Source organism: Mercenaria mercenaria, unplaced genomic scaffold (genome assembly GCF_021730395.1).
Source record: "Mercenaria mercenaria strain notata unplaced genomic scaffold, MADL_Memer_1 contig_5088, whole genome shotgun sequence".
Lineage (NCBI taxonomy): Eukaryota > Metazoa > Mollusca > Bivalvia > Venerida > Veneridae > Mercenaria > Mercenaria mercenaria.
Genome location: NW_026463372.1, coordinates 25,691 through 86,638, shown reverse-complemented (window position 1 = coordinate 86,638; position 60,948 = coordinate 25,691). Strand labels below are relative to the sequence as shown.

Sequence of the window (60,948 nt, the reverse complement as noted above, 5' to 3'; positions counted from 1 at the left end):
AACTAATGATATAGGTGGAACAAAAAGTCCGAACTTTTCGGACCAATCTTCTGTGAATGCGTCTATACCGCTTGAATTAATATTCCAAAATCTAGAATAAAAAAACTGGCAATTTAGCATTGTGATCGGAAGCGAACCAGTCAACTTCTAGCGGGCCCCATTTACTCTGTACTAAATCCAAAATGGTATAAGAAATACCCCAGTCATCAAAGTCGCAAATATTAGAAAGAAAATCTGCTTTTTCGTTCTCTGACCTAGGTATCCATTCAATATCAATGATAGTAGAATTATTTACGCAAAATTTGTATATGTCTAAAGCTATAGTCTGCAAATCGTAAACCATCGAACCTTTGCCTACGATTTTGCTCACTGACTGGTTGTCTGTAAACCATTTAACTCTTTGATACCGTAGCAAATGATCTAAAGATTTCAAAACTCTGTAAACTGCCATGAGTTCTCTCCATGTGGAGGACCGTAAAGACTCCACCGGTGACCACACACCGTGTGCTACATTATTATATGCACTTACTTCGTAACCACCGTAAGCTAGAGAGCTTGCATCTGAATAAACAATTTTTGTAGAAGAAAAACAATCAAAAAGCTTTCTAGAATTCAAATGAAGTAACTCTCTTTTCCAGAATTCTAACTGGTCTTTACTCTCTGGAGACAATTTTACATAATAATCCCAGTGAGGGACTATAGCTATGTCCATACTAACAAATCTGGTCATAATTTGAGAAATTTTACCTATGACGATAGACATTGAAATCACTTGGCCAACAAAACTAGCCAGCGATCGAACATGGACTCTGCTATGTTTCACAATGCTATGTGACAAATTATCCAATGTCTTTAGACATTTGTCAATTCTAGTTTGAGGTACGGATATCATTCCATATACCGAATCAATATCATTTCCTAGGAATTGTAAATGCTGTACTGGTACCCAAATACATTTTTCTGACTTGGGAACAAACCCTGAAAGAATGAGGTCCTGTTTGACTGAAACCCCAAGAGATAAAGTACGTTCGTAACTAGAATCGCACCCAAAACCATCGTCTAGAAACATAAGTACTTTTTTACCTTCTGCTCTCCACTTTGAAATTAATGGTCTTGTAACCTTGCTGAATATATAAGGACTTGTTGATAATCCGAATGGTAATACTAAAAATTTATAATACTTGGTAATTCCGTTTTCGTCTTTCCATGAAAAACCCAAAAATTTTGTATGTGATGGAAAAATTTCAATGAAATGATAAGCTGAATGTATATCAAATTTAATCATCCAAAAGTTTTTATCCAAAAAAGATAACGCTACTTTGATATCTTCGTATCTGAAATACTGTTTCCATAAATGTTTATTTACTACTCTAAGGTCAAGGATCAGACGTTTCTTACCGTTATCTCGGACTGAAACCGTGAGCGGATTAACTATGTAAGGAATGCAGTCACATTGCTCGACTAAATTTCTATCCAATAATTCTGATATAGCTTCACTTACAAAATCGCTGTTGTTTAAAGCAGATTTGTTGTTACATAAAAATGAAGACGCGGGTTCTGAATAGAAAGGTATTTTATAGCCTTGAAAAATAGTATCAAGTATAAAATTACTTGCACCTATAGATTGCCAAAAAGATAAATTATCTCTCAAACGACCTCTGACCAAAATGTCTTTTTGTCCAGATTCATATTCAAAATAGTCTTTTGTCAATTTTGAATCTGCATTTTTACGGAAACTAACGGAATGTGAAAAATACTCATCTTCCGTAGTGTAATCTTGAGAATCTCTACTTTTTGGCGGGAACCTGACCGGATCTGTCGCTGTCGAACCCTGTAGCGGCATAGGGACATGATCGTCGGAAGTGTTCGAAGGAGCCACTTGAAAAGCATGAGCCGTAGGCGACTGGTCTAGCTGAGAAGTTGCCGGAGCCTCGAAAAAACCTTCCTCCCCTTGTTGGAAATGTTGAAATATTCCCTTCTGGTGTGTAGTTACGAAAAGCAGAAGGATAGTTGAACAAAGCACCAGAAGTAACAGTAGCTGGAGGTGCTTTACGTGCTGACTGCAAACGTTTGACCGACTTTGATTTCCGTTTCTTGAGAGCCTGATTTTCGGCCTTGCGTAGTTTAGATTCGTCTTCGGAATCGCTAGCCAGTGGGTTAGAAGTGTAGCAATTGACGGTGTCCCAGCCTCCCTCAGAGCTGTCGGCGATACGAATAAGTTTCTGGCGTTTGGCGACATTTTCCAATGCCTCATTTAGAACTTCTCGGCAATATTGTGGTTTGCTATTGTCAATAGCCCAAACAGCTTGTTTCAAAAAGTCAATAATTTCAGAGTTAAATACGTACTGTATTCTATTTCCCTGGCGTTTCCACTGAATATCAATGTCCGACTTCAACTTTTTGACTTCTTTTCCAACTGTAGCGTTAGTACCACGTACTTCTTCTCTCAAGGCTGTAACTTCTTCCCTATGCTGTGAAAGTTGTCGGGAAATCTCAGCCAAATGTTCCGTTATCAAAGTATTATTATCTGTTGCCGGATTTGACGAAGAAGAATTTTCTACGGACATGTTGACAGTCGAGTGACCAAGCGCTGAAGTGAACTAACCACTCCGCAGTGTGAGAAAATCGTGCTCAACAGAGCGCGAAATAGCGCCCCGCAGTGGTCCGTCAGGAACAATACGAGGGGAAACAATTCTTTTCTAATTCACTACGTTTAAGCGAAAAGAATTATATATCGCTTAAAAACCTTCAGGAGGTGCTTTTGATAGCGTTGTTTATTTCCGGGCCCTGGATACGGATATTTAAAACATGTTTACCGTTTCCAAGAACAACTGGAATGGTAAATAAAAAATGTACCGAAATCGTCAAGTCATCACGTATGAAAACAATGCATAAATCGTCGTGAAATATATTTTTATGCAAGAATAGCGACAATACACGTTTGTTTTGTGTATTAACATCTGCAGAAGCCCTTGGGATATGTTTGTGACCTCGACCTTCGGTCTCGGTCACAAACAATCCCACGGGCTTCTGCAGACGTTAATACACAAAAAAACGTGTATTATCCCTACAGTAATACGAAGTGTATGTATAACTGACGCGGTTCCAGATATATTTCACTGGGGTGCGGGGAGCGGCAACAGTTAAAGAATGAAGGCGGCATCGGCGAGCCGAGTGGGGTTAGGTGCGGAAAGGGGTAACCCCTCATGTTAGGTGGGTCAATGCGTTTCTGCCTTTAAATGTTTGAAATATATGTATAAAATGGTGGCAACAGTTAAAGAATGAAGGCGGCATCGGCGAGCCGAGTGGGGTTAGGTGCGGAAAGGGGTAACCCCTCATGTTAGGTGGGTCAAGGCGTTTCTGCCTTCAAATGATTGAAATATATGTATAAAATGGTGGCCTCTGCTGTATTTTTTAGCCTTAATTTTGAGGTACGGGGGTTGGGTATTTCGTGTGGATAAGTTAATTTTAATTGAGGTCCACGCATATACGTAATTATTTTTCTGTTTGTACAGGCTCGGTTCCCGGGCCCGGGCCAATGGCCGTGTCATCCCCGCCCTCTCCCAACCCCAACCCTCAAGGTGACCTGTACTCGTCATTACTGCACCCAAATCAATTATTTTGGCAAAGAAATAATATTTTTTCACAATTTAGACCCAAAAATTCAACAGAGGCCATCATTTCATTCCTATATTTCAAAAATGTCCGTGAGAATACCCTCTGACCCTCTGAATAGGAGGACATGACCCTCTAACGTATCTCAAATTTTGGGAAACAAATGCAGCAGGGACTACCATTTCATACCTATATTTCAAAAATTATAAGGGAAAGACCCTTTGATTCCAATGTCAGGAGGGGGTTAACCCTCGCACCTCAAAATTTGCAGCAGAGGCCACCATTATATATATATATATATATATATATATATATATATATATATATATATATATATATATATATATATATTTCAAACATCTAAATCCTGACCCACCTAACATGAGGGGTTACCCCCTTCCGTACCTAAGCCCACTCGGCTCGCCGATGCCGCCTTCAGTCTTTAACTGTTGCCGCTCCCCGCACCCCAATCATTCGGAAATATTTCTAGAAACGGGTCAGTAATACATACACTTCGTATTCTTAAAACGATAACGGACATCTGACATATCATTGTACTGTTTTATAATCTCAAATCTCCTAATGCAACTTTAGTGAATATATATAAATTTTAAATTGGCGGTTCGTTCGAATAGAAAGAAAAATCTTCTAAAACCCTTTGCCATTGGTTCAGAATAACGCTACATTTTATATGAGAAACAAGAAAACTCGACAAATTAGGTCTTTGTCGAGTTTTCGTGTTGTCGTGTTTTCGCCCCGCCAACCTATTAATTCTAAAATTAATTTTAAAACGAACAAACGCTTTCTTCATGCTTCATTCCTTCTAATTGATGAAAGGGAAATATTTTTTTGATATAAGATATTTTTTGCTAAGAAAAGGAATAACGTCCGTCTAAAAGTTCACAATTACAGTAGATATATAGTCAGAGAACAGGAGAATTACAAGGCTAACTCCATTTTCATTCAACGTTTCGACTATTTATTATGTCTTCATCAGGAAGTCAACAAATATGATATGAAATAAACAACGTCATGAATATATGACGTCATAAAAGATGACGTTACATTACAAACATTTTTGCGTAAAAATTATAATGTACAATAGGCTACAAACGTATACACAAATGTATATCTAAAGTACTGTTTAAAGTATATTGTGACAAAAATTAAAATTAAAAGTGGTTAAACTTAATACATAGTAAGATTATAAACATTATTTAAAATAATAATGTTAATAATCATAAACTAGTTTATGAATCCAGTAAGTTTCTTTAAGAAGCCTCCTCATATCATCATGGATAACATCAACAGGCATAAAGCTAAAGTCATTTAAGCTATGACCATCTTGATTGAAATGAGTTGCTACATGACTAGAAAATGCAGGATCGATAATACTTGTAATATCAAAGGAGCCTCCTTATATCATCATGGATAACATCAATAGGCATAAAGCTAAAGTCATTTAAGCTATGACTATCTTGATTGAAATGAGTTGCTATATGACTAGAAAATGCAGGATCGATAAAACTTGTAATATCAAAGAAGCCTCCTCATATCATCATGGATAACATCAACAGGCATAAAGCTAAAGTCATTTAAGCTATGACCATCTTGTTGGCCGCGATCATATGGAATAGGTGAAGTATATGCGCGCTGGGGGAAATATTTCATGATGGACCTATGGATTCTTTACTTATGGGTGAAACAGGTCTCATAAGCGTAAATACGACTAGCTTCTACTGATTATAAAACATACCGTACGATTTGTTGTGAATTAACTGTTGTTGTACTTTTTGTAGTTCAACCGCCACCCTTGTTTAAGAGTAACATTTAAAAAACACGTTTTTTTCATCCTCAAGTAATAAGTAAGTAGACTCGCCCAGTGTCAACTGACCAACCCCTCTGGTACAGTATCAAGACGCATAATCTAACTCTATACATAGAGCGCCTACTTCACCCGATTTACATTCGGAACATTTTCACGCGTTTCGGGCTTTATCGTATGTTTAACATGGGATTTTTGAACCGTCCAAAGATGTTGGAAATGTTTGTCTCATTGTTTATTTTTTTTTTTTAATAAAATGTTACTGCTTTCATTGTCTACCACTTTTTTTCCACCCTTGCCTGAAAAAAACAGTAATGAGTTTGTACACTGTTCAGACAATTGTGCTCTGTTGAAATTTAACCAAACACAAGTTTACCTGCATAGACAGAAAGCATGATATGAGCCGTGCCATGGGAAAACCAACATAGTGGCTTTGCGACCAGCATGGATCCAGACCAGACTGCACGGATGCGACTATGTTGGTTTTCTCATGACACGGCTCATATCTTAAACGCATGACACTATACCTGTCCAGTACTGGACATTATGGTAAACGCTTCTTTCCTGCACAAATGACAATTTCGCAACTTCTGTCCGGTTTGTACAAATTTCTGGCCGCGATAAACCATTTGACTTGTTCATACGTCTTGAAACTTGCTGGCTAGTTTGGTCTACATATTGCATTTTACGCTTCTTACATGTTATTAGATACATTACATCTGAACTTTTACAAGTTGCTATTAAAACTATCACTTTCAGTAATGTAAGAACAATGCGAACATCTTGAACGATTACATTTAGACGAAGTAAAATTAACATCAGACAACATATGAAAGTCAGTTTTAATAACTAGATTGTCCTTCAAATTCTTAGGACGTTTAAAAGCCATGGTAGGTTTACACGAATGTAACATTTTAACAGCAGGATTATCTGACAACTGAAGTAAATCCCAGTATTTGTTAATAATGTTGCCAATATTAGGATACTATAGTAAACTTTTATTATCATAAGTTTGGTATAAGGAAGTTTTGTATCATATTTTAAAAATATACAGTAGCCTTTACTTTTGAACTGACCGTCAACAAGGTGAACCCCTTATGACACATGACCGCTGAAAATGCTTGATAGAAATATATCATAAAGTCAACAACAAATGAATAGTTTGCTCCTGTCCATTTTATGTTGATGATATATAACAAGTTCCATTTGATCTCGACGGAATTGTAGGATGATCGTGTACACAAAAAAGTGTGATTAACAAACAGGTGAACAGTTCAATATGTTTTTGTATAATGCAGCCAATCAAGGTTTACAAAATTTCGAAAACTTTGGACTCATTTTGTTGGAATCTGTAAAAAGAATATTCAGATCATCTAAACTTAGCATAAAGCACTTTAAAAGTCCATAGGCAAAAACTTAATGTAGGGATCTATATTATCTGATGAGAACAATACCTTTGATAGCGCGTTAAATTTCAAACAGCTTTGTTTACATTGTCAATTCGATTTGTAAAATCTACGTAATGTTTGACATTTCCCAATATTTGTTCAAATTTCAAAATGGAAAACCGCTCAATACTTTTCTGACGTTACAAAAATATTGTATATTTTGAATTATCATATGCTCGATAAACGTAATAGATATTGTGGGCGCAATTGTCTTTTTTATTGCTTCAGTCATTCATATTTAATTATTAGTAATGGGGTATTATGCCATTTAACTGTTTTAAACATGACTTAACAATTGGAATTCATTTGAGGTATTTAAATAGGACATGTAGATCTAACCGATGATATTACGAACAAAGTAGGATTTTGCCAAAATGACAGTCGCAAAATGTTACGCAGATACCAGATTTCATTCTGCGCGAAAATACATGTACGTCCGTGGCGATTCAAAAATATAAAATCATGTCTTATCAGCACGTGAGGCCAGCATTTTTTAATTTTCTGGTTTACGGGAGCGCCGACCATATTTTTTGACAAAACAAAATAAAAATAAAAGTCATTTTCAGTACTTTTATTTTCATTTTACCCGCCGACCGTCCATAATTGCTGCTGCCAAAAATAAAAGTTTAACTGTAAGGTAGAGGTTTTTGATCAAGATCAGTAGACGCATGGAAAATGACGGCCTCCATGTATGTAAATTGTGTGAAATTAAATAGGAAAAATATACAAGTTAACAGACAATAATCTTTGGAATAAGTTGGCAGAGATACCAAGTATTGTAAACAAACTGGATATTAGTAGAAATTACAGCACCTAAAGCTCAACATTAGGAATAATCACGTATGGAAAATGACCTTCCCTTCACTATCAACGCTGTCCAGATCATAGATGTTGAAAAATCTGGCGTATCACATGTACGAGATTTGTTGTCTGTATATTATGATTGGACAACGATCAAATTCATATGGGACTGTCAGAAAAATACCACAATTGATAAAAAGGAAAGAAACCAAAGAAATGGCAAAATGGAAGAGCAAAAGTGAGTATCAACTTGCTAAACATGTATTTTTTTACTTTGAAGTCTTGAGGGTTAGAAAAGAAAAAATAACAAATACCACAATTTTCTGTAGTTCTGTTCAAAAACAAAGTACAATTTCAATGGAAAATGACACATGTCTCACATATGATATGCTTGACAATGATACATGTGATAAAAAACTGAAACTAGTCAAAATAATTGGACAGTACTGCTCAGATTAATGGTTGTTTAATATTTGTGATGGGCAATCTAATCCGAGTGGAGATAAAGGTAAAGGTAAGTTTTATTTACTGTCGCTTGGTGAAACAATTAACATAAGTCTGCGACCATATATTAAGAACAGTTAAAACCAATTAAACCTCGCCCCCAGCAATTTGCTGGTACCCATTTACAGCTGGGTCAACTGAGGCAATCGTGATAAAGTGCCTTGCCCAAGGACACACCCTAATGGGAGTAGCCAGGATTCGAACCAGGGGCCTTCACCTCCGTAGGAAAGCGTCTTAGCCCTCTCGACCAATGCGTCCACAGTTAATAGGGAGATATTGCCCATACGAAAAGATTAGCTCAATATTTCCTAAGATCGCGTCAAATTAGTTTGACTAAAGTTCTAGCCAGGTACTATAACTCTAAAGATAATTATCAAACATGAAACTCCCAGCAATATTCTCATGTTCATTTGAAGTATACCAATAAAATCTGTAAGAAGACCCTTTGAAAGTATGTTTGGGACAAACATTTAGACACTATATGCTACATGTGCCTTTGACACTGAGGAACACATAATGACATATCCAGCATGTCCAGTAATAAATGTTTTTTCGGACTCATACTAACTTACTAAGTGAGTAAGTCCAAGTCCCATCTCGGTGAAGAGTCTTATAAATCTCCAATACTGTTGTTTGAACATCAGCCGATAAGGCTGTTATTTTGTATACATTTTAGCTGAACCAAAATTCAGATTGTTTTGGCTTGTCATACAATACAGGTGGCACCGACAGTCGGCAAAATATAAAACAATATATAAGCTACTGAAACTTAACCGAATCCATTTAATTTTAAAGCCAGTGGGTATAATATTTATCAATTCGTAATTTTTGCTTTCTGTCAATGCCTGTCTTTTAACACTTTGCATCTCCGGCCAATTAATATGCATGTATGCAGGATGCAGACCTAAAGTAGTCATTGCATATCCCCACTTTATTAGCAGTTTTTATTCATGTTTATATAATAAACCTTATGCAATGTTCCTATGATCTGTATATTTTATTATGAAAAATGTTTCCACAGGTCTATTTTTACTACAAAATAGACACATACAAAAACACAAGTAATACATATCCTTTGTGACTTTGAATGTCATTATTTATACAAGCTACACATAACGAAAACAACAGTATACTGAGATGATGAGATATAAACTAGTTCAGAATAGTTCATTTAAGAGTGTGTATGCAATTTAAGCTTGCAAGCTTTTGTTTTCTGTGGTGTACAAAAAATAAAAAAATTGTATCCTTTTGGACGTTTTATTTTTATTTATTTGGTCGACTGCTTAAAATTGGGATTTTTATTTTTATTTTTATTTGTCCCCCCCCCCCCCCCCCCCCCCCGACCCAAATTTTTTGAAAAATCTCCCGTAAACCAGAAAATAAAAAAATGCTGGCCTGAATTGCCTTGTTTTCACGTTAATACAATGGCGGTTCCAGTGAAAGAAGTAGTTTTCATGTAAGAATGTAAATATAAAGCCAGATACCTTAATGACTCGTTATTATTGTATCTTATTTAGAAGCCGAATGAGGTTTTTGAGAACATTCCAAAAATATTTTTCAAACAAAAGATTATGTATATTTATCTGTTAGGGTTGGTACGAACATATAAAAACAATTATATTTTGTAACAAGAGCACCGCCTTGCGGGTGCTGACGCTCATCTGATTTTTTTTTGTATAATAGAAATATTGCCCTACCCATGATTTTCTAAGTCTAAAAAGGGCCATCATTTTTGCAAAAAGCAGGATAGAGTTATGTTTCTTGATGTACAGTGTCCACTTATGATGGTGAAAAACTGTTGCAAGTTTTAAAGCAATAGCTTTGATAGTTTATGAGAAAAGTTGACTTAAACATAATACTCAACCAAGAAAATGATTTTCTAAGTCCAAAAGGGGCAATAATTATTGCAAAAAGCAGGATGGAGTTATGTTGCTTGCTGTACAGGGTCAGCTTATGATGGTGAACAAGTGTTACAAGTTTCAAAGCAATAGCTTTGATAGTTTAAGAGAAAAAGTTGACCTAAACATAAAACTTAACCAATAAATCTGATATTTTCTAAGTCCAAAAGGGGCCATAAATCTTGCAAAAAGGAGGATGGAGTTATGTTTCTTGCTGTACAGGGTCAACTTATGATGGTGAACAAGTGTTGCAAGTTTAAAAGCAATAGCTTTGATAGTTTAGGATAAAAGCTGACCTAAACATAAAACTTAACCAAGAAAACTGATTTTCTAAGTCCAAAAGGGGCAATTATTCTTGCAAAAAGCAAGATGGAGTTATGTTTCTTGATGTACAGGGTCTGCTTATGATGGTGAACAAGTATTCCAAGTTTTAAAGCAATAGCTTTGATAGTTTAGGAGAAAAGTTGACCTAAACATGAAACTTAACCAAGAAATCTGATATTTTCTAAGTCCAAAAGGGGCAATAATTCTTGCAAAACGCAAGATGGAGTTATGTTTCTTGCTATACAGGGTCAGCTTATGATGGTGAACAAGTATTCCAAGTTTCAAAGCAATAGCTTTGATAGTTTAGGATAAAAGCTGACCTAAACATAAAACTTAACCAGGCAACGCCGACGCAGACCCCGACGCCGACGCCGACAACCGCTCAAGTGATGACAATAACTCATCATTTTTTTTTCTCAAAAAATCAGATGAGCTAAAAATGAAATTGAAATTCCATGAAAGACGTGATATAGTCAATAAGAAAATCCATATTTAATTCTTCCTAATAGATATTTTACTTGACAATCAAGGGCAAATGTACATAAACATTTGTAAATGTTATGTATGATTGGCATGTGTTCTTGTTTATAACTAATTTTATAATAGTTTAATAATGAAACCTTATATACATGTCATCAGCCTTAATCGTAAGGTTATATCCATTTTTAGCTCGACTATTTGATTGTTTTTTTTTTTCAAATAGGAAAGCTATTGTAGTCACCCATTCGTCGGCGTCAGCGCTGATGTCTGCGTCAGTGTCTGCATCACAAAAAAGTTGTGCATGTATGCAGGTTTCTCAGAAACTAATAGGCCAAATGCTTTTAAACTTCACGCATGTCTTTGACAGCGTGAGATGACCCCCCAGGACAAGTTTCATAACTCTAGCTTATATTTTGTCAAAATTATGCCCATTCTTAACTATGAATTTCAGGTTAAAGTTTTGCATGTAAGCAGGTTTCTCAGAAGCTACTGGGTTAAATGCTTTCAAACCATTTTGAGACGGTTTTGCATGTAAGCATGTTTCTCAGGAATTACATTACCAAATGTTTTCAGATTCTCCATGCGTCTTTAGTACCTCACATGAAATGTTTCATAACTCTGGCTTACATTTTAGCAAAATCATGTCCCTTTTTCTACATAGAAAATTTTGCTAAAGCTTTTGTATGTAAGCTGGTATTAGGTGGAAAGGCGTTGTCATCAAACAGCTCTTGTCTTTTCTTTGGCCTACTGATTCGTTTTTTTTTTTTTTTTTTTTTTTTTTTTTTCAATATCTATAATTGTTAAACCAATAATAGACTGTAGGAGTGTAGGTAAAATATATTGATTGCAAGTATGTCATTGATATGGAACATGTTTTAAATGGGGAATTAAATTCTTCAAAATTAAACCTTCAAATTAAATGGCTCCAACTTGTTGCGGTTCTGTAGTGATCACTATTAAGGTAATATCAAGTTTTGAATTTTCGGTGAATGACAAAATACAAAGAATATTCAGTTCTTTCAAAAAATCGTTATGTTATGATTAAACCAAATTGCTTCCTTTTCCCACCAGAAAGGAACAATTCTCATGTCTTAATATCGAGGTTTGGTACCCTTATTACAGACAATAAACTAAAACAATAGAAATTCTTACGTGACTTCAGTGAGCTCAACAAAGCAATTTCAAGCACAAATGTTGATGTGGAATGTAAAATAAGTTACACTCTACAATGATTCACAGTAACAATGTCCTATTAATGGATCGCAATAGTCCTTGGTAAAATCCAAAAGCAGGGAAAGTAGTTGTAGTATTCTTAACTCTAAATACGATGCGTTATTCCATAGCAGATTTGTAGTCTAGTGGATAGTGTGTGGGACCGCTATTCTTTTTATGTTTGTATGGTGTAGGCCCTACATTTTGATTAACCTTTCTAATGTTTTTAACGATCGCAACTTTGATTTCATTTTCCTTGCAAGAGTTTTCTTTATTCATTTTGCAATGTTAATAGATTGTAATGAAACTGTTTAAAGTGCGACATTCCATCAACTACTCCGCCTTGTGTTTAATCTTGATCTGTTATATAATTCAGCAAGTGTACATTTACTTTGAGAAAATCCCTTATAACTATATTACTCTCGACAAGTTAGACAAAACAATTTTTGCGTTCTCTTAGAGGTATCTATGCTGTGTGCGCGACAATTGAACAAAAAAAATCATTGCTCTTTAATTTCTATCGGTGATTTCAGGATATTTAGATAAACACAGAAGGTCAGTATTAACGAACTGTTAGTATTAGAATCTCGTAGAACTATTATAGAAAAAAATATACTGAAGTTTTTTTAAATAACAATAAATTTTGCCTTACTGAAGAACATGGTATTAAAACATTTAAACAATTCTGAATCTTTGAATTTCTACCGATAAAAAAGTAAGTAATTAATGATACACCGGTAGGTCATGGAAAATTGAAGTTTGGTTTTGAGTAGTTTAGATTTTTTCTATGGAAGGATTTTTTTGTTTTAAGATTACAAATGTTTACTTCAATATTTACTCTTTCAATTTCAGCGTCATTAAGGTATGTCCCAGCGGGCATGCGACGTCGAAACGACATCGGTTCTAAGTTGTTATTAGGTCGCGACGTCGACAACCAAAATACAACGTCTTCCCGACGTCGAAAGTGCGACATCGGTACGACGTCAGGTTTCGACGTTGTATCGACGTTGAATTTTGGTCGAAATTGTAATTGTTGCAAGTGGACCTGGTTAACGTTTTACAATAAAATTTAGTAATTTTCTTTATTAATAAATTAATCGGAAATGGATAAAAGATGCATCGCAATTTCTCCAGGAACTGCATTCACTAGTTTACTAGTACCTCCCTTGATAAAGCATGAGTCACCGCTAGGAGACGATTTTTCTGAAGTAAATATTGTACTTTTTTCATCTTTTTTAAATTAAATATTTTTTAAACTCATTTTTATCATGAATTAAACTTAAATGAATCACAGAAACTTTAAAAATATGAAAAAAAACTTTTTTTTCTTAACGCCCCAAAAACCCACGTGCTATATTCATTTCCGGTTGTAAACAACGAGAAACGAGTCAACAATTATACTTTCTAAATCCAACAAAGTTATCACTAGAGAAATTGGAATCAAAGGAAGTTTCACATAAAAGTCCTGATTTAGAAAACTTCGATATCGACGCTTAATTATAGCTTCTAGAAGAAAACCATTATAAAAATTGCTAGTTGTTTACACGTTGGAAACCCGACGTTGAATCGACGTCGGGTGTCGACGTTGTTTCGACGTTGGGTGTCGACGTTGTTTCGACGTCGGGGTTTCGACGTCTAAAAAACTTACATTTTCAACCAAAACACAACGTCGAATCGACGTCCGTATCCGACGTCGTATCAACGTCGTTACGACGTCGAATGCCCACTGGGGTCATTATACTCGTTTTAAAGTACACACAGCATTAATTAACTACCAATTTGAAATTGGTATTCAAAACTCATAAAAAATAAAATTTATTGACAAATTTTCTTAGTTTTACTTGTGTATATATAGAGGATATCTGTTTGTTTTGAGTGAATATAGAATATATCTCACTGAGAAGTGAGAAAATTTCAAATATTTTCACGAGCGCGGTAGCGCGAGTGAAAATGTGAAAATTTTCTCACTTCGAGGTGAGATATATTCAATATTCACGAAAAACAAACAAATTTTCTTTTTATTTTATGCTCAATTACGTTGAGATATGCATTTTGCAACTGTTTTAATCTCAGCGCGGGAAACAGACGCGCGTAAACAGACATGACGTCAGACGTGCTGTGACGTTATAAAGACGCATGCAACATAAAGTTCCATTTTGTTTTATTTTTTGCTGCATAATGGCATGAAATTCTCTTTAAGTAAAATAATTTGAGTCGAGAAATATACTATAAAAAAAAAGTGCGACTACAATTTTCATCCTGTTTTAAGCAAATAATTTAAAATTCATACACAATGTAATGAGGGGGCGGAGCTATATTTCTCACAGTGTGAAAATATAGATTTCATATTTTCACAGTGTGAGTAATGAGATATGAAAATATTTAACTGATAGAATACAGTATTTCATTAGTTAGCATAAAATAAATACTTTGTATTTTTCATTTTTGCTTTATTTTACATAAAGACGTTTTTCCCGTGCGCTCGCCAAATTCAAACCTCGTATAAAATAGTTTTTCGTGAAAGTATTTTATTTTCCTTTTGTAAACTTATTATTTATATTATACACAAATGATTTCTGCAATAAACCCTACAGAAATACCATTTATTAATAAAATACGGGTGTATTTCGGTTATGGGAATTTCTCGCGCGGTCGCCGAACTTCAATCTCGTATAAAATCATTTTGCATGAACGTATTTTATTTTTTTTCCGTATGTTAATTATTTATGATATATATGATTGAATTATATCAAAAAACCTTCAAAAATACCTTTTAACTTAAAAAATACAGGTGTATTCCGGTTATGGAAAGTGTATTCCGGTGTATTCCGGTTTTAAGGTGGATTCCGGTTTAATGTGTGACCGCGTTTTTATGTCTTTCCTTCCTGAATTTGATGACTTTATGGAAGCTGTTTAGGGTCATAATGAAAAACTCTATCTCCTCTCATATGTATGCCCATGAAGATGTCCTGTATGAATCGCCGCCATACCAGGCTGTAGGCAAACAAAGAACAAACTCCTGGAGACTATGTATGGGAAAAATGTTACTTCTCAAACGGCTATGCTCTACTTAGGCGAAACAGAATAGACGGATGTGCTATATCAGAGAAGATGATAATTATCGTGAGAAACGAGAAAAACGTGAGAAAAGTCATTAAGCTTGATTCTGTTGCTGCAAGAGTTATCGACGTTATGGCTGGAGTACATTTTCAAGGCAATACTGAGCCTTAAACTGGTATATGTATACAGCTCAACAATCTCTTAATGATATACATAAAGGTTGTAATAGAATTTTAGCTTTTTTTTTTACAACTTGTGGACAAATTCGTTTAAGATGTGATATTCCATCAATAACTAGCATCTGTTCATACAAACAGACATTTGACTATTGTAAAACTACAAAATCAAATTTAATCCTTGAAGATACAATTCAGTGATGAGAAGAAAGTATATGAACTAAACAAATGGAATCATATGCTATATTTTCCAACAAATCGCATGAAATGAAAATTCACACTATTTCTCAAGTATATTATTAAAATGTAAATTAAATGAATTATTTCCTTTCACCAAATCAGACTGCCGATTGGATTACAGTACCATATACATGCCTGTAGATAAAAAGCTTTCTTATTAATTCATTCGACATTACATATTTAGGACAAGTGAGAAACATGTGTTATAACGTGTTTGCTAACATAAAAAACCGTTCACACTGGAGCGGGCAAAATGGTAGATTTTAATTGAAAACAAAAAAAATGTTTGGCCGCATCACAACCGCCGTTTCACAACAGTTTTGTTTCCAGCACCGTATGTGCCATATTTATTGTTCACTTGTAAAGTTAGTACTTTTTGTCCAGATTTCAGAGAATTTCTCTAGTACCCACTAATCCATGCATGTGATTTTATGTCCTTTTAATGGACATTAGTTAATCAAAAGCTGTTTATTCAGACAAGGTGCAAATTGATATGATCAGTGACAATGCCTCACCTAACTATGGTTTAAGAAATCACTGCATGGCTATCCTATCTGCAGAAATAAGACTGAACAGATACATGATTTTATAATTCATTTATTCACTTGTTGAAGGATTCCAACAATGATACATATTTGTTTTCCAGTCTGTTTGAGTACTATTGCATGAAAATATATGAATTTAAATAGTTCTTGATTTTTCTATTCTTTAATGAGCACATCCCACTTTTTAAAAGTAATCTTAGCGTCAAAATTATCTTGAGGCAACACAAAGTTACTGGGACTATAGCAGTAAAAATATAAAAAGAGAAGAGGTGTAATGGATAAAAATCTTTTAGACCTTGAGCTGACAATTGTCCCTGCCCCCCCCCCCCCGCCCCGACCTTGAGCTGACAATTGTCCCTGCCCCGCCCCCCCCACGCCCCCGGGGGAATTTTCAACACTATGATTTTCTTAAACCTTATGGTAGTTGGCATTCACAGACAAAAGTTTGCAAGTTTCCGTTGGGATTTTAACGAGTTACAGAGATTTAAACTACGTTACCATGCAAATTTTTATTTAATTCACCATTTATGCTAATTTAATATTAAAAACATGCCAATTGTTCAATTAATCATAATAAACAAGACATTTACATATGTTTATGTATTTAAAATTGAAATTATCATATCGTCACCTTAGCGCAGTCAGTGAATAAGTCCTTCTTTAAGTCAATGGAGTTATCCACTTTTTGCACTGAGGTGACGATATGTACATATCATTTTAGGTGAACAAATGTTATGTATTAACACTTAACCAAATCCACACGTCCACTTATGAGTAAGAGTTAGCAAGTCACAACCAGACCCACAAGTGAGACTCTAGCACAACGTATCTCTACTGGACTATCCATCAGAGCAGGAGACTGAACACATCCCAAAGACCCTGCACAAAACCCCTCCAAGTCGATTTTCCATAATTGTGTAAAGCCATAGTGTCAGGAGCAAGGCCCTTACTGTAATTGTTGTCATAACCCGACCCTTTTCCCCCGGATTGTGCACAGAAAGGGTAGTGTAAACTACCAATCTCTGAATGAAGTGATTAGTAAAACTGAGATGAAGGACATAGATCCCCAAACAAGGACACTACAGTTTGCGACGCAGGACAAGAATCGCTCAACATATATTTGTTCCATAGTTGTTGCCATGGAGAAGGACTTGACGTACATGCACTTAGGTTTAATGCGGGAAGATGGAAGCCTGGTAGAGAAGGTGGTATCGAATACAATGACACTGTTTCTAGTGGCTGCAACCTTCAGGCCTGTATGCCCTCATGACCTAGACAAATCAAGGATAAATTAACTGTTGGTTCCCAACATGATTAAAAGGCAACTCCCCAGTGTGATTGAAGTGCAATACTCTAGCGAGCTCTTGATGTTGAATGGCGTTGCTAGTATGAGGTCCATAAACCTTTGGAAGGAAGTGGCCTCCGAAATTCACACAAGTGGCTTGACTTTTAGTAACAATATTCCCCAATATTTTTAGTTTGTCTCCGACCTTAGGTTCCCTAGAAACCAGATGAAGTTCAAATGACTGGATATCAAATTGGGCCTCGGTCTGGCATTAACTTGTCAAGGAGTTATGACCTTCACACAAAGTTTGAAGTCCCATATTTGCCATCAAAAGAGTTACTTTTGTAAGAACTAGCCTTCAGACTGGGCAAATCTAATGTACCATTTTGCATTTTATTTTTACCTACTTGAGTTACACCAATTTCACTTACAGGGTATCTTATTTTGAGGCAGTTTCTATAATTGTCTTCTTGAACTACGTACCATCAATATATACAGACAGTATTAAAGAAAGTTACAGTATTCCAGTCATGACCATTATTGGATACCGGCTCCATAGAAGCTATATCGGAGACTATTGTATCTTGTTCTAAATCTTTATACAATTACAATAGTTTCGCGTTCAGCCCACGATATGTACATGGTACATCTACTTAAGGATACAGTCGAGATTGACAACATGTTGGATGAAGTCCATGTTGATGAATGAATCTACTGCACATTCAAAGCAATCACAGTTACAACTTACAGCAGTTAACAAAATGTACATGTGCATAAACATGAACTAGATTTCTAACTATAGTGATATGTCTGTTTCAAATTTAATATCATTATAGCGCACTGTTTCGGGCAATGTCTGTATATATTGTAAGTATGTCACTACAATGTGCTAAAATAGCTGACATATATATATTAAGTGTTTAAAAAAAAGTTTGTGTGCGTAGTGTTCTCATGAAGATGTAATCATGGGTCATGCAAATTAAATTATAGTTTCATAGTTTGATTGTTAAATGTATGTGTTTAAAATTGAATGCAAAATATTTCAAACAAAAAAATAATTGTAAATTTGCTATTTTTCAAAGATAAAGTATGTGTTCACATTACAGAATACATGAAAATGTATAGTTTATATGTTAGGTAACGTAAATTGTAACGTAGATTGTTTTTTAAATACATGTGTTTAAAGTTAAAATGCAAAGCTCTGTTAAAACATATTTTGATTGAATTGTAAATATGCTATTTCTAAATGCTAAAGTAGATTTAAGGTAACAGAACACAAGAGATACAGTTTGTGTGTTTTGTAACGCAAATTGTAACTTAGTTTGATATATAAATACATGTGTTTTAAGTTACACCTACAGTTTGAAATGCAAAACTATACTGTTAAGAACAGAATTGTATTGTAATTTTTTTTCAAATGATAAAGTATGTCTTGTATATCTTACAAGTTAGAGGCTTGTTGATAAATAAAAAAGTAGTATTACAGTAACTTAAGAATGTTAATATAAAATTGATATGAACATTTCTAAGAAAAACATGTTTGAATTATGTATGATTGAAAAATAGCACATTTTGGAAGAATGATGTTACATTTTAAGAATCGCTAAAAATCAGCTTTCTCCTAACTTATACTGGCAATCTATACATCAATTTTTTTGTTAAACTTTGAACTTTTTAATGGTAACTTCAATTTTTGATTACCTGGTCATCTCAATTTGCAGTAAAAACTTTATGCCAAAAATGTTTGGATTTTTAAGGTAAAAACGTATCTTTTTCCGGTATTTTTCTTCTTTAACATTACATTATAGACACTAAAAATTAATCAGATTGCAGCATCTAGTATACAACTTGAAATAACATATGCAAAGTTGAAATGATTTACTAACATAATAGTACCATTTGTCTTTAAAAATTGATGAAAAATTATAGGTTTTGAGGGTAACGTATTTTAAAGCGTGGTTACGGGGAAAAGCCCCGCTCGCCATTTGCAAACTTTATGCCAAAATGTTCACCATACATTGAGGTTTCAAAAAAATATGGTCCACAAAATTCCCCCTGAGGGGGAAGCAAAACCCCCTCTGGCTCATGGTCTATTTGTTCTTGTAAGCATGAGCTCCTAAATCATCGATAACTCTCCAAAACCTTCTTTAAAATCATAATTTATATTGCATATAAATTTGTTTATGTTTGACTGTGTGGCGAGCTTATAGACAGTGTACATGTATACAAGTGGTCTGTGTATGTACTGCCTGCCTGGTCCGTTAATTAGGTCCAGATGTAGATAACAATTCCTTTATCCCTGTGTACAGTTCGCTAGTTGCACGCACTTTTCACAGCCAATAAAATAGCTCGATTAAGTTCTAATTAAGTGGAACCATACTGGTCGCATAGGCCTGAGTTCAATTCAGGAAGCGCTGTCGGAAATAAAGAATTGGAATATTTTGTTTATTTGCATTTGTATCGATTTAATTGTTTAATATTTTCTTTCTCCCTTACCGCCCCACCACCCACCAGACTACTGACATTAACTTTGTAACTTTAATATTATGCTTTCCTTTATAATGACAAAACTTTTCCCTATTGTTTGACCTAAGATAGAAATATGTTTGTTAATAGTGTTGCCTGGATTATATAAAATTGTTTTGCTTTCTAATATAAGAGGTGTAAGCTTTAGACTGTGCAACATTTCACTGATATAATACAGTATTTTAACATTAATACATATCAATTTAAAAATGTGATCAGAGTAATTTTAGTGCATTGTAAATCAAGAAAGTTAAGGGGTGGGGACACCCTTCCGTTTGCAGCATTGTGAATCCACTACCTCCCCCCTTTGCTCTCCTAATAATACAAAAAAATGAAAAGGTGAGGGTAAAGTTAGGGTTGGGGCAGCCGGCTCGCATTTTTTTTTAGCTTTCTTGAATATCTTAAATCATAAAATGAAGGTATATTCAGGAATGTTAGTTTTTTGGTTCAAGGTGCTTTTTACATTTTTGTCAGCATTATGATATTGTCATCTGCTGTTCCAACTTTTTGTCAGTTCCCTATCTCATGTCATTTTATACAACTGGTGGTTTTTGTTGTCCAACTTTGTGTCATTTGTCTGATAACATGTATTTTACTAAATAGTAATTTGATCTTTCTGATTTATTATTTGATCACATGTTTATACTCAAAATACATGTTATGAAAATAAACATGTCTGGCATCCCAAGACATTGTCAATCAACTGCGTTTTGTGTTGAGTTCAGTATTAGATCAACCAACTGACATTTCGTATGACACAAATTAACAAAGAAGGAACTTGATACGGACCATAGACAAATGTAAATACTTTTCTGAGTCAGAAGATGTATTCAGAGAGTTCCGGTCGGATGGAAGGACGGACGAACGGAAAATGACAATCTAAGTGCCCCCTTCCCCCCTCCAATTCCCCCACAAAAAAGAAATGGGGGATACAAAATGGATGGACAAGATTTTCATGGTATCGGTGCAGTTGATAGGAATGTTAATGGCATAGACCATTATGATGAAGAAAGAAATGACGAAAAGAGGGATGCATGTTTTATTTGTTTATTAAAAAACTGTATAACTGTAGTAAAATGGATAGACTCGTCGGAAAAGCACTATAAACTAAATGACTACTAAGCATATAAACATAAAATATTATTCCTGAACTATACCTAATGAATATAATTATAATATACGTTTGTTTATGTCGTGGGTTTCAGAAAATCACTGTTCTATATGTATAGATGTTAAAATGGCAGAGAAACCGAGAACCGATGGTGTAGAATGTATATGCGGAGTACTTTAATATTTTCAATATTTTTGGTCATCCTTTTGCAATTTAATAAACACTGTTATGACATTTTTAATTTCCAGGGTAATATATTCACCTGAGAAAATGGACGAATTTACCAAGGATTCCGGTTATCAAAACTTCATATGTGTCTATTTAGCATTTGCATATGTTGGATATCAACTTAAAGGGTACACAGCAACCGGTTTGAAGAAAGTACACGCAAATATATGCAGCAGCTTGGGTAATGAGCCTAAATGTACGTCTCGCTGTAGTGAACAGTATGGACGGGATGTAAAGAAGTAAGATATTATCTATTCATCTATTCATATGCACAAAATGTATTTTATCTATGAAAAAAATACTGACTATCTCAAATATTCTCATATTTTATTTCAAACTAGCATGATTATTTTTTTAAAAATGCAGAAACAGCAACTGTCTTGATTTGTCATATTATGAGTTATTTAACACTGAGTATAATGACGATTTCCAAATACTTTACAACAAACATTTGAAAATCAGATTCTTCTCTCAAGACATAAATGTTAATGTTAGAAGTGTGCGTTATCGTGTTTTTATTGATCCATCGCCAAAAATGAAAATAACTTTTCATCAAATTTTGAACGGAACCTATAATAATAGGATAGCAAATGTTTTCGCTAAGAAATTGAGTGTTCACATTACATGTTTTGTTCAGAAATATGAAAGTTGTCACAGCTGTTGTTTTAGATAATAGTCTACCGGTGTCTGCATACGAAAGCTGTATACAAGGAAAATAATCCAGACTGTCTCTTTGGAATGGGAAGAGTTGTCCCGTCTAATACAATGATGGACTTGGACTCTAGTCCAATATAAAAAATAGAGCGTTTATGGACTATAGTTTTCGGATATTCTCTATATTCTTGAAAAGACTGTTAAAACATTTCAAAATCACACAGTGCAATACTGGTTTCTAATGTATTTTCACGTAATAGAAAGAAAAGCAATCATATGGTTAAATTTGTATACTATTTAGGTATGAAATAAATTCATTTATTTTATAGGTGGTGCAAATCGTGCGGAAGCTGGCAAAGTTATTTGCAGAAATATATGCGTGTCAAAACAGTTGCATGGGAGCGAATGGAGTCGTGGAAATGGCCGACATCATACATAGATATAGCAGAAGTCTTTGTTCCAACTATTTGCTCAATGCACACTATCAACTTACAAGACCTGTATATTGAAAGTTATATCTGGGCTAATTGCAACGTTTTCAAGATTCAACAAAGTACGCTTAAGAACCTTAGGGAGGCAAGAAATGCAGTTGTTCATAATTCAACAACTTGTGTGACAGACACACAGACGGACAACTGTTTTAATACCCTGCAAACTTTGTTGAGTGATCCTGACGTGAATACTTACGTTAATGATGTCGAATGCAAAGAATTTTTGTTTAGTTTGCTGGATAGAGATGAAACCCATGTATCACAGCAACAAAACCGTATATTGTCAAAGTTTGGAGGAATTTGGGTGAGACCGAATAGGCAAGATGAAACAAAGATAAACGATGAAGTATCACGGAATGTTTCATACTATTTTAGAGCTCAAAATATTCACAAAGAGTTTCATATTCATCAGAATATCTTAAAAAGTCTTACTACTGTTATGATTCGTCCTTACTGGAAAAGCTTACGTTTCGCTGTAGTCCAGTTAGTATTCTTCTTATTGCTTATATTGATATCGCTCCTATATGTATTGTTCGCAAGAAGTGAAGGAACCTGGAGATTGGCATTGCTTGGTAAGATACTGTTCTTTTGTATTTAATGTCTCTTTTCAACCTTACTGAATATATGTCGATTCGTACGCGTTGCAGCTACAAAAGTGGAACTTATTGCTTGATATTATATTCTGTATATTGTGTTACTTAAAATTTCCCAGATGTAAACGAATCAAAAAGGCAGATTCAACATACTTGATTAGTTTGGCCCAAACAATTTACAATTAACCTAGCATAGTCTATAAATGAAAAAAAAAAATATCACTACAGGTAGGTCAATGTGACTTCCATGAATACATGTGACTTTCGCTCAGTCAAACCGAGCCAACATTTTTTTTTCTATTTTATCGTGTTGAAAATCTGTGGAGTTTCCACTTTTTCTGTTTTTGCTTAAAAGAGTAGCAAAGATCGATTTTTTTCTCATGTAATTTGGTGCCTCAGATAGTGCCGATAATAATCCAATAATCGTACTTCTAACGTTAAGTGGAAACATCTCAGTTATTAGTTCCTTACTGGCTGAAAAACAGTTTCGGGGACTATAGGAATTCCGTCATTCCGTCTGTCCGTCCGTCCGCTATTACGTGTCCTGTCCATAACTCTGTCATTCATTTAGGAATTTAACATGTTTCCCATGCCAACAGGGCTTTTTTCCTGCCCGGTCCAAAACTCTGCCATCCATAAAGGGATTTTAATATTTCTTGACAGAAATGTACCTCATGATAAGACAATGTGTCAAGCATAACTTTCAGACCCCTAGCTCAAAGGTCAATGTCACTATTGGCAAACAAATGTTAACGTGACATAAACAGGGTCTGTTTCGTGTCCGGTCCATAACTCCATAACTCTGACATCCATCAAGAAATTACAATACTACTTGGCACAAATGTTCCCCATGACGTGTCAGGCGCAACACCCAAACACTAGCTTAAAGGTCAAGATCACACTTGGAGATCAAATGTCAATAGGATTTTTTGCTGTCCGGTCTATAAGTGGTCATGCAAAATAGAATTTAAATATCAGTTGGCAAAAATATTCCCCTGGATGAGACAATGTGTCGTGCTTAAACTTCGGGCCTTAGCTGAAAGGTCACTAATGTTCACCACCATGAGGTATCCTTGTTTTTAGAATTACTTTCCTTTGTTGTTACTATAAACAGCTTAAATATTGTAACTTTTTATTATTAGCCGTAGGGAAAAATTGAGACTACTTTTCGGAGGTGCAACATTTTTATGTGTATTTCGGGTAAAGAGTTTTGTTTGGACTTGTATTATAAAGATTTGTAGGATTAACTTCCCTTTGTTGTTACTATAAATACCTTATACTTTATTTTTTTTTTATAATTTGCCCAAATAAATCCATATGAAGATACAGGTGCTAGTGTAAAGAAATTTGCTGTGACGGGCGTATATTGTGATATTCTGGCACTCTTGTTTATATTTATCGATGTTATGAAACAATCAAGAACTGTAGGTTTTTGTATATGCAAATTTTAATTCAATTGGATTGTATTTATAGTACAATATTGTTAATACATCATAAACAGATATTAGTTCATTATGTTATACTGCATTAGAGAAAATTAGGTGCCTTCCAGTAGGGGTCTTTGTATTGCATGGCAATATTTCATTCACTTGTTCTAGTAGTAACCCGCAGCAAAACTTTGTTTAAATGCATCTCTTGTCTCTGACTACTACATCCTTTAATGATATATTTAAATTTATTTAAACGGTAATTAATAAATATAATGTTTTTTTTTCTGGCGTTTAAGTAGTAGTAGATAAGACTGTAATTTTTTCGATTTCAGACAATGTGATATTCTTCCTTCCTATTCCGTTAGTACTTGTAGTGCCATACTTACAGAATGTGATGCAACATCATATAATTAGGTATGTGATGAGTTTCATTTTTCTTTCTGTTTTTTTTTTCGTTCATCAGAAAAAAAAAAAGATTTCTTTGAAGAAACAAAACCAGTTTGTAAACGGTAATACTTCTAAATGATTTAACCTGAATATTATTTTTGAATGTTTTTGGTGTTCGGCATAACTGACATGAACTGAACTGAATTATTTCTTGTGTTCTAGATACAGCCAACAATTGATACTTCGGCAACTTCAACGCACAGACGCTCAATCTCCGCTATTCAAGAAGCCGACAGGAAACCTCAAAAACAGTGTTACCGGCAAAGGTTGATAGTTCTTTTTTTTTCTTTTTTTTTGTAATATTTTCTATCGAGAAATTTTTACTTTTTTTACTTTGGAGTCATCCTTATGCAAGAAGTGTTTTCAGTTTAAAATCAATTTATTTGGAATTTATTCTAAATCTTGAAGGATAATATTTAAATGAAAATAACTCAAAGCGTGGTACATTTCTATATTTTACGTAGGTATTTTGTACTAAGTTTGAGGGTGAGGGGGGGGGGGGGGGGAGAGGGCGTCGGACGGCAACCGAATTTTTTATTTACGGGTGGTGGGCTCCATCGGAAAATCATAATTTGGGTGGTGGGGTCCATTAGAAAATCATGATTATGGGTGGTGGTCCTCGCAAAAATCATCTTTATGGGTGATGGGTTGATTGTAAAAATATTAAAAAAATTATATGGGGGTGTTTGATCTCATCTCTTAATTAATTACACGGACATATTGTTTTCTTTTTAACTCACAAGTCGTTACTTTATTGACCGCGATACACGGAACGCAATTTTGACATCACCTTAATGTTACAAATGCATTTAAAGGCGTATGCTAGAATTCCTGGAAATGACGTTTTCAAGGGCAGATAACTCTTTTTCAATACCGGTGACCTATGATTTTTATTGCATATTTTTGTTTCTTACATGATTGTCCTTCAATATCCAAATTCTAGCATACGTCCTTAATTCGTATATTGACTGCTGTACAGGTGTCACATTATCATTTTTTACATATCTTGATACTTGCAAAAACATTCAAATTGATGAAATTTTCGATTTAACCCATGCATCTTACAAGTATACTTTTAATGCATGTATAACAAGAGTACCGTCTGCGGGTGCCAACAACCGTCTGTAAGTCTTTGGCATAATTATGTAATGCTACCTGGCGTCCTTACTCACGGATAACTTTTGATGATGAAAAAATATATCAGTTTGTTTTTGACGACACAGAAAATGACGTCATCTGACCTTCAGATTTTCCCAGAAGTGAAGAAAATGATAACACACAGGCTAAACTTGAAAATGAAAGTCGCATTTGCACTGGTCTATAATAGGCGGGGTTCACGCGCAGGGGTCACCCCGTCTAAATGTATGCGCGTTTTGCTTTTTTTGTTGTTGTTGTTTTCTTTCTCTTTTTTCTTTCTTTTTTTTCTTTTGCTAATGGGGAGTCAATTTTCAACATTTTCTTACGATTTGAAAATACCTGGTCTTTAGCACGACATGCTAGATCTAGCAAAGAATATTTGCACTCGGAAAAAACACAAATCCCAAAGGGGTCCGTAACGGAGAAAGTGTATGGAGACTTTTGGAACTTCGTCAAATCGTTCCTTTTTATGTTGTCTAAAAATGTCAGTTTATGCCTCGGATGTCAGATATTTCCGTATAAATTTGAGAGCTGCAGACCTAGGCATTTCAGAAATATTTTCAAAATGTATTTCAAGTTATAAATGCAGATTTTACAGAAGCGTGAAAGGGCCATTAGACGCTAATACGTTTTAGAACGTTACGGCTGCGGAAAGGATTCAAACGTAGACGTTTTTGTACAAATGTGTTAAAAAATCTTGAAAAAAAAAAACACTCATTTTTAGAAGGAAAAAAAATTCCTAATATTCACTATATTTTGCGACAACGGACTACCATTTTATTATGGTAGTTTACAAAATATTACATAATACTTGTTCTCCATGTATTAGAACGGTACCTGCAGCTTAATTACTTAATAAATAACAATATAATAGGGTTAAATAGTAGTAGCTCAATCTGGCATGCTGTTTTCGGCTCAATTTCTTGACGAAACCTTGAACTTTAAAGATCATGTAAATCGCAAATGTCGTACAGCCATGTTGAATTACCTACGAATTAAGAACATCCGAAAATATTTAACAAAAGCAGCCACTGAAATTTTAGTTTTGTCTCTAGTTATTTCACATCTTGATTATTGCAATGTCATACTGTATGGTGAGCTAACTGTGAGGTGCGTAAGATGCAACGTATTCAAAACATGTGCGCAAAACGTCCTTAACAGGAATTTGACAGTTCTAAACAAGCATTGTATCACTTACATTGGTTGCCGGTGAAAGCAAGAATTGAGTTCAAGATACTTTCTTTCATGTATAACTGTCACAATGGCAGAGCACTTATGTATTTAACAGAATTGCTTACAGAGTATATTCCTAGTAGACAAGGTTTGAGATCGTCAGAAAATTCTGAATGTCGTTATGTTGTTCCATACAAAAAGTGCAAAACATTCAATGATAGAAGTTTCTGTACTATTGCTCCAAAACTTTGGAATGAACTGCCGTTAGAACTACGCAAAAGTAAATCACTTGACACATTCAAAAAATCTTAAGACCCTGTATTTCAGAGATTTCGTGGCATTGTTTAAATTTTTTGATAACTGTTTATTATGCGATAACAGCAGGTGATAGTTTTTTTAAATTTTTGTAAAAGGTTTTACATTTCAACATTTATATTTCCAAGGTTTGTTTAATTTAAACGCACTTGTTGGTACAGACTCTATGGTTAGGGTAGTGTGTAGTATTTCTATTTTAAATTGTATATGATGGCACCATTTACCGGGGGGTTTGAACACCTATATGCAGCCCGTCTGGGCGTACCATGTAATGCTTTAAGCACTGGTATTCGCAATAGGGGTAAAATGACCTCAAGGGGAGGGGTGCGGTCATGACTGTTTGTTAAAATAAGGCTGTTATTATTGTTATTATTATTATTGTCGTTATTAATATTGTTATTATTATTATTATTATTATGTACAATGCCATTGAATATGTCATTGTATAAAAATAGGCGTTTAATCAAATTATTCAGTTTCAGTTTCAAGTAGAATTTAGCAGATCGGATCTCACGAGGCGCGCAAGCGCTAAATGTGAATCGTCCTTGCAAAAGCCACGGGAGCCGAATACAAAATCCTAGATCTAGCTACTTTTGTATTGACGCTTTTTTATTGTTATTGATTGAAATTTTAAATATCTGCTGAAATAGAAATGAGTGCGCAATTTATAGAACAGTGTCAGGTGAAAGTACCCTGGCAACAATACAAAAGGTACAATACGGATTTTTTACCTGTTCATATTTCTTTTGAAATACAAGCTGTATTTTGACAGAACTTATTATACTAACGAGATAAAGAAACGCCTTACCGAAAGTTGGCGTTATTTTCGTTTGTTGGGCAATGTCAGAAATGTACATGTAGGCCTACTCTGACCGACAAATACAGCCAACCGAAACTCGTACGATTTTATTCAGCCCATTGATAAATTTACGAACTTGTTCATGATTTCCTCGTGCAGCCCGTGTGTGTCAACCATGTGGTTTTATTGAGCGAATTTTACATAGGTACAGGTGTAAGTCGACATACGACTATATTTTCAGAAATTTTCTGAAAAATAATCTGATTTTGATAATGCCGAAGCTAAATTTCGAAGAGAGGGTCCAAGTTTTGGCCATGCTCGAATGTGAGAGAACGCAAGAACAAGTCGCTAGACGTTTTAACGTCTCTCGTTCGACAATACTGCGGCTCGTGTAACGTCAATACGGCAGGACAATTACGTGCGTCAAACGCCATAATATTATGGTACGTATTAGGGTCCGAAATTGGCAAAAATACCCTGTCACAACTCTGGGTAGCTTACTTTGGAGTACAAACTCTGCCAGAAAGGTGCTTTTTGTATGCAGTTTTTGCATGTCATTGTATAGGTGACATGTACAAAGACAACATAGCAAAATTATTTGAGCAGTTTAAGAACATAAAAAAACATTTTAGCAATATTGTCTTGTCACAGAAATCCCTGTGAACTACGTTACCATTTTGAGCTGAACATTTAAAATTTATGCTTGTATACTAGTAGATATGTACTATGATCAGTCTCGAAGACAGTGAAAACATAGAAAAGGTACAGTATGAAGTTATCTCGTTCATGTGGTTGATAAAATTTGTCGATATCCCATTATTTTTACATTATTGTGTGAACTACGTCACTATACATTACTGCTATATGCAATAAAACAGAGGTATGCCTATTTCTCACTACATACATATTAAGTGAACAGTATCATATTAAAGCAAAAAAGTTTTACTGTGCACCATGTTTCTTAAGTCAGACAGACTTAACCTATTTTTGTGAACTACGTTACTATCAAAACAGCAAAATGTCTAACATTTAATCCTATGACTACTTTCTTGGAGAGTAATACACATAGGCACTGATTTCACGGCGTTCTGTGTAAACAAAGATGGTGCGTCCCATGTGTGATTTCATCAAATAAAAGTAACACAAACAATCAGAGTCATCGTTTAGTAACAGATCAAGTAAGTTAACCAACTGATATATATTAATTTTCTACATTTTCTGGTGGTAATATGATGACTCTGTGGTGTGTTACTGCTACATTATATGCAAACATAGGTATAATACATGGAAAGCAAGCTGGAGATGGTAACGTAGTTCACAAAATGGTAACGTAGTTCACATAAATTTATTTGTGATCAGAACTGTTTTTATCATTTCAGAAAATGGCGTTGCATTGTTGTTTCAAAGTTTTGTGAACTACGTTACCAAATACATGTACTAGTCGGCATTAGCTATATGTTCTTTTAATTAAGTTACATCTAGTCACATTTCTTTACGTTAACTGTGACTACTTTTATTTGTAATATTAGGCGTAAAGTAACACTTAGCGTATAATTGATCAAAACACTCTCAACTGAATTCCTTATACATAAATGTTGGTTACACTTCTTACTAGTTATATGATTTACCACTAGTCAGCATTAGCTATGCCCCCTTACAATCCTACTGCTTTTATTGAGATCCCTAGTCAATATTCGTGAACTGTGGTGACTATATGTCTATTTTGGATTCTTTACATCACAGCTAGTCCAATTAAGTGAATTCACAAATTTCATAATCCATTTTCTTAAAATACTGTAAAATAGGAATTTTGTGAAAATATAAGATGTATAAAATTACTGTTGCAGTACTGCAATATAAAATTGTCAAGGAAGTATTTGGCTTTAGTTATGAAAAACTATGTAACATTAATGGCAACGAAACATAATAGAAGTCACACATTTATAGTCTGCAAACTATAGAATGGTGAACTACGTTACCAAACACCAATAGTTTTTGTCCCAGCGTGTATTGCAGATTTTGCTTCTTCTAAATTCCTATCTTGGATTATTTATAAAGTGAAGTCAAAATACCTGTAATTAAATGTATTGTTCTGTATTGAAACATTATTTTGCCGTCCACAGTTAAACTTCAAAATAAGATATTCAGAAAATGGTGTAAAACAGAGATTTTTTTAAACACTCATTTTAAAATGCAAAAATCTGACAAAAATGTATGTCCATGGTAAATATGTTCTGTTAAACAGTTTTTTTATTGTTTCAGTAAAATGTTTGAAAAAAGAATTGTATATTTAATGTTATTCTAGTTGTCATACAGGTATAATGAATGTATCCACTAACTATATAACGTAGTTCACATCACGAAGTTGGTATGTATAATATTGTTTCCAGTATTTGCAATTTTTTTAATGTTGAAATGGGTAGCAACAAGGATTAATCTGATGAAATTAAATGAAAAAATAACTGATTTAAGCAAAAAGAAAACTTCAACAGATTTTTTCAAAAATTGTCCACATTTCTGTTTTTTGATGATAATTGACTGTCTACAAGTCGAGATACAGTGAGAAATCGGCTAAAAGAATGGAAAATTATCTGCCGCAGGCCCTACCGCGGTCTAGTTATAATGCTACGTCACCGTCACCAACGTCTAAATTGGGCCTGCAACCATGGCAGAATGATGAGTCATGTTTTAACTTTAGGAACGCCGACGGACCTTTTCTACAAACAGCGTAGTGAACGCTACGCTAACAATTGCGTTCTGCAGTACAATCCTTACGGTCGGTGGGTGGGGGGGGGGGGGGGGGGGGGGGGGGGGGGGGGGGGGGAGAATTATGGTCTGGGCAGCCATCAGCCATAGGTTTAAATCCCAACTCATTGTGTGCCAAGGTAATCTCACAGCCAGGCGTTACATCGGCCAGATATTATGTCCTGTGGTTGTTCCTATATTCCGTCAACGTCAAGGGTTGGTCTTTCAGCATGACAACGCATGACCTCACATTGCACGTGTCACCAGGTACGTTTTACAGACGAGTGACATTGACGTTTTGCCTTGACCGGGATGCTCTCTGGACTGCAATCCGATTGAACAGTCGCCTGGGATTACTTTGGGCGGCGGTTGTCAACGTCAACCGCAGCTTGCCAACGTCCAGGAACTGATAGCATCGCTCCACCAGGAGTGGACCAGAATCCCACGATATCTGCTACGTAACTGGTGCTTCTTGTTGCTGTGGTTGCCAGTAGAGGTGGCCGCATGCGCTACTGACTGTATCAAAGAAATTCTTTTGACCAGTCTATTGAAATGAAAGTTTTGATGCATTAATGCGACCATGAAATGCTGTCCGTAATAAACCATCAAACATTTTAAATAATCAGATTTGCAAATGGAATTGCTATTTTCTAATTTTGAATCAGGGTTAACAATATATTGTACAACTAGAATTGTGTCCATAGGACACAGATGCTCCCACGAGCTGTGCCATCCTCTACATAGCAAAAACTATCAAAGGGCCTTAACTGCAGTAAAAATATTCACAGAAAAAAATCCTTCCTTTATGGTCATCTGCACATCAAGCTTATTCATCAGTGAAAGTTTGAAGCAAATCAGGCAAACTGTGGGAGGAGTTGGACATACAAGATTTTTCTCTATTTTCTTTATAACAAAACTATCAAAGGGCCATAACTGCAGTAAAATGGTCACAGAAAAACATCCTTCCTTTGAGATCATCTGCTCATCAAACTTGTTCATCTGTGGAAGTTTGAAGCAAATCGGGTTAATAGTGTGGGAGAAGTTGGACACACAAGGTTTCGGGATGTACAGATGTAGGTACAGACGGACGCACAGACAGATGTACGGACAGCAGCAGCGCTTTACGCCCCCACAAAAATGTGTGGGGACATAATGAGTTTGAATGAGGCGTTTCTTTTTCTTGTCAGTGTAGGTATAAATAAAAATAACAAATCTGTTTGAAGGGATAAAAATGAGGTGTCAAAAATGGCGCTTTTCACTGTTACGCTGTTGCACAAAAATTCATTTAGTTGACTTGAAAGTACTTTTTATTTCAACAAGTCTGATCGAAACAAGACCGAATGCCATTAAGAGCAAAGCAATTGCCTTGTTATTAACTTTTATTGTTTGGTCTATTGTAACTTTGCACATAAGCACTATCTGTTGACAGATGTTTCCTGCCAATGTGCCTCCTAGTTATAAGTTAGCGATTGTTCACCAGTAATAAGTAGATGTTATACACTTTTCAGATTTTTCAACTATATATTTATAAATGCCAGTGTAATTTATATGATATAATGAATCATATATTAATTTCTAAATTCAAACTAGAAAATGCTTTTGTAAAAAAGCACATGTCTCCCCCAATGCAAAGTCCTATAGGCAAGAAGTCAATAGGGGTCAGGAGCGAAAGTCAAAGAGACACTGATGGTTGGCTGCAATAGGGATCATCTACTTGGCATGTCCAGTCATCCCGCTAAATTTCAACACTCTTGGCCTAGTGGTTCTCAAGTCACTGTTCAGGCTCCTGTGACCTTGACCTTTGATCAAGTGACCTCAAAATAAATAGGGGTCATCTACTCTGCATGTCCAATCATCCTATTAAGTTTCAACATTGTAGGTCAAGTGGTTCTCAAGTTATTTCCAAAAAATGATTTTACATGAACAGGCCACTGTGACCTTGACTTTTAATAGACTGACCCCAAAATCAATAGGGGTCATCTACTCTGCATGTTCAATCATCCTATGAAGTTTCAACATTCTGGGTCAAGTGGTTCTCAAGTTACTGATCGGAACTGGTTATCAATGTTCAGGCCCCTGTGACCTTGACCTTTAACGGAGTGACCCGAAAAACGATAGGGGTCATTTACTCTGCATGAACAATCATCCTATGAAGTTTCAACATTCTGGGTCGAGAGGTTCTCAAGATACTGATTGGAAATGGTTTTCCATGTTCAGGCTCCTGTGGCCTTGACCTTTAACAGAGTGACCCTAAAATCGTTAGGGGTCATCTACTCTGCATGACCAATCATCCTATGAAGTTTCATCACTCTGGGTCAAGTGGTTCTCAAGTTACTGACCGGAAATGGTTTTCAATGTTCAGGCCCCTGTGACCTTGAACTTTCACGGAGTGACCCCAGAATCGTTAGGGGTCATCTACTCTGCATGATCAATCATCCTATTAAGTTTCAACATTCTTGGTCAAGTGGTTCTCAAGTTACTGACCGGAAATGGTTTTCAATGTTCAGGCCCCTGTGACCTTGACCTTTGACGGAGTGACCCCAAAATCAATAGGGGTCATCTACTCTTCATGTACAATCATCCTATGAAGTTTCAACATTCTGGGTCAAGTGGTTCTCTAGTTAATGATCGGAAATGGTTTTCAATGTTCAGGCCCCTGTGACCTTGACCTTTGATGGAGTGACCCCAAAATCAATAGGGGTCTTCTACTCTTCATGGCCAGTCATCCTATGAAGTTTCAACATTCTGGGTCAAGTGGTTCTCTAGTTATTGATCGGAAATGGTTTTCAATGTTCAGGCCCCTGTGACCTTGACCTTTGACGGAGTGACCCCAAAAACAATAGGGGTCGTCTACTCCAGCAGCCCTACAAACCTATGAAGTTTGAAGGTTCTAGGTCAAATGGTTCTCCAGTTATTGCTCGGAAATGAAGTGTGACGGACGGACGGACAGGGCAAAAACAATATGTCTCCTAGGGGAGACATAATTAAATTTCAAATTGTGTTTCATTAGGAAAAGTAATGATTCAATGCAAGAACGTTTATCAATGAAACTTCTCATGTCTTTTTTGGTCACAGAGAGGGTCCAAGATATGTAGTGTCTGCAACAATGAGTGCTTGAACTACAAGACATAAGCTTAAGAAACAGAAGTCATTGCTTTTCTGCAATGGGATATCAACATAATTTCCAACAACAAAATTATTTTTATACAGTTCTAAAAAAATGAATAATTATTTAATTGAGAAAGCCTGCAACGCTGTAGTGTCCACAACATTGTAGAGTCTGCAATGCAAATTGTACTAGCTATTTTGTTGTGTATTAACGTATCTAAACAGTATAAACTTGTATCAATAGTTCAACAGGGATACCTAGCATGGAATTTATACTTGTTCCTAATCGAAACTTACATGATCATGTTATGTAGTTAAAAGGTAGTTTGTGTACATATAACATATTAGATAATTATTAAAGAAGAGCCAATTTAGTAAATTCATCTAAAACAAGAGCTGTCGGAGGACAGCAACGCTCGACTATTCAACAGCCTTGTCAATTGAATGAATACAAAAGTTGAAAAAGGGGCATAACTTTGTAAAATGCAAAGTAGGATATTGAACCTCTGTACTGCATGTCATATCATGACAGTGAACAAGTGTGTGAAGTTTCAATCCTTTCCAATTTGTGGATACTGAGATACCAGCTTACATACAAAAACTTAACAAAAAACTGCTAAGTCAAAGGGGCATAATTTTGTAAAAATGCCAAGTAGAGTTATGGGACCTTCACAGTGCATGTTAGATCATGACAGTGAACAAGTGTGTGAAGTTTCAATCCATTCCAATTAGTGGATACTGAGATATCAGATTACATACAAAAATTTAACCAAAAACTGCTAAGTCGAAAAAGGGGCATAATTTTGAAAAAAAAGAGAGTAGAGTTATGGGACTTGCTTAGTGCATGTCAGATCATGATAGTGAACAAGTATGTGAAGTTTCAATCCATTCCCATCAGTAAGTACTGAGATACCAGCTTACATACAAAACCTTAACCAAAAATTTCTAAGTCGAAAAAGGGGCATAATTTTGTATAAAAGCAAAATAGAGTTATGGAACCTGTGCAATGTAGATCAGTTCATCACAGTGAATAAGTGTGTGAAGTTTCAATCCATTCCCACAAGTGGTTACTGAGTTACCAGCTTACATACAAAACCTTAACCAAAAATTTCTAAGTCGAAAAAGGGGCATAATTTTGTAAAAAAGCAAAATAGAGTTATGGAACCTGTGCAATGTAAGTCAGTTTGTCACAGTGAATAAGTGTGTGAAGTTTCAATCCATTCCCACAAGTGGTTACTGAGATACCAGCTTACATACAAAACCTTAACCAAAATCGGGACGCGGACGCGGACGCAGACGCCGACGCCGACGCCGACGCATGGGCGAGTGCAATAGCTCACTATTCTATGAATACCAATCATCCTATGAAGTTTCATCACTCTGGGTCAAGTGGTTCTCAAGTTACTGACCGGAAATGGTTTTCAATGTTCAGGCCCCTGTGACCTTGAACTTTCACGGAGTGACCCCAGAATCGTTAGGGGTCATCTACTCTGCATGATCAATCATCCTATTAAGTTTCAACATTCTTGGTCAAGTGGTTCTCAAGTTACTGACCGGAAATGGTTTTCAATGTTCAGGCCCCTGTGACCTTGACCTTTGACGGAGTGACCCCAAAATCAATAGGGGTCATCTACTCTTCATGTACAATCATCCTATGAAGTTTCAACATTCTGGGTCAAGTGGTTCTCTAGTTAATGATCGGAAATGGTTTTCAATGTTCAGGCCCCTGTGACCTTGACCTTTGATGGAGTGACCCCAAAATCAATAGGGGTCTTCTACTCTTCATGGCCAGTCATCCTATGAAGTTTCAACATTCTGGGTCAAGTGGTTCTCTAGTTATTGATCGGAAATGGTTTTCAATGTTCAGGCCCCTGTGACCTTGACCTTTGACGGAGTGACCCCAAAAACAATAGGGGTCGTCTACTCCAGCAGCCCTACAAACCTATGAAGTTTGAAGGTTCTAGGTCAAATGGTTCTCCAGTTATTGCTCGGAAATGAAGTGTGACGGACGGACGGACAGGGCAAAAACAATATGTCTCCTAGGGGAGACATAATTAAATTTCAAATTGTGTTTCATTAGGAAAAGTAATGATTCAATGCAAGAACGTTTATCAATGAAACTTCTCATGTCTTTTTTGGTCACAGAGAGGGTCCAAGATATGTAGTGTCTGCAACAATGAGTGCTTGAACTACAAGACATAAGCTTAAGAAACAGAAGTCATTGCTTTTCTGCAATGGGATATCAACATAATTTCCAACAACAAAATTATTTTTATACAGTTCTAAAAAATGAATAATTATTTAATTGAGAAAGCCTGCAACGCTGTAGTGTCCACAACATTGTAGAGTCTGCAATGCAAATTGTACTAGCTATTTTGTTGTGTATTAACGTATCTAAACAGTATAAACTTGTATCAATAGTTCAACAGGGATACCTAGCATGGAATTTATACTTGTTCCTAATCGAAACTTACATGATCATGTTATGTAGTTAAAAGGTAGTTTGTGTACATATAACATATTAGATAATTATTAAAGAAGAGCCAATTTAGTAAATTCATCTAAAACAAGAGCTGTCGGAGGACAGCAACGCTCGACTATTCAACAGCCTTGTCAATTGAATGAATACAAAAGTTGAAAAAGGGGCATAACTTTGTAAAATGCAAAGTAGGATATTGAACCTCTGTACTGCATGTCATATCATGACAGTGAACAAGTGTGTGAAGTTTCAATCCTTTCCAATTTGTGGATACTGAGATACCAGCTTACATACAAAAACTTAACAAAAAACTGCTAAGTCAAAGGGGCATAATTTTGTAAAAATGCCAAGTAGAGTTATGGGACCTTCACAGTGCATGTTAGATCATGACAGTGAACAAGTGTGTGAAGTTTCAATCCATTCCAATTAGTGGATACTGAGATATCAGATTACATACAAAAATTTAACCAAAAACTGCTAAGTCGAAAAAGGGGCATAATTTTGAAAAAAAAGAGAGTAGAGTTATGGGACTTGCTTAGTGCATGTCAGATCATGATAGTGAACAAGTATGTGAAGTTTCAATCCATTCCCATTAGTAAGTACTGAGATACCAGCTTACATACAAAACCTTAACCAAAAATTTCTAAGTCGAAAAAGGGGCATAATTTTGTATAAAAGCAAAATAGAGTTATGGAACCTGTGCAATGTAGATCAGTTCATCACAGTGAATAAGTGTGTGAAGTTTCAATCCATTCCCACAAGTGGTTACTGAGTTACCAGCTTACATACAAAACCTTAACCAAAAATTTCTAAGTCGAAAAAGGGGCATAATTTTGTAAAAAAGCAAAATAGAGTTATGGAACCTGTGCAATGTAAGTCAGTTTGTCACAGTGAATAAGTGTGTGAAGTTTCAATCCATTCCCACAAGTGGTTACTGAGATACCAGCTTACATACAAAACCTTAACCAAAATCGGGACGCGGACGCGGACGCAGACGCCGACGCCGACGCCGACGCCGACGCCGACGCATGGGCGAGTGCAATAGCTCACTATTCTATGAATAGTCGAGCTAAAAATACACTTTATTTTATGCACTTGTTGCGGACATTTGACAACTTTCACTATAGACCTGCAACTTGCGATACCTGTAGACAAAGCAAGCGGCTGTCAGACGTAACCTATGTCAAGAGAAGTCAGATCAGTTTTATATCTCAAATGATTATCTTCTTTAAAAGTTACACGATTGTTTATGATTGACATTGTGTGATTGTTGTAGCGTTTGCAAACAAAGGAGTGATCAATATTTAGTTTGAGCATATAGCTAGATTTGATACATATAAAAGAAGTTTACAATAAGATGTTCTCCAAGACCTACAAATGTATTAATACGTAGCCTATTGTTTACAACATGTCTTTTCCGTTTTATTTGTTATCTCTTGTTATAATGTTATGAAACATGCCATAAAAGTTATTACCAACTCTATTACAGAATCTGATATTTGAGATACCTGGCCCTAAACCAAAAGATGACCACCCCTTACTAAGATTAATCCATATGCGATGTTTTGATGATTGTAGAGGCAGTAGTTTAGATGATATAGTGAAATTGATAAGATTGCTATAAAATTTAAACTAGCACTATTACAATATTTGACCCCGGTGACCTGAACCTTTAGAATACCTGAACCTTAACTATCAGATGTCTGCCTATTACCACGACTAACCATCATGTGAAGTTTTATATCAACAGAGGCAGTTACTAACTTAAGACGATATAGTGAAACTACGAAGCTTGTCATGAAAACTTTAACCTATAAGCAACGGAGACAGCAATGCCTGGGTTAGCAGTCAGCAGCTTTCCTTATTTTTCAATCAAGTTAAAAAGGGAGATAATTTGAAAATTATTCAATAAAGTGCTGTTTGTTTTGCTCTGCAATACCTCTCATTGTCATCTATCGTTATGTAAAATTTCAATAAAAAATACCATCTGCAATTTTAAAGTTATCGTTTTGACAAAAAGGGCGTGACGGACTGTGGGACAGACTGCACTGCTAAACCCAAATCCCGCTTTTGGGAAGGGGGAAAAAACAATATGGCAGAAAACTACTTGAATCAACGAAAAGGTTTTTCATGTTTATTTAGTCATGGAAATTCATTAGCATTATATACATTATATATAAGGTTCGTCATTTTTGGTAAGTCATACTTTAATAACCATTACATGTATCAGTGAATGCAGCAATAGTATTGACAAAGTCAATGATTATTTAAACAAAAATTACTGTATCTAAGATTTCAGTTGTCATAATTTCAGCTTCAGATACACGAGTATACGGAAATGATTTTTCATATATTCAACATCCAGTTTTACTTCATAATGCTCATTCAGCAAAAACACAACCAAAAGTGAAAATGTTACTGTCTTTCACAGGCATTCAATATATTATATCATAAATATAATTATAACAAAATAGCACTTTTATCCAATAACAGCCATTCATTTAAAATACATACTTATTAAATATGCTTAGAACATTCCAGTATTAGATAATTCACAAAATTCAAATCAACCTTTCTCAAACATTTTTGCAAGTAAAATATGAAACTTTTTTACACACTTAATAGCATATAAAATATGCAGATATTTTTTTTTTACTTAAGGTAGCATATAGCTGGTAGGCAAAAGTAAGGCTAAAAATTACATGTAAAATGGAAAGTTACTGTAGAAAAAGACAATTACTGGTAGTGTTTATCCTAGTTCTTAGAGACAGAAAATCAAATTTTAAAAGGTAGGAAACACATTAAATAAAGTCTAGAAATTGATTTTCAAGTCCTTCAAATAACAAAAATTAATTTACAAATGTGACTTTTATCAAATATTTTTTTTTATTAACAAGCAAAATTTGAGATTTTTATTGTACCTGTGTTTGCAAAGAATGACAACCCTTGTCTTTGGTGTAAATCTCTAGCATCAGTTTACTTCTTTCGACAACCACAGTTGAAGGGTTTGGACACATATTCTTTCTTTCAAAACAAAGACGACTAGAAGATGCTTTTGTAGAAAAGCACATGTATCCCCAATGCATAGTAGTAATAGGCAAGCGGTCAATAGGGGACAGGAGAAAAGTCAAAGAGACACTGATGGTTGGCTTAGTGAATGAAATGCAATAGGGATCATCTAGTCAGCATATCAAATCATCCCATGAAGTTTAAACGTTCTGGGTCAAGTGGTTCTCAAGTTATTGATCGGAAACAGTTTTCCATGTTCAGGCCCCTGTGACCTCAAGTTATTGATCGAAAATGAAGTGTGAGAGACGGACGGACAGGGCAAAAACAGTATGTCTGCCCCTGTGGGGTGGGGATGGGGAGCTTTGATGTTGGAGGAAGGTGCCCCTCTATCATTATTTCATCATGGGCAGGCACCTTGGTAGAACCACCAACTTTCCGTACGCCAGCTGAATAGCTTCCTCACATGAAGAATTTAATGCCCCGAGTGAAGCTCAAACCCACAACAGTGTAGGACAATGAATTTGAAGTCAGCAACCTTAACCATTAATGATATCTCAAAATAAGCACAAGGATATATACATTGTATCTGACCATATAACATACAGCATGTTGATTTATAATTGTGAAAAGTTTCATTAAAATCTTAATTATAACATAATATCTTATTGCAAAAATGTCATCAAAATTGAGATTTTCCAACTGACTCCCATTATGAAAACTTGAGTAAAGTCAAAATCTTTCCAAACAGTCTATCAAAAAAATCGAGTACATGCTCAAATCATTTTTATTTGCTGAATCTATATTCTTAAGTGTTGAAAAATCAGTGTTTTAATCTTGATCCAAATGTGCAGAACTACCTCAACAAAGGTCTGGAACCTAGAAGTAATCCAGACAAAAACTAATTGACAAATGAAGCAATTTCTTTCTGTCGTCAGATTTCGGAAAAAGCAGATGCATAATCCAGGCAGGTAGGTTCAATAGAATGATCGCTGTCGTTTCACTATCTCCCCACTTTTCCGAGTCTACTGTCTGTTTTAGGATTGGCAGTAATGGTTTGTACAGCAACTATAGCCTGGTTAATACTGGACTGAAGTTCGCGTAGATCTCTGATGTGCAGGAGGCGTAAAATCTTAGCAGCTTCATTAATAATGTAATCTGTGAAACAAATGAAAAAAATAGTTAATAACATTTCTGAATATCAAATAACTTTTAGATTAACAGATTTTAACTCTACAGTCACGCTTCTTAGGAAACTAAGGTCTTAAAGATGCGCCACAGAATAACTGTATTCTTTTGTTTTTCCATGAAGGTGATTATAAATGATTTGCAAGAAAAAATTGAGAAGTACAAGTATCTAGTTTAATGTCTAAACATTTTTTGAAAGAATGTACCTGTAGGATTATACACTGTACTTGATGTATTAAGTTGCGTTTAGACCACATTTTGTTTCTACTGTGTAAGATAGTTATTTCTCTATGTTTTTAAAACCATAACGAAAAGAGTTTGAATGAATAAGTTTGTAGATAAGTTGTGAAATATGTTAAATCAAGGAGGGCCTAAATTGTCCACCTGTCATCTTGTAGTATAACTGTACTATACCGGTATTATCAGAATGAATTTCACAAAGTTCACAAGGCAACAAAAAGTAAGTCACTATGTTGTGTTTTCTTTTTTCAGTGTTACATTTCTGACTTATTTTATTCCCAATCAGTTTAAGTTGCGTGTAAACATCTGAGATTTTAAGGTGCTCCAACTGGTTTGGTACAGAACTTACGAGAAGAGGTCAGAATTTAAGGTTTTCAAAATATCTGCGTTTCTGGATAATACTGAATATTAGAAAGTTACGGTAGACAAAAATTCCAAACAAAACGTCAAGAGATCAGAAACCAGTTTCATGTACCTTTCTTGTTTTAAACGAACCACATACATGTATTCTAATGAGAATTCTGAAAACTCTGTATATATTTTATGTCTAGGGAGTACACCAGAGCTCCAAAATATCTGGATTATAGGACAGCAGTTCCAAATTGTTCAGATCACAGTACAGTTCCAATGAAACTGAATGACCGCTGAAGCAGCTCCTATCCATTCCATTAGTGCTTTAGCATTTCTTAGTAAAACTTGCATGCCACTGGCAATTACATGTATTTCAAAACACATACTACTCTAAAATTCTAGAACACTGTTCTAGAAGCTGAATAAAATATACAGAAAGTATATGACATAAACTATTACCTCCAGTATCAAATCCCAGGTTTAAAGTCTCTAAAGTCACCGGTTCCCCCTGAAATTTCCATAATTTTCATATGTTTATATGTTCATAAAACTGTATAAATATATACTAATATACAAGGACTACAGTAAAACTCTGCTTGCTTGAGCACAGAAGGCTCATACACCTTGGGGAGAATAATGTGCCAGAGTTATGGACCTTATCTCATAATGATGTGGGTGATGATCAGGAACAACTGATTCAAGTTTGAAGCAAATCTCTGTGTTGTAACAAAGATATAGTTTAAGTGCATCTAAACTTTAACAAAGAACGCAGATGTGGATGCAAAAGCCAACATCAGGGTGATTAGGACAACTCTCCATATACTTTGTATAGTAAAGCACAAAATTTGTCAGAACAAATTAAATGGCAATGGCATGCCATACAAAAGTGGTTTTGACATGACAAAATATAAAATTGTATCTGATGACAACAGGCGAAGTTTGAATTCTTATATAGTTTGAAAGAGTACCAATAACCGCTTCAGGCAAGAAACAGTTATTTAACAGGCTGTTTATTACATATGTAAACATAATTACTTCCGGTTATTGGCATGCCATTCCAATAATCTGTTCTAGTGCATACTTTCAATTGTTGAGACGAAATAAAAGATTCTGTCCTGTAAAATTTTGTTACTATTCATTATCACATATGAAACAAGAGCTGTCCGTAAGACAGCGGGCTCGACTTTTCTCAGTGCTTGACTCTGAATTAGAGCTTTGCCAGTAAAAGGGGCATAACTCTGTCAAAATTCAAATCAGAGTTATTGGGTTTGTTTCTTCTGGTGTAGCCTTGATAGTAAATAATTATTTTAAGTTTCAAGTCAATAGCTTTGAAAGCAACAGAGATTTTGGATGTTATATAAAACTTTAACCAAAAAAAAATTCTAGGTTAAAAAGGGGCATAACTCTTTCAAAATTCAAACCAGAATTATAGGGATTGTTTCACCTGGTGCAGACTATGATAGTAAATAATTATTTTAAGTTTTAAGTCAAAAGCTTTGACAGTAACAGAGATATTTGACTTTATCAAAAACTTTAACCAAAAAATTCTAAGTTAAAAAGAGGCATAACTCTGTCAAAGTTCAAATCAGAGTTATGAGGATTGTTTTCCTGGTGTAGACTTTGATAGTAAATAACTATTTTAAGTTTTAAGTCAATAGCTTTGATAGTAACAGATATATTTGAATAACAGTGATGCTGACGCCGGGGTGAGTGCAATAGCTCTACTTTTTCTTCGAAAAGTTGAGCTAAAAATGCTTATATTTCATAGGATCATCTAACATAAATGGAATGGAGAAATAACGCAATACAATTAGTTTTTACTTATTTTTTCCAGAATATACATCTTCTACATTTAAATAAGTAACATATTTTACAGAAAGCTAACTGCTTCAGTACAACAACTTTAGAGACTTCCATTATCATTTCTAACACAAACATTCATTTGACACTAGGAAATTTGAAGTAAAAATAATGTTACCTGTTGTTGTTCTTTTCCAGCTCTGTCTAATGCCTCTTTGGATAATTTCTCTTTCACAACAATACATATTGCCTGTAAACAATCAAGAAATCTTTTTAAACAAAATAATAACAAATACACAATCTTCAAACCAATTGTTCTTTAGCACCATTTTTAAACAGTATTTCAGTTCTGCAATAAAGACATACATGTTAGTAGCTTCCTGGAATTTAATATAGGTGAGAGTATTGACTTTGGTTAAACTGTCCTTAACCTTTAGACTGCTGGCGGCAAGTGTTTCTGCCTTTGCGACCAGTGCAGACCAAGATCAGCCTGCACATCTGTGCAGTCTGATCATGGTCTGCACTGTTCGCTATTCAGTCAGTAAATTTTCAGTAAACACCCCTTCAGATGAGGAATAGTTCTGCCCAAATTGAATGATGGACCAGTCCATTTTAGAAATATAGCAGGGTAAAGGTTAAGAGTAATTATACAAAACTGAAGTTCAAATACAAAAGCATAGTCACTTATTTGGTTTTTGACATTTGACTATCTACAGAAACAGGATGCTTCCTTCTTAACTTCTACTACCTACTGTGCATCAGAAAATTGTAAATTTAAATTACAATGGTTACTGCAGCACAATATGGACGCACTGATCGAGAGGGCTAAGACGCTTTCCTATGGAGGTGAAGGCCCCTGGTTCGAATCCTTGCTACTCCCATTGCGGTGTGTCCTTGGGCTAGGCACTTTATCACGATTGCCTCAGTCGACCCAGCTGTAAATGGGTACCAGCAAATTGATGGGAGTGAGGTATAATTGGTTTTAACTGTTCTTAATATAGGGTCGCAGAAAAGCTCTATAGAGCTTATGTTAATTGTTTCACCAAGCGACGGTAAATAAAACTTATCTTTACCTTTAGTTGATATGCTAAACATTTGTGTAAACATAATGATACATCTGAATTCCTGAACTGGTTGCTGAAGTTGTGACATGATGTGTACAGGACATGGAATTGATGAACTAACAGACAGAGAGTTTAATTACATTTTGTCTCAATTTAGGAGCATACAAAGACAAAAAAATACCTTCAGCTGTTCAAGATGATCGTGATATGGAGGAATCTGTAACATCATTGCAAGGGAAGTCACTCCGGCCTTAAAATCGGGATCCTCAACTGTAAACAAAATTATTTGATAAGCAGTTTCTTTTTTTTTTTTTTTTTTTTTTGGATTTAACGTCGCACCGACACATGATAGGTCATATGGCGACTTTCCAGCTTTAATGCTTTAATGGTGGAGGAAGACCCAGGTGCCCCTCCGTGCATTATTTTATCACGAGCGGGCACCTGGGTAGAACCACCGACCTTCAGTAAGCCAGCTGGATGGCTTCCTCACATGAAGAATTCAACGCCCCGAGTGAGGCTCGAACCCACATCGATGAGGGGCAAGTGATTTGAAGTCAGCGACCTTAACCACTCGGCCACGGAGGCCCAGTTTCTTTTTTTAAAGTACTGTTGTGTCTACAATTACTGTTCAATTAAAAGGAAAGTCTTTTTATAAAGAAGATATAACATAACTAACAGACATACTTGCATAAAAAAATTTGTTTTTTAACAGTTATAAAATTACTGATATACAAAGTCTGAAAGTCTAACCTACAACAAAGGAATTTTAATTGAAAAGGTCAAGGCTGCTGTGCAAAATTAAACACTGGTAACAGTAATATCAATGATCTTTTTTCCAAATTTTCTTTTTATCAGTGCATTTTTTTCTAATTTTATGTCATTGCCAGCAAATACATTGGTAGTAGAAAGCAAAACAAAATCTGAAAAAGGCAACTTAAATTAGTTCTAAAGAGCTTCATAAACAATCTCAATTAAAATCACAACTCTTGAAGAAGAAAAGCATGTAAATAAGAAACAAGAGGGCCATGATGGCCCTGTATTGCTCACCTGAGTACCATTGCTCAAAATGACATGATCGTTTCAAACCAATCTCGTTAGAAGCTGCTAAGGTGTATTCATTTAGATAAAAAACAAAGGGAGGTATTTTGTCATAAATTCAGTCAAAATGTATCTTCACTGATTGTCTAAGTCCATCTGTTGACATAAATGAATTTTCAGATCAGTATCTTCATTAGTTACGGAGATATACCCATTTTAATTTGAAATAAAGGGAGGTAATTTGACATAAAATCAGTCCATAGTTATCTACCCTGATTGTCTCAGTCAAACTAATGACAATAATGAAATTTCAAATAAGTCCTATAAGTACTTACTGATATAAATCCATTTTGATTACAATCAGGGGAGGTAATCAGATATAAAATAACTCTGGAACCTATGATTGGATCTGACAGATTCGTCACGGAATCCAAGATTTATTGTTGTTGAAGATATTTTGGAAGTTTGTATCAAATCAAACCATATTAAATGAAGTCTCTATATGGCTGCAACAGCCAAAATAGCAAATTTTGGACTATTAAGGGGCCATAACTCTGGAACCCATGATGGAATCTGGCCAGTTCAAGAAAGGCACCAAGGTCTTGTGGTGATACAAGTTGTGTGCAAGTTTGGTTAAAATCAAATCGTGAATGAAGCTGCTATTGTGCAGACAAGGTCAAAATAGCTAATTTTGGCCCTTTCAGGGGCCATAACTCTGGAACCCATTATGGGATCTGGCCAGTTCAAAAAAAGAATCGAGATCTTATGGTGACACAAGTTTTGTGCAAGTATGATTAAATGCAAATCATAAATGAAGCTGCTATTGTGCAGACAAGGTCAAAATAGCTAATTCTGACCCTTTCAGGGGCCATCACTCTGGAACCAAAAATTGAATCTGGCCGGTTCAAGAAAGGAACCAAGATCTTATGGTGATACAAGTTGTGTGCAAGTTTGGTTAAAATAAAATCATAAATGAAGTTGATATAGTGCAGACAAGGTCAAAATAGCTAATTCTGGCCATTTCAGGGGCCATAACTCTGGAACCCATAAAGGAATCTGGCCAGTTCAAGAAAGGAACCAAGATCTTATGGTGATACAAGTTGTGTGCAAGTTTGGTTAAAATCAAATCATAAATAAAGCTGCTATTGTGCAGACAAGGTCAAAATAGCTAATTTTGGCCCTTTCAGGGGCCATAACTCTGGAACCTATAATTGGATCTGGCTAGTTCAAGAAAGGAACCGAGATCTTATGGTGATACAGGTTTTGTGCAAGTTTGGTTAAAATAAAATCATAAATGAAACCACTATCGCGCAGACAAGAAATTGTTGACGCACGCACGCACACACAGACGACGGACGAAGGGTGATAACAAAAGCTCACCTTGTCACTATGTGACAGGTGAGCTAAAAAAAATGAACTCCTAAAGTAATCTTTTTCCTTAAAGGTCTCATAACTGTTAAATACTCCTGAAAATGGTTGTTTCAGTCAAATGTTTTTCTCAGATAACTCTGAATTTCTCTTAAATCAGCATTAAAAACTTTTATCACATGTTTGACGTCGCGGGAGTGTAATAAAGCCATTAACAAGAGCTGTCAGAGGAGACAGCGCACTCCACTATTTCAATGCTGGATAGTGAAATTGGGTACATCTGAGAAAGCTGAAGCTGTCACTGCAGTGTTTAATGACTCAAATGTGGATGAACATATTGGACAATAGCTCAAGTCTCAAATCAATAAATCAGTATAAAAGGAACATAATTCAAGGGAAACTTCTGCAAAAGTAATGCACCATGTGTCATATCATGTGGCTAATAATTCGGAACAACTATTTTAAGTGTGAATCAAATCTATTTAGTAATACTGGAGATACAACAAAAGTGCATTACAACTTGAACCAGAAATTCTATTAGTAAAAAGAAGGCATAACTCAGAACATACTGGGGCCAGCATTATCAAACTTGTATTGTACGATGTGAGTGATGATGTAAGTGGAACAACCATTTTAAGTTTGATTAAATCCATTTAGTAACAACAAAGATATAAAAGGCATCAAAATTAAACTGAAATTCTAAGTAAAAAGGGGATATAACTCATAAAATACTTGTGCCAGAGTGACTGACCTTATGCCATATGATGAGGATGATGATCTGGAAAAACTAATTTAGGTTTAATTAAATTCATTAAGTAATGACAAAGATATAGTGAAAGTGCACCACAATTAACTTGAAATTCTAAGTAAAAAGGGGGCATAACTCATGAAATATTGGTGCAATAGTTACGACCCTTGTATCATATGATGTGGGTAATGATGTAGTACAATTATTCTAAGTTTGAATCAAATCAATTTGGTAATAACAGAGATAAACTGAAAGTGCATCAAAATTTAACCTGAAATTTTAAGCAAAAAGGAGGATAATCAAAAAAAATATTGGTGTAAGAGTTATCGTCCTTGTGTCATATGATGTGGATGATGATGTGGTACAACTGTTTAAAGTTTGAATCAAATCTGTTTGGTAATAACAGATAGAGTGAAAGTGCATAAAAACTTTAACCTAGAATTTTAAGTAAAAAGGGGGATAACTCATAAAATACAAGTGTCACAATTATGGCCCATGTGTCAAATGATGTGATGATGATGAACAATTATTTTAAGTTTGAATCAAATCCCTTCTGAAATAACAGAGATATAGTGAAAATGCATCAAAATTAACATACAATTCTAAGTAAAGAAGGGGCATAATTCATAAAAAAAACTGGTGCCAGAGTTATGGAACTTGTGTCATATGATGTGAGTGATGATGTGGAATAATATTTTAAGTTTGAATCAAATCCATTTCGTACTTACTGAGATAAAGTGAAAGTGCACCAAAACTTCAACCTGAAATTCTAAGTAAAAAGGGGGGATAATTCAAGAAATATTGGTGCAAGAGTTATAACCCTTGTGCCATATGATGTGGGTGATGATGAGGAACACCTATTTTAAGTTTCAAGCAAATCCATCAAGTAATAACAAAGATAAAGAGAAAGTGCATCAAAACTTTAACCAAAGTGCGGACGCGGAAGGACGCCGACGCCGGGTCCAGTACTGGATTTTATTCAACTTGTTTAACTAGAGCTATCACTAAAGGTGATGAATGTACCCCCCCGCATGCACTGACACAGTACATTGCAATTTGACGCACACAAGATTGCATAATTATGTGGACTGTATGTATATAGACTGTATGTATACAGTATAGTAACAAAAAACAAAGTCCCATAACTATGCAGAATATTTATCTAAAAGAATGTAACATGCACCATGCACAACTAGGGTTGGTACTGATCACTTGTGTGAAGTTTCATTAAATTGTGTGTAAGGGTTTGGTAGATTAGGCACGCACAAGATTGCATATGCAGACTGTATGTACATAGTATGTTAACAAGAAACAAAGTCCCATAACTCTGCAATTTTTGTCGCTGAAAGAACCTAACATGCCCCATGCACAACTACTGTTGTTACTGATCACTTGTGTGAAGTTTCATTAAATTGTGTCAAGGGGATGAGGAGAGATGGTGCGCACAAGATTGTGTCTATGTATATAGTATAGTAACAAAAAAACAAAGTCCCATAACTCTGCAAATTTTTTTTTTAAAAGAACCTAACATGCCCCATGCACAACTACTGTTGGTACTGATCACTTGTGTGAAGTTTCATTAAATTGTGTCAAGGGGATGAGGAGAGATGGTGCGCACAAGATTGTGTCTATGTATATAGTATAGTAACAAAAAAACAAAGTCCCATAACTCTGCAAATTTTTTTTCTAAAAGAACCTAACATGCCCCATGCACAACTACTGTTGGTACTGATCACTTGTGTGAAGTTTCATTAAATTGTGTCAAGGGGATGAGGAGAGATGGTGCGCACAAGATTGTGTCTATGTATATAGTATAGTAACAAAAAAACAAAGTCCCATAACTCTGCAAATTTTTTTTCTGAAAGAACCTTACATGCCCCATGCACAACTACTGTTGTTACTGATCACTTGTGTGAAGTTTCATTAAATTCTGTCAAGGGGATAAGGAGAGATGGTGCGCACAAGATTGCGTCTACAGACAGACGGACAGACGGCCAGACGGACAGACAGACAGACAACCTGAAACCAGTAAACCCCCCTTTACAACTTTGTTGTCGGGGGGTACAATAAATTGAATATGAAAAGACACTCATGTAATATCCTCTATTTACAATACTACACATAGGTCCCTTCCTTCCATTCTGGGAAATGGAGTTGGGGCCCTTTCAGAAAGGGAGCTCTAGAAGCATTTTGAAAGCGAAAAGGAGTTTTTTTCTATAAAAGTCAAAGTGGAACTGCATTAAAACCTGCTGAAGGAAATTCACTGGTATTGTAATTTGTATAATTGATCAAATTAATTCTTAGAACAGCAAAAAATATGTCATTTTTGTTGCCCAAATTAAAAAATTAAATTAAATAACCTAACTGACATTTGCTGGCATTATTATTATTATTAAAAAAAAACAACATGAAATGAGGGCCATAACACACAATAACAGTGCAACACTCACAATCTAAAGCATCTAATGGATTAGAAGATGCTCCACCCTGGGGAGGTTTGTTACCATCAGAGGAGCCCAGTGTGTGTGGTTTGACAGATCTTAACTTCTCAGCTGAAATCAAAAATACATTAAGACTATTAAGGGCTGCATTTTACAAAATACAACTGCACATGAACTGGTAATCACCTTTGCTACATGTATTTTACAAAGTAAAATGAATTGGTAATTACCTTTGCTACATGTATTTTACAAAGTAAAATGGTACATGAACTGGTAATCACCTTTGCTACATGTATTTTACAAAGTAAAATGGTACATGAACTGGTAATCACCTTTGTTACATGTATTTTACAAAGTAAAATGGCATATGAACTGGTAATCACCTTTGCTACATGTATTTTACAAAGTAAAATGAATTGGTAATTACCTTTGCTACATGTATTTTACAAAGTAAAATGGCACATGAACTGGTAATCACCTTTGCTACATGTATTTTACAAAGTAAAATGAATTGGTAATTACCTTTGCTACATGTATTTTACAAAGTAAAATGGTACATGAACTGGTAATCACCTTTGCTACATGTATTTTACAAAGTAAAATGGCACATGAACTGGTAATCACCTTTGCTACATGTATTTTACAAAGTAAAATGGTACATGAATTGGTAATTACCTTTGCTACATGTATTTTACAAAGTAAAGTGGTACATGAACTGGTAATTACCTTTGCTACATGTATTTTACAAAGTAAAATGGTACATGAACTGGTAATCACCTTTGCTACATGTATTTTACAAAGTAAAATGGTACATGAATTGGTAATTACCTTTGCTACTCATATGTTACAAAGTACAGCGGTACATGAACTGGTAATTACCTTTGCTACTCATATGTTACAAAGCACAGCGGTGCATGAACTGGTAATTACCTTTGCTACTCATATGTTACAAAGCACAGTGGTGCATGAACTGGTAATTACCTTTGCTACTCATATGTTACAAAGCACAGTGGTGCATGCACTGGTAATTACCTTTGCTACTCATACGTTACAAAGCACAGTGGTGCATGCACTGGTAATTACCTTTGCTACTCATATGTTACAAAGCACAGTGGTGCATGAACTGGTAATTACCTTTGCTACTCATATGTTACAAAGCACAGTGGTGCATGCACTGGTAATTACCTTTGTTACTCAGATGTTACAAAGCACAGTGGTGCATACACTGGTAATTACCTTTGCTACTCATTTGTTACAAAGCACAGTGGTGCATGATCTGGTAATTACCTTTGCTACTCATATGTTACAAAGCACAGTGGTGCATGAACTGGTAATTACCTTTGCTACTCATATGTTACAAAGCATAGTGGTGCATTAAATGGTATTTCCTACTTGTATTTTACAATATACCCAAACAATGTTTTACCTCTGGAAGTGTTTTTAGAAGTACAGACTACAGACATCAAATAAAACACTTCTAATGCACCTTAACTTTGCTCTGTTTATATCTTATTGAGCTCTGTATAGTAATGACTATTGATTTGAAGAAAACTAATACCTAACTACCAATAAACTTCTGGATCTGAGCTTACAAAACTACAGTTGTCACAAGAGTGACGAATTATACCCCCACAATATGGCCTTGTCACAGAACTAAGCCAATGTCAAAGCCAACCTCCAGATTAAGTTTCCTGATCCTAGTCCCAAGCATTCTCAAGTTATTGTCCGAAAACTGTTTAAATGTTCCGGGTCACTGTCACCTTGACCTGTGACCTACTGACCTCAAAATCATTAGGGGTCATCTGCTAGTCATACCAACCTCCCTATCAATTTTCATGATCCTAGGCCCAAGCATTCTTAAGTTATCATCCGGAAACCGTTTAAATGTTCCAAGTCACTGTGAACTTGAACTTTGACCTACTGACCTCAAAGTATAACTTGACCTGTATTTCATGATGTTACACCTGTGTACTAAAATTTATGATCCTTGGCCCAAGCGTTCTCAAGTTATCATCCGTAAACCATTTAACAGTTCCGAGTCACTGTGACCTTGACCTTTGACCTACAGACCTCAAAGTCGAACTTGACCTGCATTTCATGATGTTACACCTGTGTACCAAAATTTATGATCCTAGGCCCAAGCGTTCTCAAGTTATCATCCGGAAACCGTTTAACTGTTCCAAGTCCCTGTGACCTTGACCTTTGACCTACAGACCTCAAAGTCGAATATGACCTGCATTTCATGATGTTACACCTGTGTACCAAAATTTATGATCCTAGGCCCAAGCATTCTCAAGTTATCATCCAGAAACCATTTAACTGTTCCGAGTCCCTGTGACCTTGACCTTTGACCTACAGACCTCAAAGTCGAACTTGACCTGCATTTCATGATGTTACACCTGTGTACCAAAATTTATGATCCTAGGCCCAAGCGTTCTCAAGTTATCATCCGGAAACCATTTAAATGTTCCAAGTCCCTGTGACCTTGACCTTTGACCTACAGACCTCAAAGTCGAATTTGACCTGCAATTCATGATGTTACACCTGTGTACCAAAATTTATGATCCTAGGCCCAAGCATTCTCAAGTTATCATCCAGAAACCATTTAACTGTTCCGAGTCCCTGTGACCTTGACCTTTGACCTACAGACCTCAAAGTCGAACTTGACCTGCATTTCATGATGTTACACCTGTGTACCAAAATTTATGATCCTAGGCCCAAGCGTTCTCAAGTTATCATCCGGAAACCGTTTAACTGTTCAGGGTCACTGTGACCTTGACCTTTGACCTACTGACCCCAAATTCGAACTTGACCTGTATTTTCTGATGTTACACCTGTGTACCAAAAATTATTTCAATTGGTCAATCCTTTCTTGAGTTATCATCCGGAAACCATGCAAAACCAACGGACCAACCGCCAAGCTTACTCCTATATACACCCCCAAACTTCGTTTTGTGGGGGTATAATAAACTTATTTAAGGATAGGCTTACATTGTGACTTTTGTTTAAATCTAAACGTGTCACTATGCACAATAATGCAGGAAATCTATTTAAGTGATTTTATATACAAACCATCATCACCATACTCCAGTCTTACAGCGTACCCCAACAGCCAGTCTATCATAGGGTTTCTCTCACTTATTGGGTATGGACATCCAAGGTCATTCGCATACTGAAATAAAAACAGGGTTCATGAACTCACCATGCAAAAATTTCAGGACTTTTCCAGCTCTTTTTCAAGACCTTTTTTCTTATTTTTAAAGACAAATTTTTCAATATGTTTGTTACATGCCTAACACATTTTTGCCTGTTATTTAACCCCAGTTTCACACCTCAAACTGCTTTAATTTTTATTCTACTTTATACTTACTGTCCACTAAGGTCAATCAAGACAAGGGTACCTACTTAATGAGCCATGTCTTAGCAAAAACACTCTTATTTCCAGCACATTTCACATCCAATGAATGACAAGAAACAGCCTGCCCAAAAATTGGCCATACTCCTTTGTCTACTCTGACCAGTGTTCTAAAAATTCTAGAGTAGTCATCTAATTGTTGTCATGTTGTCAAAGAATTAAAACAGCACACCGTACTGCTCCGATACCCAGCCCTATTGAGATTATCCACAGCGGATAGGAACTAAGACCTCCTATCCATTGTGGCAAATATTATCACATGACTCACTGCACCCGTGCAGAAATATTTTCCTGTTCTCAGGAAATCCCAGGATTATCCTGGGATATCCCGAGATTCTTTTAGCAAGGCTGCATAAAAGTCTTGAAGACAGGACTTTAACACTAAATGGCAGGACTTTTGATAGAAATTGTCCTGTTCTCAGGAAAAAGACAGGACTTTAGATAGAAACTGTCCTGTTCACAGGAAAAAGACAGGAATTTTGATGGAAATTGTCCTGTTCACAGGAAAAAGACAGGACTTTTTCTAAAAGATACAGATTGAAAGATGGTAATTAATTTGAAACATGATCTTGTAACGGTCTAGTAAGTTAATTACATCCTGGTGTTGAAGACCCATGTCTTGGGAGAAACTGCATCATTAAGCACTTGTGCTGTGGTGTTGTAGGAGTAACAGGAATATATTCTATATTTGTAGTATGTTAGCAAATTATTTCTGTATTAAACTTTTAGAAATAATACTAAATATATACCTTCATTTAATGATTTTACAAAACAATACCAGTAAGTTATTTAGAAAAGTATTTTTCTTTAAAATCAATCAGAGCGTTAAAGAGTGGTAAGAGTGAAATATGTTAGTACTGTTTAGATTATCTGTACATGTTTGATCAAAGGAAGTTTCACTCTTAAAAGTAAACAGATCATAGAATGATAAGAGCTTTTTGCTCAATATGAAGCTCATAGTTTCTAGACTAAATATTACACCTAGTGTTTTTGCCATGTATGCACATAATTTTATTTGAACTGATAAATTGATATTTCTGCTATGACAGGTTGTATGTTTCAATGTACATGATGTATACTTTTTAACTAGAAAATATTTTGAAATGATAATCCTTAATTATTATTCTTACTGTAAATACAATTGAAATTTAACATTCATTCAATTTGTTAACTGTATTTCCCACCAAAGAGAATTTCAAATCATGTTTACAAGGTATTCAATTACATGTTCTGGAAAACTTCCTGAAGACAGGACAATTGTCCTGAGATTTCCTGACAACAGGAATTCCTGGGATTTCCTGAAGACAGGACAATTCTGAAATTTCCTGACATCAGGAATTCCTGGGATTTCCTGAAGACAGGACAATTGTCCTGAGATTTCCTGACAACAGGAATTCCTGGGATTTCCTGAAGACAGGACAATTCTCCTGAAATTTCCTGACATCAGGAATTCCTGGGATTTCCTAGGGACAGGACAATTGTCCTGGGATATCCTGACTTCAAGAATTCTCAAGACATTCCTGGGATTTCCTGAGAACAGGACAATATATACTTTTATTTCCTGACATCAGGAAATCCCAGGACATTCCTGGGATTTTCAGGATAGCAGGACAGCATAGATTTCTTGGTGTTCTGGTGTCCTGTTTTTTTCCTGTTCACAGGAAAATCCTGGGATTGTCCCATTCCCATTTAACAGTGTGAAAAGTCCCAGGACTATCCCAGGAATTCCTAAAATATTTTCAGGACATTATCCCAGGATAGTCCTGGGACTTCCTGGGATTATCCCAGGATTTCCTGTTCCTTTTTCGCACAGGCGTTCTGTCTGCACCATGTTTTATTAAGAACACTCTGCACATCTTTTGGAAATTCCAGAAAACTACTCTTTTTCATTCCATTGACTTTGAGTATGTGCAGAATGTTCTGAGTAAAGTCAAAGGAATATGACTATAGAAAATGAATGCCAACTTAATGCTAGCTAGACATGGCATCAGTACCAGCACTTTTGTTCCCCTATCGGTTCGATCCCTGTACTAATAACGTATTAGTGCACTAATCCATTTAGGGTCACCAGATTTACCACTTACTTCCTGTTTTTACCATTTCTTCATGCCCTTTAAGGACTTTTTTATCACTTTTAAGAGAGCAGACACAACAGTATGGGGGTTTGATAATTTTGGCTCTAGGACACAAAAAGTAAGTCATTAAACTCACTCCTCTACATTTAAACACAATCCACTGATGTGCTTGACCCCTTTGTGCTGAACTTGTGTATTATAAAAGCATGAGATTTGCAAATTTTTGTCAATAAAAGACAATGACATTGTCAAAATTATGCATGCAAACACAAGAAATGTAACAATCTGCTACAGAAACATGACAAGCGATTGAAGTTGTGATTCCCTAACTGACAATGCACAAAAGGCTTTATTAGGAATTCATTATCATGACCGAATCTGATTGCCATAGAGGAGGATCTGGATAAATTTCAACAAAATTGCGCCTCATTTTGTACAGCATGGTCACTCTGAATATGTTGCATCTGTGCTATAATGTGACTCAGAGCTTGTTCAGTACAAATATGGTTAGTGGCAGTTTTAACCAGGGAGAAAACTGACTCAATTTAATTAAGTTCATAATGCATTAAATTTTCTTATTATTGCTGCTTTTATACTTTTGTTTTGATATTTGCTATATATGTTATTCTTTAGTTGGTTCAAAAGCTCAAATGAACTTATGTTATACCTGTTTGCTATAATATTTTCTCAGCTTTAAATAAATCTTATCTTACCTGGCATTTCTAAAATAAAGTCTACTGAATCAAAATGGATCAACAGGCTTACATTTTCCAAGGCTTTTGGCCAGTCTGAGGATGAAGTATTACGTAATCCTGCTCTGTCTTCAATCTTGTAGTGCCGCACCTTCTGGTCCTCTAACCATACAATCATACTACGAAACTCATTCTCATCTGTAACATACCCAAGTCAAATTTAATCACAACTGTAGTATTGTACTAACCCATCTTAGGTTGTTTAAGTTCACAATTGTGAAACAACACTTAATTAATTTCTACAATTAATTATTTGTACAAATCAATATCAATACCTCCATCATTCCTGAAGAAAACTAATGGCCAGGAGAAAATGAGAGAAGAGACCAGTTTCCCTTGTAATGTTGAGCACCCAGCAAGTGAGCTAATCTAGCTCCTACAATTTTTTCATGCCTTTTTAGGGGCCTGAGATTGAACCAATGACCTCACTCACAGTGGACGCTCCAACACTAGGCAGTTGAGTCAGCAATCACAATACGATGTACATAGTCCAACTAATTGTACGCGAGTCGCGATATTGTGATAATTTTTGTGCAGGTCAATATCTCTCCTCCATGTACAACATAGGAAGGACCTTTTCTGTGGTGAACCTTCGGGGACGATTCTATGCAGCGATTTTTAAATCGCATTTAACTATTAAAGAACAAAAATATTAGTGAAATTTTAAGATACCTGGAAAGAATATCCATTTTTCCTTCCATTCAACTGATGTTTATGTGAATAAACGTCAAAACCTGATCGATAAAAGCACTGTCAGCTGTACTGTTTTGGAAGAGTGTAATGGCGGACATGTAAATACAGCGAGGAAGCCAAATGAAACATATAGTGTTTATGCTTTATTAACGTGTTTTACTGTTATGTTTAAACCATAAAATGATTCAGTTATATTTTGTTTTAAGATTTCATTGTTTAAGTATATTGCCTGATCGTGTTTTTACCTAAATCTATTTTCACCACAGAAAAGGTCTTTACTGGTTTTGACGTAAAGAGAGGGATTCTGCCCTATCACAAAAATATCTCAGAATCAGTTCTGATGTCAAATTATTTGGACTAAATACAATGTATAAGAAAATTCACTGTATTGATTTATGTTAAAAGATCCTTTTCCAAAAATTAAAGACAAAATACTGTGAGAATTACATCTTTGTTCAACCACCGATTTATATAATTAGCTATCTATCTTCCAATACTGTCTAACCCTTTACAGGGACAAAGACACTTTCATGCGCATCAAGCCAGAAAGATTGTTAGTAGAAAATAAAAGAAAATTGGGCCAAAATGAAAGGGAAAGGAAAATTTGTTAGTGATTTAAAAAATAAAAACAGGGCCGGGGTGATTTACCCAAATGGAAGTGGCTATTCGTACGGTCCCGTACGAATAGTGATATAGCCCACAGGTTGCTATTCGTATGGCAGTTTTGTACTACATAGTATTATATTACACTGAAATCATTCAACTGATATATTTTCAACTGATTTCTTTACTTTTCTTTATTTTTCAGTTGCAAATCCAGAGAAGACAAACAAACAGGAAGTGATTTCGTGTAGAATAAAACGTTTATATTATTTCCTTATTATTTATATGAGCACATTTATATACACATTACTTTATGACATAGAAACCATGCAATTATTGTCAATGATGACAACTGAAAATGATGAGAACCAATTTGTTTTCCAGCTTGCTTCGTTCTCACATTTGTACAAAAAGATGCATTCTGCAAAAAAAATTTGAAAAAGAAAAAAATAACAAGAGGGCTATGATGGCCCTATATCGCTCACCTGAGTACCACTGCTTTAACCAAAAACAAAAAGAAAAAATTCTTACAAGGTACAGATATGTCAAAATATACCTAAAAATTGGAGGTAGCATTCATGTTGTACCACAGTAAAGTGGTCTCTGTTTTTCCCTACGGCCAATAGTAAAAAAGTTACTAAATAAGCTATTTATTGTAACATAAAAGGGAAGTAATTAAAAAAAAATTACTGTAAGCAAACAAAAGAAGGATCTGCCAAATAAAAACAAGAGCACTGCAATGCAATGCAAATGCAGAGTAATATTCACACAAAACAAAGTCATATGACCTTTGACCCTTAAGTGTGACCTTGACATTGAAGTGAGCCATCCGAAACATGTGCTCTGCACGTCATTTCAATGAGGTGAACATTTGCGTTAGGTTTCTCTGAAATCCATTAAGGGGTTCAAGAGTTACAGAGTGGAATGGAAATTGCTAACCAACAAACAGACCGAGGCGATAACATAATACATCCCTGCGGGCATATAAAAAGGAATCTAGATGTTATGGCGATACAAGTTGTGTGCAAGTTTGGTTAAAATCAAATCATAAATGAAGCTGCTATTGTGCAGACAAGGTCAAAATAGCAAATTTTGGCCCTTTCAGGAACCCTTTATGGGATCTGGCCAGTTCAAGAAGGAACCAAGATCTTATGGGGACACAAGTTTTGTGCAAGTTTGATTAAATTCAAATCATAAATGAAGCTGCTATTGTGCAGACAAGATCAAAATAGCAAATCCGGCCCTATAGGGGCCATAACTCTGGAACCCATTATGGGATCTGGCCGGTCCAAGAAAGGAACCAAGATCTTATGGTGACGCAAGTTTTGTGCAAGTTTGGTTAAAATCAAATCATAAATGAAGCTGCTATTGTGCAGACAAGGTCAAAATAGCTAATTTTGACCCCTTCAGGGGCCATAACTTTGGAACCCATAAAGGAATCTGGCCAGCTCCAGAAAGGAACCAAGATCTTATGGTGATACAAGTTGTGTGCAAGTTTTGTAAAAATCAAATCAAAAACAAAGCTGCTATTGCGCAGACAAGGTCAAAATAGCTAATTTTGGCCCTTTCAGGGGCCATAACTCTGGAACCCATAATGGGGTCTGGCCAGTTCAAGAAAGGAACCGAGATCTTATGGTGATACAAGTTGTGTGCAAGTTTGGTTAAAATAAAATCATAAATGAAACCACTATCGTGCAGACAAGAAAATGTTGACGTTCGGACGGACGCACACACGGACTGACGACGGGTGATCACAAAAGCTCACCTTGACACTATGTGACAGGTGAGCTAAAAAAAAAGCAGAGCACATTTATTGCATGTTCATATTACCGTATCTATCAGTATCTTGTGTATTATCTTACTTCATTATTCATACGGGAGAGCCGTATTCATTATTGATATTTCACATTTGTACAAAAAGATGCATTCTGCAAAAAAAGAAGAAGAAACAAGAGGACCATGATGGTCCTGAATCGCTCACCTCTTCCCACATGACCCAGTTTTGAGTATGACGTCGTTTTTTCTATTATCTGATATAGTGACCTAGTTTTTGAGCTCATGTGACCCAGTTCTGAACTTGACCTAGATGTTATCAAGATAAAAATTCTGACCAATTTTCATGAAGATCCATTGAAAAATATGGTCTTTAGAGAGGTCACAAGGTTTTTCTAATATTTGACCTATTGACCTAGTTTTCGAAGGTACGTGACCCTGTTTTGAAATTTACCTAGATATCATCAAGGTGAACATTCTCACTAATTTTCATGAAGATCTCATGAAAAATATGACTTCTAGAGAGGTCACAAGGTTTTTCTATATTTATACCTACTGGCGTAGTTTTTGACGCACATGACCCAGTTTCAAACTTGACCTAGATATCATCAAGGTGAACATTCAGATCAATTTTCATGAAGATCCATTGAAAAATACGGCCTCTAGAGAGGTCACAACGTTTTTTCATTATTTGACCTACTGACCTAGTTTTTAACGGCACGTGACCCACTTTCGAACCTGACCTAGATATCATCAAGATGAACATTCTGACCAATTTTTATGGAGATCCATTCACAAGTATGGCCTCTAGAGAGGTCACAAGGTTTTTCTATTTTTAGACCTACTGACCTAGTTTTTGACCGCACATGACCCTGTTTTGAACCTGACCTAGATATCATCAAGATGAACATTCAGACCAACTTTCATACAGATCCCATGAAAAATATGGCCTTTAGAGAGGTCACAAGGTTTTTCTATTATTTGACCTACTGACCTAGTTTTTGATGGCACGTGACCCACTTTCGAACTTGACCTAGATATCATCAAGGTGAACACTCTGACCAATTTTCATGAAGATCTCATGAAATATTTGGCCTCTAGAGAGGTCACAAGGTTTTTCTATTTTTAGACCTACTGACCTAGTTTTTGACCGCACATGACCCAGTTTCGAACTTGACCTAGATATCATCAAGATGAACATTCAGACCAACTTTCATACAGATCCCATGAAAAATATGGCCTTTAGAGAGGTCACAAGGTTTTTCTATTATTTGACCTACTGACCTAGTTTTTGACGGCACGTGACCCAGTTTCGAACTTGACCTAGAAATCATCAAGATGAACGTTCTGATTAACTTTCGTGAAGATCTTGTGAAATATATGGCCTCTAGAGAGGTCACAAGGTTTTTCTATTTTTAGACCTACTGACCTAGTTTTTGAAGGCACGTGACCCAGTTTCGAACTTGACCTAGATATTATCAAGGTGAACATTCTGACCAATTTTCATGAATATCTTGTGAAATATATGGCCTCTAGAGGGGTCACAAGGTTTTTCTATTTTTAGACCTACTGACCTAGTTTTTGATGGCACCTGACCCAGTTTCGAACTTGACCTAGATATCATCAAGATGAACATTCTGACCAACTTTCATAAAGATCCCACAAAAAAAGTGACCTCTAGAGTGGTCACAAGCAAAAGTTTACGGATGCACGCACGCACGGACTGACGGACGGACGACGGACG

The 60,948-nt window shown here is 35.5% G+C and overlaps 2 protein-coding genes across 2 annotated transcripts in view; one reads left to right on the top strand and one right to left on the bottom strand.

The window, feature by feature from the left end:
- Positions 1-15,092: 15,092 nt before the first annotated feature.
- Positions 15,093-25,164, top strand: LOC123538870 (uncharacterized). The gene is made up of 5 exons (XM_053535781.1): positions 15,093-15,342; positions 21,299-21,517; positions 22,262-22,995; positions 24,779-24,860; positions 25,056-25,164. Exons 2-5 carry the CDS (start codon positions 21,321-21,323, stop codon positions 25,162-25,164), a joined length of 1,122 nt encoding a protein of 373 aa, XP_053391756.1. The 5' UTR covers positions 15,093-15,342; positions 21,299-21,320.
- A 13,592-nt stretch (positions 25,165-38,756) lies between these two features.
- Positions 38,757-60,948, bottom strand: part of LOC128554509 (RNA transcription, translation and transport factor protein-like) — a 24,317-nt gene continuing 2,125 nt past the window's right edge. Inside the window, exons 2-8 of the mRNA XM_053535783.1 lie at positions 56,149-56,273; positions 52,966-53,065; positions 49,903-50,004; positions 44,480-44,568; positions 43,413-43,484; positions 41,894-41,942; positions 38,757-40,813 (exon numbers count right to left, since the gene is read on the bottom strand). Coding sequence (XP_053391758.1) covers positions 40,659-40,813; positions 41,894-41,942; positions 43,413-43,484; positions 44,480-44,568; positions 49,903-50,004; positions 52,966-53,065; positions 56,149-56,273 — 692 coding nt within the window. The 3' untranslated portion in view covers positions 38,757-40,658. The remainder of the gene's footprint in view (positions 40,814-41,893; positions 41,943-43,412; positions 43,485-44,479; positions 44,569-49,902; positions 50,005-52,965; positions 53,066-56,148; positions 56,274-60,948) is intronic.

What these genes read in the sequence shown, in the direction of transcription:
- LOC123538870 (XM_053535781.1), top strand. Translation starts at nt 21,321, where the DNA reads ATGGACGAATTTACCAAGGATTCCGGTTATCAAAACTTCATATGTGTC. An exon ending in TATGGACGGGATGTAAAGAA is followed by an intron (nt 21,518 to 22,261) that starts GTAAGATATTAT and finishes TTTATTTTATAG; the next exon opens with GTGGTGCAAATCGTGCGGAA. An exon ending in ATGCAACATCATATAATTAG is followed by an intron (nt 24,861 to 25,055) that starts GTATGTGATGAG and finishes CTTGTGTTCTAG; the next exon opens with ATACAGCCAACAATTGATAC.